The sequence below is a fragment of the Hemicordylus capensis genome, chromosome 3 (assembly GCF_027244095.1).
Source record: "Hemicordylus capensis ecotype Gifberg chromosome 3, rHemCap1.1.pri, whole genome shotgun sequence".
In the NCBI taxonomy this organism is placed as follows: domain Eukaryota; kingdom Metazoa; phylum Chordata; class Lepidosauria; order Squamata; family Cordylidae; genus Hemicordylus; species Hemicordylus capensis.
In genome coordinates this window covers 346,169,430-346,229,286 of record NC_069659.1, presented here as the reverse complement: position 1 = coordinate 346,229,286, position 59,857 = coordinate 346,169,430, and the positions used below count along the sequence as shown (strand labels likewise).

At 45.1% G+C, this 59,857-nt stretch overlaps 1 protein-coding gene across 4 annotated transcripts; it reads left to right on the top strand.

Moving 5' to 3' along the window:
• Positions 1-21,700: 21,700 nt before the first annotated feature.
• On the top strand, positions 21,701-56,276 carry MCCC1 (methylcrotonyl-CoA carboxylase subunit 1). 4 transcript variants are annotated; one of them, XM_053307655.1, is made up of 20 exons: positions 21,702-21,899; positions 22,331-22,379; positions 25,615-25,661; positions 26,186-26,325; positions 27,971-28,066; positions 29,931-30,052; positions 31,535-31,682; positions 32,856-32,977; positions 33,355-33,466; positions 34,779-34,860; positions 36,773-36,900; positions 37,530-37,713; positions 39,078-39,187; positions 40,663-40,879; positions 41,096-41,182; positions 42,523-42,572; positions 43,224-43,361; positions 45,839-45,946; positions 47,904-47,975; positions 56,049-56,276. In XM_053307655.1, exons 4-20 carry the CDS (start codon positions 26,245-26,247, stop codon positions 56,169-56,171), a joined length of 1,980 nt encoding a protein of 659 aa, XP_053163630.1. In that variant the 5' UTR covers positions 21,702-21,899; positions 22,331-22,379; positions 25,615-25,661; positions 26,186-26,244; the 3' UTR covers positions 56,172-56,276. The 4 variants fall into 4 exon arrangements, with proteins under 4 accessions (XP_053163631.1, XP_053163630.1, XP_053163632.1 ...); XM_053307656.1 differs by lacking the exon at positions 43,224-43,361 and having other exon boundaries at positions 21,701-21,899; XM_053307657.1 differs by lacking the exon at positions 22,331-22,379 and having other exon boundaries at positions 21,704-21,899.
• Positions 56,277-59,857: the final 3,581 nt, after the last annotated feature.

The following is a 59,857-nucleotide window of genomic DNA, read 5'->3' as shown; positions in this document are numbered from 1 at the left end:
AAGTGGAATGATCTGGGCTGTCTCTGCTTAAGGGTGGAAGTCCAGAAAGGCTCTTATTGGAGCTCATATTAGCAGTCAAAACTTGGACTTCTGCTCCTTGAGCATGCTCTGTCCTGATTTATGCTAGCATTAATCAAGTACCCTTAACTGTATGATAAAACTAGCAATGTCCTGTGACTGTACTTTGCATGAGGCACAATAGAGACAAATATGCTAATGAATTTGGGGTTATGATCATGAATGTTAGTTGTCTAGGTCCTGAAGTATCCTAATTAAGGGAAGTCATAAAAGCCTTGTAAAATGGCAAGTACATCTGCTTGCTGGAAGGGGGCTGATGTGAGCGTGTAAGGTGACTTATTCTCCCACACACACCTCATGAGTGAAAAGAGAGAACAAAAGAGCAGAACCTTGGTACAGGCTAGGCAGAGGTGGTGGCCCGAGGCTTTGAGATGCCTGAGATGAGGCAACAAGGCAACTTTTTAAAAGGCATTGAAGACACATTTATTCACTCAGGCTTTTAATTAGATTTATGGTTTAAATTTTTAAGGCTGCTTTTAAATGATTTTAATGTTAATGTTTTTAATGTTTAAATGATTTTAATCATTTAATTGACTTAGTTTTAATTTTAACTGTTGGTTAAATTAATTTTAATTGGTTTTACTTGTTGTAAACCGCCCTGAGCCATTTTATAAATCAAACAAACAAACAATAAAGTACTGCATTGTCCCCACTGATTTTCAAAACTGATTCTTGCAAGCTTTGAAAGTGGTGTGGTGTAGTGGTTAGAGTGCTGGACTAGGACTGGGGAGACCCGAGTTCAAGTCCCCATTCAGCCATGTTACTTGCTGGGTGACTCTGGGCCAGTCACTTCTCTCTCAGCCTAACCTACTTCACAGGGTTGTTGTGACGAGAAACTCAAGTATGTAGTACACTGCTCTGGGCTCTTTGGAGGAAGAGCGTGATATTAAAAAAAAGGTTTTTTGTTTTTTTTTAAAGGTCACCAGCTGCCTTCTCTCCCTGTGTTTCTTGTAAGGGGTGTGGGAAGAAGGGCTCTTTGCAAAGATCAGATGGGTCTTGAAGAGCTGCTTCAGTGGTGGTGCCAGGGGGCATCTTGCTGGCACCCCAATAATCTAGTGCCTGGGGCTACTTCCTCACTTTGCCTCGACAAAGGAGGAGCTCCCCTAAGGCAAGGTGTGAGACAGACAGACAGGAACAGACTAAGGTTGTTCACATGACCACTTGGGCTGGGGTTGGCGTTGGTGAGGTCTGGCGGGAAGTCAGGATCCTGTCGGGTAGGTGGAAGTGCCTGCTTTCCGCCCTCAGAGTGAGGGAAGAGAATGTCGTTCCAGTAGTGACCAGCTGCACCATACTTCACAATATCTGCGAGGAGAAAGGACACAAAGGTCTTTTTTGAAGAGGAAGATGGAGATGAATACTACAACCCCTCCCCCCCCCCCCAGCCACAGCTCTTTGGCAAAACATTCTGCTCCTCCACTGGTGGTGGAACATGTTTGCAATGGTGAAAACTGCTGCTTGGAAACTGGATGGCAGGAGTCCCAGCAATGATTGTTGCTGCTCCGGGCGCTGCTCCTCATGTATCTTGCTCCTTTATGGAGCGCAGCTAGGTAACTATTCCAACCTTGCCAGGCTGGAGGCAATCCAATCAAAGTTTTTGAGAAGTGTGCTCCAACTACCCCGGGTTGTCCCCAATGTATTTCTACGATTGGAAGCAGGCTGGATTGGGGTGGCGGTAAGTGTTTGGCTGGTAATATTTGAATATTGGCTGAAGCTGATTTTTCAGCCAGTAGGACTAGTACCCTTAGTGTTGAATGATATATATAGGTCTAGGTGGAAATATGTGGAGAAGGGGTTGAATTACTATGGCTTTTCCAGCGATGCTTTGGTTGTCTTGGGCTATGGGAGAGCGAGATCATGTCTGCACCAGTGCATTATGGATATGGAGAAACAGATGGACAGAAGCCAGATAGGGGTTGACACCTATTTAGGTAATCAGACATCACTGTCTGGCCCAGCAGGATACCTTAATAAAATATTAGTACCTAGTTTCCGGAGGGCTCTGATGTTGGCCCGGTGTAACGCCTTAGAAACGGCTGTCCGGGAGGGGAGATACTGTAAGATCCCCTATAAGGACTGTGTCTGCCCTTGTGGTTCTGGGGAATTGGAGTCAACGGCCCATGTTATTTTGAATTGTCATTTTTATCAAACTTTGCGGGAGAGATATACAAGTCCTTTTTTAATAGCATACCCCAGTTGTTCTGAGCAGTTCTATCTGGAATTACTTTTGTCAGACCGTTGGGACGTAGTATCTTATAACGTGGCGAAATATTGTTTTCTGGCTAATAAGACTAGGATAAGAAATGTTGAGAAGCAAGATGTGGGGTTGGATTGAATTAAATATTAGATTATTATAATGCATGGAGCCCTCTGTTTTATGTAATGCATGAACTCGGGTGTTATGGTCATGTTTTATGTTTCAACAGTTTATTACTTTATTTGACCAAGTTGGCTTTTATGTAAAGCTTTTGTACTTTGTGTTTTGCTGGTTGAATGACCGTAACAATAAAGATTTGATTTGCTGCTCATGTACCCACATGATCAGTGTTGCTGATAAAGATTCCCCCCCCCCCAGCAGAGGCGCTCTTAGCCCTGGACTTCGGGGCCAAAGTCCAGGGCCTCCACACTCCCTGGGGGCCCCCAAATCCTCTTTAGTCTGTCCTGGATGGTATGGTTTATGCCCTCAAGAACCTACATGTTCAAAAATAATGCTTAACTTTCAGCAGGGGGAGGGCTCCAAATTACTTAGGTGCACCTCTGAGAAGAGAGGAAAGACAAGTATGTGTATATTACAGCTCGCCCACCACCACCCCACTCCACAGCTGTTCATGGATTTGGAGAGGGGGGAATTTTCCTTAGGGAGATGGCACCAGGCTAAAATCTCATCTCTTTGCACCGTGGCTCCAATTCAAATTGGACTATGGGCTACTTTTAGGGGTGGGGGAAACATACTTCAGGAGATCCAATCACAGATTTCGCACATCACTAACAGCTTGGCTTAGATAAATGTGCATCATGATACCTGTGATATCAAGGAAGATGCCTGGGCACAATTTTTCAGATAGCAATGTATCTGCTTGCCTTAGTCACTTTAGGCTGAATCATTAATATTGCCCCAGTGACATCTCAAGACCTCTGTGTGCTTGAGGCAGAGAGCCAAACGCTGCCCCCTTGTGCACAGCCTCCTCCCCCTCTTAAACATAAAGTGTGCCGTCGAGTCGGTGTCGACTCCCAGGGACCACAGAGCCATGTGGTTTTCCTTTGGTAGAGTCCAGGAGGGGTTTACCATTGCCATCTCCTGCACAGTATGAGATGATGCCTTTCAGCAATTTCCTATGCTGCTGCTGCCCGATATAGGTGTTTCCCATAGTCTGGGAAACATGCTAGCAGGGATTCGAACCGGCAAGTCATTTCCTGCTGTGCCCTTTTTTAAAAGCAGGGGCAGGAGGGCATCTTTACACCTTGTTGGTACCCCACCTCACTGCGCCTCACGGAAGGGCTGCCAATCTGTGTTACCCAATCTGTTGCTCATAATTCTTGGGTCGCTGGACTGGGTCCAGGAAACTCTGCCCTCTTGTACTTTCAGCTGCCACCTCTGATTCCTTCCTAAGATAATACCACTCTTTCCCTGCTGCCGCCGGCACCTATACAACACTGCTACCTGTTCAAATTGCCACTGATTGAATACATTTTGTGTGATTGAATACAGACAGATGTCGTCCATATTTCTTGCAAAGACAATAACAATAACAACAGACAGACTTGTGAGCTTGAACAAACTCCAATCATTAGTTACAAAAAACGTTATTTGGGGTGGGAGTGGCTTCTGAAGGCAGCAAGGTATGCTTTAGAGCAGGCCTGCCTTCCTCCCTTAACTCCGGTTGGGAATTCAGTCCCAATCCGGATGACATGGTGGTGGCAGTGGACCCTCTCGGTTTGGTGAGTGAAACTCACTATAAACCGAGGGTTCATTCCAAGGTTTGGGGGCAAGAGCAGAACCTCAGCTGGGTCCAGGAATGGCGGTTCTGATCATTCAGACAACACAGGTGGTGGACCTTTTGTGAATTCGCCTCCGTTTCCTGATTATATCCCAAGGCAGCCACACTGTGTCAGGAAATAGATTTGTCTGCCCTGAATCTATCTCCAGTCATTTTCATTGGCTGAAAACGAATTCAAGCACCACAAGAAAGAGAGAATAAATATTCTCAGACCCTTTTAAAGTATTGGGAGCATTTTGAATAGTATGCAGGCTTTCCCTGGAAAAGGTGATGAACTGCAGAATTTACGCAGAACTGCAGCCAGCATTTTCGTAGGATGACTGCAAGCATTCATCTTTACTAGCTACTAAAAAAGAGTCATTGTTTGTATATCTCAAGCTAGGACAAGCACTTGGTGGCGGCACTCCAGCACCTGTGTAAGATCTTGAAGAAGGTCATCATACAAAGTGTCTGCCCATGTTTATATCTGGTGGTTAGGATTTAGTATCTGTTTGGATAATTACAATGCCAAACAGAAATTGGTTCTGCCCTTAAAGACCCTGTGGCAAGGAAGATTCCCAGAAGAAAAATATAAGCACAAGAGTGTGTCTTTGTATTTTTCTGTTAAGCCTTCGAGTGGGTGAGGCCGTCAGCAGTGTTCCCTGTGAAAAGGGGTTCCCAGCTGCTGTTGACTAGAACTCCCACAATCAGTAGCCAAAGGCCATGGCAACCATTCCTGTTATATGGAGGGAAGCTTCTCAGGCTTCTGCAGTCACAGTCACAGCAACCGCTATCTTTTTCTAATGTTGCACCAGAAATAACACTGTTAGATAGAAATCTATGGTGCAGCTACATTTGGAAATTGAGCCATTCTAACTATGAGCCGTTCTAACTGCCACTTCTCAAAAAACATCTGAGTCTTCTTAGCTGCGAAAAAAATATGACAATTCATGGCACAAGAGAAGTTTATAAGATTATGAGGCTATTCCCACGATCCACGGAAATCGGGCTAAGGGAGCTTAGCCTGCCTTCCGTGGATCGTGGGAACCACAGGGCTCGAGGGCAAGCCCGGTGCTCCCAAGGTGGCTAGCCCGCCTAATTCCCCCTCACCTTAAATGAGGTTAACGGAGCAAGCACTCTGCTAACCTCATTTTGTTGCTCGTGTTTCACCACGGCGCATGGCAACACATGAGTAGACGCCCAACTGGGAGTCTGCAAGCAACCTCCCAGGCTCAGAGGTCTCTCCAGGATGCCCTGCACACTCACAATCGCACGGCCCCTCATCCCCGCCGGCTCTGTGACAGATCAGAAGCTGATCCGGCCGCCCAGAGAGGAGGCAGTGATAGTCTATGGGAAGGTAAGCGCTTTGAGGCTTCCTCCCCGCAGAAGGCAGGAGCCTCCTGCAGCAATCGTGAGCATCTCTTCACTGTGTGATGTGGAAAAATGGACAGAGATCCAGTAAAGCCTCTTGTTAGTCTACTTGCCTTAAGGAAAGTAGGCTTATGAGATCACCCGGCATGCTGTGTAACTGTTCCCTATAAGAAGGATTCCCAGATGCTGTTGACTAAAGGTAAAGGTAAAGTATGCCGTCGGGTCAATGTCGACTCCTGGCAACCACAGAGCCCTGTGATTTTTCTTTGGTAGAATATAGGAGGGGTTTACCATTGCCATCTCCCATGCAGTATGAGATGATGCCTTTCAGCATCTCCTATATCGCTACTGCCCAATATAGGTGTTTCCCATAGTCTGGGAAACATATCAGTGGGGATTCGAACCGGCAATAATCTCCAGCTAAAGGCCGTTGCAGCTGGGGATTCTGTGAGTTGTAGTCAACAACTTCTGGGAATCCTTCTTACACTGAACACTGCTGCCATTGAGGTTATTCACACAATTGAAAACTGTGTTCTACCTAGGTTTGGGAACTGTGTGTACTCCCAATTTTTGATTGTGTGGAAGCAAGGTTAGAGGAAATCCTGGGTAGCTTTTTCTCCTACCTTGCTTCCACACAATCACTTCTACCCAGGTTTTCCTCTAACCTTGCTTCCACACAATCAAAATTTGGGAGTACACACAGTTCCCAAACCCAGGTAGAACACAGTTTTCGATTGTGTGAATGACCTCAGTGTGTGTGTGTGTCCATGAGTATGAACCCCATCCCCACGATCAACTTCACAATGCCTGGACCAATATGAACCAAGTTGTGTACAGTTGTAGGGACACATGGGGACACCTCAGTGGCATAGTTTGTGATGATATCATCCACCCCAGACACCTAAACATTTGAGTCGCAAGTAGGCTAACATGTGAACCACCTAACCGATTTGAACCAAATTTGCTACAACTGTAGGTATACCTCAACAGCATAGTTTGTGATGATGTAATGCACCCTGAATCAAGATGGCAGACGCATGGACATTTGAGGTGCAAGTGGGCTAACTTATGAACCACCTAACTGATTCAGACTAAATTTGGAAAAGTTGTAGAGGCACCTTAATGGCGTAGTTTGTGATGATGTCGTCCACCCTGATTCAGGATGGTGGATGTGTGAACATTTGAGGTGCAAGTGGGAACCAATTTGAACCAAATTTGGTACAGTTGTAGAGACACATAGGGACACCTCAAAGGCATAGTTTGCCACACCAATTCAAGTTGGCGGATGCATGGAAATTTGAGGTGCAAGTGAAGTGGGTTAACTTGTGAACTGCCTAACTGATTTGGACCAAATTTAGTTCCGTTGTAAGGATAGTGAAAGGAAAGTAGGCAGACTAGTTCTTACCAGAACAACTTGTGTTACATTGTGATCTACAGGACATTGTACAATAATTATCTGAAAACAGAGTTTTAGAATCGCATCTGATTTTTTGTGCATTCAGAAGCCATCAAATACAATTTTGTTTTTCATCACTAGGAGGTATTTTTACAATACAAACTGGTTTGTCGTTGCCTCAGCTGTGGGAACAGGAGATTTGTGAGGGATGAGCTTCTGATCTCTAACAGTGGATTCTCAGCACTCACCAAACTTCAGTCCCCAGGATTCTTTTAGGGAAGGCAAGACACATGAACTGCTATAAGACTCAGATAAATTCATAGTGTAGATGGGCCCTGCCCGCCTCCTCTTCCCAAATGAGACTTGGTTTTGGAAAGACTCAGGTCACAATTCTAAAGTACCTGCAAAGAGTTCAAGACCTGGTTTTGAAGACCAACTCATTTCAAGCATTACTTCCTGATACACACATGCCCAATCAAATCAGTGTTCAGTTTGCATTATGGGCTTCTGCCCCTACTGGGATTCTAAATTCATCATCTTACTACATTACTAATTACATTTTAATTAACGTTACTTTAGCATGAGTAAATTCCCCACTTCTTTTAATGTTTGAAACTGCACTGACTTTAAGAGGATCAACGCAACCCCTTTGTATCTACAGTAAATGGCTCCTGGGATTTTATTTTCCCTGGTGTTTCAGCCCCAATAGACCAGAAAACTAGCATTTCCTTTGATGATCATTGAAAGTTTTCATACAACCACATGACAAAATGTGTCATTTTAGCCATCACACTCATCTTTATTTATTTTATAGGGATTCACTCATGTTTAATGCAAAGTACTGGCTGTTTTGTTTCCTTTTTAACCATCTTTGCCTATGAAGCTGGCATCCACTCTGATTATTTAAGTAGTAATATTTCCCCATGATCGCTACTCCTAGGGCTTGTTTACATGATCAATTATCCTGAGATAAAACCTTCTTAACTCTCTTTGATCACTAATGTGTCTGCACAGCCAACAGCTAAGTCCGATCCTGGGCAGTGTGGGATGTAACAGAGAGTAACAGAGAGCTCCTGAGTAACAGAGAGCTCCTGAATCACTTCTGTTTCCTCTCAAAGAATTCACTGTTCTTGTCTGGTGTGTACAGAAGTATCAACAGAGAATTCGAGGCAAAACATCAATGGCCTATTCATTACCGGACACAGGGTAAATCCAGGCATCATTTCCCAAGTGTTGACTTCCCATACTGTGTGCATGTACCCACTCAGTGAACTGTTTGTCATTGAAAACGAATCCACTCTCATTTGTTACCAGAGAATCTAATCTCAGAACACCTCAGAAACTACAAAATCCAGTACTCCATGGGCTTGTGGGTATGGGGGTGGTTGGCACCCTATGTGCACTAAAACCACCATTCGCTCTGGGCCACTCCGGTGCCCCCCAAGTGGAGTTATGGGGCTGTTGAAATCCCCATTCCCTATGAGGAAAAAGCTTAAAGATGTGCAAACTTCAAAAATTCTTTAAAAATCACCCTTTCACTAATTTCTTTGAAATCTGGATAGTAGCAGGCACCCATTGGGGCACTACTGCCTGAACCACTCTTCTGCCCCCCAAACCCCCTTTCTGTCCCGAATCTGCCACACAGACATGCCAACTTCAAAATCATTTAAAAATCAATCCTTTGCCCAAATTTCTTTGAAATCTGGGTAATGGCTTCCTTGCACCCATTGGGCACTACCACCCACCACAACCCACTCTGGGCCACCCTGGTGCTGCCACCCTGCCGGGGAGTTATAACTAAGGCTGCTGAAGTCCCCATTATTCCCTATGGGGAAAGGCATAAACTCCAAAAATCATTTAAAAATCACCCCTTTGCCCAATTTCTTTGAAATTTGGGTGGTATCTTCCACCCATTGGGCACTACCACCACCCACTCTTTTGGCCCCAGGACCCTTTTTTTAATCTGAACTGATTCGGATTCAGATAATTCAGGTACGAATCAAATTTGGGGTGATTCAGGGGGGTCAGATTCGGATCCAAAACAAATCAGGGGTGTTTCAATTTGGGTGCACATTGAAACAAAAAAAATTGATTCATGCACATCCCTATTATGTTCCTTACCTTGCATAATTCCTTACCTTGCATCACAATTTTTGTTATGAGTTTATTTTCTTAAACGGTGGAATTTTTAAAAAGCTTTTTTAGATGTTTCACAGAATGAAGGTTGTCTTATTGTTGTCCATTTGCTGTAGTGTCCTGTTCAAGTTGATCTATTTCTAGGCTGAAGATACTTCAAGCACAGGTTTCCTGCAAGTGGGCTAACACTTCTCTATTCATAGGAGAAAAGTTTTTTCCCCTCTGTAGGAGCCAGGGCAGTCACTAACCCATCCTCCTGGTCAGAGGTGCACCTAGGTAATTTAGGAGCCTGGACCTAAAGGCCTTTGGAGGCCCCCCTCCCCTGCAAATTAAGCATCATCATGCTCCACCAGGTGACCACACCACCCGGGACAGACTAAAGAGGATTTGGGGGGCCCCAGGGACTGTGGAGGCCCTGAACTTTGGCCCCAAAGTCCAGGGGTAAGAGCGCCTCTGCTCCTGGTTTCTATCCACTTTGCAATTACATCCTGTACCACCTTGCCAGCACTGGACTGCTGCCATCCAGTTTCCATGCACCAGTTTTCACCATTGCAAACATGTCCCACCACCAGTGGAGGGGAAGAATGGTTTGCCATGGAGCAGTGTGGGGAGTTGTATTCATCTCTGTCTTCCTCTTCCTCTTCAAAAGAGACCTTGTGTCCTTTCTCCTTGCGGATGTTGTGAAGTATGATGCAGCTGGTCACAACTGGAACGATATTATCTTCCCTCACTCTGAGGGCTCAAATCAGGCACCTCCACCTAGTATTCAGTCATCCAAAAGCTCGTTCCAACAGTTTTCTACATCTTTTAACAAATTGTTCTAGTAAGAACTACGAACGAGACGGGCCACCTTCAACCCGGACCCCCAGGTCTCCCCCCCTTCTGTTTTCTTAGGCATTCATTAAAGAGTTTGTGTTTGGAAAATGGCTAAAAAATGGTTAATGGGAAGGAGGAGGGAGCAGGAAGGTGGGAGGAGGGTCTCTCTCTCTCTCTCTCTCTCTCTCTCTCTCTCTCTCTCTCTCTCTCCCCTGGCAGGTGGGCTCTTGCCTCCAGTCCAGCATGGCCCCTCTTTGGTCACCTCCTGGAAACTGGGGAAGTGCTGCACAGGTTGTCGGAACACACTGTGGGGCTCGAGGTGATGACCTCCCTGTGTGCTTTGAACCTGTCTTGCTGCCCTATTAGCTGGGGGCTGTTATGTTCTTATAAGAGGGGTTTAGATAACTTCATGGAAGAGAGGTCTATCAGCGGCTACTAGTCAGAGGGCTACAGGTCACCTCCAGCCTCAGAGGCAGAATGCCTCTGAATACCAGTTGCAGGGGAACAATAGCAGGAGAGAGGGCATGCCCTCAGCTCTTGCCTATAGGCTTCCAGTGGCATCTGGTGGGCTACTGTGTGAAACAGGACGCTGGACTAGATAGGCCTTGGACCTGATCCAGCAGGGCTGTTCTTATGTTCTTACTAATCTGCCTATTTTCCTTTCACTATCCCTACAACTGGACTAAACGTTTATTCATCTGCGATCCTTAATCAGGGTGGATGACATTGTCACAAACTACCTCACTGAGGTGTCCCTAAGTGTTCCTACAGCTGTAGCAAATTTAGTTCAAATTGGTTAGACAGTTCACAAGTTAGCCCACTTGCACCTCAAATGTTTACGTGTCCACCATCTTGAACTGTGGTGGATGACATAATCACAAACTATGAAACTGAGGTGTCCCTATGTGTCACTCACTACAACTGTACCAAATGTTGTTCAAATCAGTTAGAAGTTCGCCCATTTGCGCCTCAAATGTTCACGCATCCGCCATCTTGGATTGGTGTGGATGACATCATCACAAACAATGCTATTGAGGCATCCCTATGTATCCCTAAAACTGCAGCAAATTTGGTTCAAATCGGTTAGACGGTTCACAGGTTAAACCACTTGTGCCTCAAACTTTTATGTGTCCGCCATCTTGAACTGGGGTGGATGACATCATCACAAATTACGTCATTGAAGTGTGTCCCTATATGTCCCTACAACTGTACCCGATTTGATTCATATTGGTCCAGGTGTTGTGAAGTTGATAGTGGGGGACGCACACACACATGGACACATGGACACACACACACAGGGAATGCTGGATGATCTCATAAGCCTATTGGAAAGTAGGCTAAAAATCTTGTTATACTTAGCCTGCCTCCTGCTGTGGTGTCCACCATATGTTTTCATTAGCCAAGGGAGTATGGGGTAGGCACCATCTGCAAGAATAACTGGTGGAACCTAGTTCCCGGCGGTTAGGTACAGTACCTGAATTTCAAGGTGAGAGCCATCCACAACCCCCACACTGAGGGAACCCCATATCCAAGAAGCCATCCATAACCTGCAAGAGCAAAAAGTTGGATTTATGTAGAAACAAATCCTTCCAGAAGCACACAAGCACACACAATAAGCTAGATTTAAAATGCTGCCATTCTAAATAGGAAACTCCTCTTCAGCCACCCTGCAGTAAGTGCTCTCTTCCCAGTAACAAGACCAGCTCTCTTCCCAATAACAATTTCCTTTTTCAATTTATTTTTATATGTACTTGATGAGCACAAGACTGACTGCAGAAAGGCCACATTGCCAGCATGCATGGAGAACTGCCCTGGTCATGCCCTCTCAATCTCAGCAATACGGAATCCAGATGTTGATTTCTGGGATGGGATTTCCTGCCTCCTCTCCTCTCCTCTCCTCTCCTCAGAAGCACACCACATTGCTTTGGGGTACAGATGGCCTGTGTGCAAAGAGTGGGTTTATAGAAGTGGGGGATGGGTGGGTTATAGCCCCACAACAATCCACAAACACTCACAACAACTACTTCCAAGCAGGTAGCCAGTACCTCTGCTCCCCAATTCAGATGAATGACACCTGATATTGATGGAGAGGAGAATCATCCCCAAATGACACTCCAAGCAAAGAGAGAATTTCTGTAGGATGTCCCACCTCCTCCTTCTCCCCTCCCACCTGCCCATCCCCATACTACAGGACAGGAATAACGTGTCTGACGGCATACCAACTGTGGAGCTTTTTTAACACAGAGAAACACTGGATGATATCCCTGAACAGCTCCACAGATGGTATGCGCTGAACATGTTGACTTAGTGGGAAATCAATGAGCAAATGCAAAACTAAATGGTGGGGGAGGGATTGAGAACCCGAAAAATCTATAAAGTACCATAACTCAGGTTGTTTAACTATGTCTCAGAGAAAGAAATTGCAATTGCTCCCCCTGCAGGCAGTCAATATTGCAGAAGATCGACGAGATATGTGGGTGAATGGCTCCCTCTTCAGGCCATCAATCTTCCACAAGATCACCAATAAATCTATTTTTTAAAACTAAAAAGAAAAGCAAGGTTTTAAGAAAAGGCAGTCTATCAGTATAGCCCCTTCATACATCTCAGAAGAAACATCAGCATATCTCGAAGTATCCCAAAAAGGTATCGTAAATAGTGGAAATTTTAGCATGGAGATAATGCGGGATATGCTTCAGTGTGCAAGGGAAAATCCGAATCATGCACGGAGGGAACATCAATGTCTCGCACTGACTTCAGTGTAAATCCTCCTCCTCCCCCTGGATGTATAATGCACACCCACCCTTCCTGTGGTGAAGCAAAGTAAAATTGCTGTCTGGAAATATCCTTGGAAGTATCTTTTCCCCTACTGTCCCTGGAAAAAGCCTTGGCAAAGGTTATTTACAGAGCCAAACAAAGAAAGGAAGTGAAATAATTTAGCATTTAGAGATGCTGAAAAACATGCCTCATCTGCTGGATTGCTTGGTTTCCAATTGCCTCCAGCCAGGGCTGTCCTTAGGGTGGGGCAACCAGGGCGATCGCCCCAAGCCCCATGCTCCAGTAGGCCCCACACTGCTGCCCCCCTGCCCTGCAGCCAGCACAGGCTCTGAGGTGCCTCTTCTGTGCCCTGCATGCCAGCAGCATGGGGCTGCCCAGGATCATCAGGAGGCTTATCTGCCACTAAAAGGCTCCCCACATGCTGGGGCAGGCTGCCGGCTACAGCTCCACCCACCCATCAGGTGTTTGGTGGGTGGGCGGGGCTTCCAGAGGCTTCTCTGCTGGCCTCCCTGAAGCTCTCGTGGTAGCAAGCATGACTTGTCCCCTTAACTAAGCAGGGCCCACCCTGGTTGCATATGAAAGGGAGACTTGATGTGTGAGCACTGTAAGATATTCCCCTCAGGGGATGGAGCCACTCTGGGAAAACAGAAGGTTCCAAGTTCCCTCCCTGGCAGCATCTCCAAGATAGGGCTGAGAGAGATTCCTGCCTGCAACCCTGGAGAAGCCGCTGCCAGTCTGTGTAGAGAATACTGACCTGGATGGACCAAACGTCTGACTACTCAGTATATGGCAGCTTCCTATGTTCCTAAGCTGGCAGGCTGCCTGCACGCAGCAGAGAAGAAAGCAGGCACAGTGGCCAGCGCTGGCTGCCCACCAGAACTCTGTGCACACCCCCTGCCCTGCCCTGCCACCATGTGCTAAGCCTGTGCCTTCCTCCTCCTGAGAGCCAGCAATGGAAGGTATGGGATTTCCCTTTTGTGGTTACCTCACCAACACCACTGTTGTATATATATGGAATGGCTTGATATCAGGCTTTGCTATCCGGCACAGATGTAGGGCCGGATGGGTCTGAGTGGCTGGGGATGATGGAAGTTGTACTCTAACAACATCTGAAGACCCTGCTCCAGCAGTGGCTGGTGCGGAGGGGGGAGGGCAGCAGCAGAGTGGTGGCAGCAAGAGGCACTTTTTAAAATAAATTTGTAGCTGCTTACCAGCATTACTGCTGCACCTGCAAATTGTCTCAAGCAGCTGTGCTCTGATGGGTATCCCGCATGGGGGCCGCAGCGTGGCCTAGGCCTTGGTCAAGGAAGCCATAAAAGGGGAAAAGACTTCCTTCTGAAATTGGAAGGCCTGTCCAAATGAAGAGAACAGAAAGGAACACAAACTCTGGCAAAAGAAATGCAAGGCAACAATAAGGGAGGCAAAAAGAAAGTTTGAGGAACATTTAGCCAAAAGTTTCAAGGGGAATAACAAAAACTTCTTTAAATACATCAGAAGCAGGAAACCTTCCAGGGAGGAGGTTAGACCATTAGACAATGAGGGAGTGAAAGGGATTATTAAGGAGGATATGGAGATTGCAGAGAAGCTGAATGAGTTCTTTGCGTCTGTCTTCATGGCAGAGGATACTGAGTATATACCTGTTCCTGAAACAGGCTCTTTAGGGATGGAGGCTAGAGAGCTGAGTCAGATAGAAGTGACAAGAGATGATGTTCTAAACTGTCTGGAGAAACTGAAAGCTAACAAATCACCAGGGCCAGATGGCATCCATCCAAGAGTCCTCAAAGAACTCCAATGTGAAATTGCCGACCTCCTTGCTAAAATATTTAACTTATCCCTGAAATCGGGCTCTGTACCAGAGGACTGGAGAGTAGCAAATATAACACCGATTTTCAAAAAGGGATCCAGAGGCGATACGGGAAATTACAGGCTGGTTAGCTTAGCATCCGTTCCAGGCAAATTGATGGAAAGCATCCTCAAGGATAAAATTGTAAAGCACCTAGAAGAACAGACCCTGCTGGGAGTGAGCCAGCATGGCTTCCGCAAAGGTAAATCTTGCCTCACCAACCTTTTGGACTTCTTTGAGAGTGTCAAAAAGTGTGTAGATCAAGGTGATCCAGTTGACATAGTATACCTGGACTTCCAAAAAGCTTTTGACAAAGTTCCTCATCAAAGACTCCTGAGGAAACTTAGCTGTCATGGGATAAGGGGACAAGTACATGTGTGGATTGCTAACTGGTTGAAAGACAGGAAACAGAGGGTAGGTATAAATGGAGAGTTTTCACAATTGAGGGAAGTAAGAAGTGGGGTCCCCCAGGGATCTGTACTGGGACCGGTACTTTTTAATTTATTCATAAATGATCTAGAAGCAGGGGTAAGCAGCGAGGTGGCCAGATTTGCAGATGATACCAAACTCTTCCAGGTAGTGAAATCCAAAATGGATTGTGTGGAGCTCCAAAAGGATCTCTCCAGACTGGGGGAGTGGGCAACAAAATGGCAAAGGTGATTCAATGTTAGCAAGTGTAAGGTGATGCACATTGGGATGAAAAACCCCAGCTTCAAGTGTATGCTGATCTGGGATCTGAGCTGTCGGTGACTGACCAGGAGAGGGATCTTGGGGTCATGGTGGACAGCTCACTGAAAGGGTCGACTCAATGTGCAGCAGCTGTGAAAAAGGCCAATTCCATGGTAGGGATCATTAGGAAGGGGATTGAAAATAAAATGGCTAATATTATAATGCTGTTATACAAAACTGTGGTGCGAGGCAAGGCTACAACACCTGAGGCTATTTAGTTTAGAAAAAAGACAACTGCGGGGAGACATGATAGAGGTCTATAAAATCATGCATGGTGTGGAGAAAGTGGAGAGAGATTCTTCTCCCTCTCCCATAACTCTAGAACCAGGGGTCACTTCATGAAATTGATTGCCAAGAGGTCTAGGACCAACAAACGAAAGTACTTTTTCACACAACGTGTGATCCACTTGTGGAACTCTCTGCCACAGGATGTGGTGACAGCCAACAACCTGGATGGCTTTAAGAGGGGTTTGGATAACTTCATGGAGGAGAGGTCTATCAATGGCTATCAGTCAGAGGGCTGTGGGCTACCTCCAGCCTCAAAGGCAAGATGCCTCTGAGTACCAGTTGCAGGGGAGTAACGGCAGGGGAGAGGGCACGCCCTCAACTCATGCCTGTGGCTTCCAGCGGCATCTGGTGGGCCACTGTGTGAAACAGGATGCTGGACTAGATGGGCCTTGGGCCTGATCCAGCAGGGCTGTTCTTATGTTTTTATGTTCTCTGTGCATGTGCAGAGGCCATTTTATGGTTAGCATAATTTATTTTGTGAAGGTGCATCTGCCCCCCACCCCCGCTGCTTCCTTCACTGGCTGCTACTGCCCTGCACTAGCATTTCCCCAACAGTTTAGTCCACTGTGGCAAAAAAACCACCCAACACCAACTGAGTGAGTCCAACTACTATAGCCCAACATCTGGGGACGCAGAATGGAAACCCCTGCTCTTGTCCACTCTTATTTGAACTACATTTCGCATGGGGAGAAGTCAGAGGGCCTGACAAACCAGTTTAGATCTCTTGTGTGTCACACTCAGGATTTTGAAATGGTGTTGGCTGTGGAGAGGAGAGGAATTCCACTTCCCCAGTGGATGTGGTGTAAGTCCCTAAGCACCAGCAACTGTTTAGAAAGGAGAGATGAAATACGAACTACACGTGGCATTAAATATGTCAGCATCATTGCTTAACTGCCATGCTTGCTTAGCAATTTCTCTGGAGAATAATATATCCAGTTCAGCTAGGATACAGAACTTATAGCTTTCAATGCATGGGATTCCAGATCCAGAGCTCTTCCTCATGGGTCCTAATAATCAGGCCAGAGCTGATTGCTGGAAGCAGTGGGGTGGGGTGGGGGATAGGAATAGGAATATAAGAAGCTGCCATATACTGAGTCAGACCATTGGTCCATCTAGCTCAGTGCTGTCTACATAGACTGGCAGTGGCTTCTGCAAGGCTGCAGGCAGGAATCTCTTTCAGCCCTATCTTGGAAATGCCAGGGAGGGAACTTGGAACCTTCTGCTCTTCCCAGAGCAGCTCCATCCCCTGTGGGGAATATCTTACAGTGCTCACACATGTAGTCTCCCATTCATATGCAACCAGGGTGGACCCTGCTTAGCTAAAGGGACAAGTCATGCTTGCTACCACAAGAGCTTCAGGGAGGCCAACAGAGAAGCAACAGTTTATAATGATGCACAGCCTAGCCAGGTCTTTGTACCACCTCTGATTGATGTGTTACTCCGTTGGCCCCCCGTTACTCCTGCAGAAATAATGAATTTAGTAGGACATTTAAAAATTGGAAAAGCTCATGGTCCAAACCTTATTCTTCCCGAATTATTAAAAGCTAATATAGAATGGTGGGCCTTAGTTTTAGCCAATTTATTTACATCTATTAACAGCACAGGAATTATACCAGAGCAATGGAAAACAGCAATAGTTGTTCCCATATTTAAAAATGGTTCTCATTTGGATCGATCTAATTATAGGCCCATAAGCTTGCTGTCCGTGGTTGGTAAGTTATATGCTCTTTATCTATTGGATAAGCTTGAGGCATGGATCTCAGAGAACCAGAATCTTGGGATCGAGCAAGCAGGTTTTAGAGCAAGCCACTCTACTGTAGATCATTGTATGATCTTGTATCATCTAGAGAAGAAATATGCTAGTGGCCCTAAAGGCAAACTTTTTGTTGCTTTTATAGATTTAAAATCTGCATTTGATTCCATTTCCAGACACTTATTATGGTCCAAACTTGAAAAAACTACAAGAGACAAGAGACTGTTATTCCTGATGATGCAGCTCTATTCCACATCTTCATTACGGGTTAGGTATGCCACTAATGGGGCTCTAACTGATTTAATTCCTTCTACTTGTGGGGTCAGACAGGGTTGTGTCTTGGCCCCTACATTGTTTAATCTGTTTATTAATGATTTGGCCCAATGTCTGGAAAAGGTGGATTCACATGCACCGAAGCTGTCTGATAAACAAGTGCTGGTGTTGTTATATGCGGATGACGTGGCTGTATTATCTCAGACTAGACTGGGTTTGCGAAGATTGCTGTATGCTTTTGCCTGCTACTGCAACGATAACAAGTTAGTTATCAATTATAAAAAATCAAAGGTCCTGGTTTTTTCTAAATCCAGGAAAGTATATAAATGAGTAGTAATCCAGAACCGTATTGAGCAGGTTTACAAATATAAATATTTAGGCATTTTCCCCCAATATAATCTTAACTGGAATATCCATAGGCTGTCCTCCATCCATATAGCCCGTAAAACTCTTAGTGCCTTTTTGCGCTTCTACTGTTCTAAAGGAGGCCAGTATATACCTATGGCACTCCAGGTATTTCGGGCTAAGATTGTGGCTCAATTACTTTTTGGAGCCTCATTATGGATACAGGGGGTAACAACTGAATTGGAGAGAGTACAGTCTACTGTATATTCCTAAGAGCAATCTTTGCAGTGCCTAGGTGTGTGCCATATTCTGTTCTTTGCCTGGAATCTGGGTCTTTTTCTATAGTCTGTAAAGCTTGGGAATCCACTTTTGCTAGATGGATTAAACTCTGTTTAGAGATTCGGGAATTTTCTTTTTTCCGTTACTTATGGTTGGACTCTTATCCAAACCCCTGGCTATCTTATATAAACAACAAAATAATGCAAGTGGGACTCTCTCCTTCTGAACTACTTACTCTGGAGAATAATAAGGTGAAGGAAATACTATTTCTACAGTTGCATGCACTGAACGTCAGGAACTTACATCTTCAGCTAACAGGACCTGCTATCTCCTACATTTTGGGATTTCTCCCCCTATGGGAGATAGAGGTGCAAATTATCTAACAACGCTTTGCTTCTCCAAGTTTTGGATTGCATTTGCTCGGGCTCGCTTAAATGTGCTGCCTTCCTCTCTTTTGGAAAAGAGGTTCGCTAAGGATTCTTCAGCTAAGGTTTTCTGCCCTTGTGGCTCTGGCCTCCTGGAAACTGTTACCCATGTTTTGTTATATTGCTCTTTGTATCAAGGTACTAGAGAAGAACTTATTTTCCCCCTGTTAGTTAGATTTCCTGGAGGTATGAGCTTTTTTATACATAATATTGCCTTGCGGATACAAGCTGTGAGATCACAAAAGTGGTGGCCAAATTTTGTTATATTGCTGAGATTAAGGTCTCAATTTTAGGAGTTGTTTTACTGTTTTCCATGAAATTTATCCTTTACTGTTTTTAATGTAATCTATCCTGGATGCTTGTATACTGTTTTATTGTGTGTAATTATCAGTCACTATTTGTATATTATTTCTTGTTTACACAGTCAGACAGGTGTTATTGACTGGTTTGTTTTATCCAGACATCGAGTCCTTCCCAAGGACCTGGGATGCCAAAATTTTATTGTCAATTGTTATAGATATCGTCTCAGAATATAGGCTGTTCCCAGTAAAGCTGCTTTTTGTAATTGGCTGATGGTGATTTCTGTGGCCCCTATGGTGTTGAGGTGCTCTTCAAGGTCTTTTGGAACTGCACCGAGGGCGCCAATTACCACTGGGATTATTTTGGTCTTTTTCTGCCACAGCCTTTCAATTTCAATTTGTAGATCTTTGTATTTGGTGATTTTTTCTATTTTGTTTTCTTCTATTCTGCTATCCCCTGGTATTGCTATGTCGATTATTTTAACTTGTTTTTTCTTTCTTCTTGACTACAGTTATATCTGGTGTATTGTGTGGCAGATGTTTGTCTGTTTGTAGTCAGAAGTCCCATAATATTTTTACATTTTCATTTTCTTCAACTTTTTCAATTTTATGGTCGTACCAATTTTTGGCTACAGGTAGCTTGTATTTTTTGCAGATGTTCCAGTGTATCATCCCTGCTACTTTGTCATGCCTTTGTTTGTAGTCAGTCTGTGCAATCTTTTTACAACAGCTGATTAGGTGGTCCACTGTTTCATCTGCTTCTTTACAAAGGCGGCACTTGCTGTTTGTGGTGGATTTTTTGACTTTTGCTCTTATTGCATTTGTTCTTAGTGCCTGTTCTTGTGCAGCCAGTATTAAACCCTCTGTTTCTTTCTTCAAGTTGCCATTCTTAAGCCATTGTCAGGTCTTGGTGATGTCTGATTTTCCATTTATATTGTGCAAATATTGACCATGCAGTGGCTTATTTCTCCATTTTTCTGCTCGGTTCTTGACTTGTTCTTTCTTGTAGGCCTGTTTTGTTTCATTGGTGTTGAATAGTTTCACGTTCTTGACCATTTTAAGTGCATCTTCTTCACTGTCCCTTATATATTCTTCAAGGCCTCTTTTCTCCTTCTCTACTATTTGATGGACTTGCAGCATTCCTCTTCCACCTGAGCTGCGAGAGAGGTAGAGCCTATCTACATCACTGCGGGGGTGCAGAGCATGATTGATGGTCATGATTTTCCTGGTCTTACGATCTAGCGTCTCTAGCTCTGCCTGGGTCCAGTTTATTATTCCTGCAGTGTATCTGATAACAGGAATAGCCCAGGTGTTTATGGCTTGTATGGTGTTCCCGCCATTGAGTTTGGACTTGAGGATTTTTCTAACTCTCCTGATGTATTCACTTCCCATTTTTCTTTTAACTTCAGTGTGTGTGATGTTATCAGCCTGGAGAATGCCCAAGTATTTGTAATGTTCTTTCTCTTCCAGGTTCTTGATCTTGCTTCCATTGGGCAGTTCTATTCCTTCTGTTTTTGTTATTTTTCCTCTTTTCATTATTAATGCAGCACACTTGTCTAGTCCAAACTCCATTGCTATATTGCTACTGAATATACGGACAGTGTTTAGCAGTGATTCGATTTCTGACTGGGACTTTCCATACAACTTCAGATCGTCCATGTACAGCAGATGGTTGATTTTACTTGATGTTTTAGATGTTTGGTATCCGAGGCCTGTTATTATTATTATTTCGATTTCTATACCGCCCTTCCAAAAATAGCTCAGGGCGGTTTACAAAGAGAAATAACAAAAAGATGGCTCCCTGTCCCCAAAGGGCTCACATTCTAAAAAGAAACATAAGACACACAGCAGCAACAGTCACTGGTGGATAGGGCCAGTTACTCTCCCCCTGCTAAATAAAGAGAATCACCATGGTAAAAGGTGCCTCTTTGCCCAGTTAGCAGGGGTTATATATATCAGTTATGTTTGTTATTCTGATTTTTATCTTTTGGTTGGCCAACAGCTGTAGTAAAAACTGACTGACATTGCATGTCCACCATGCAATAGTCTCCCATTCAAATGCAAACCAGGGCAAACCTTGCTTAGCTAAGGGGACAAGTCATGCATGCTATCACAAGACCAGCTCTCCTCTGTTTGAGTGGCAGACAAACTGTGAGGCACGTGAGGAGATGGGATCAACTCCAGTCAACAAAAATGATGGTGTTTCAGATAGGATTGGCAACTGTCCCTCCTTATGCAGGATGCCCCTCATTTCAGGGATGAAATGTTGGTCCCTACAGGGACAGCATTTGTCCCTCATTTATTCAATAGCATATAATTCAATTACATAGATGTCAGTGATACTCAGGCTCTTGATTACCACTGCATACACCTCCCAGCCCCCAGCCAGCCAGCCCCCCCCCCCCGCCCCCACAAACTTGTGTCCCTCATTCTGGCAATGGAATGTTGGCAACCCTAGTCTCATACTCAAGGCTCCCTCCCACCTGAGATGTCAACCGAAGTGAGCCAGTGGGGAACTGCTCTGTAGATTACGGTTGCTGATGCTGACTGAAGCGATTCCTGGAGATATTTTTCACACTACTGAAAGCAACATCCAGAGCTGCTTTCTAAGGTCACCTAGTGATTGAGGCCAATTCTGGCCCCGCCCGGCGCCTCCTTTCTTATGCACGTGGCGTGGGCGCTTTGAAATGATTGCTTATAACCAAGAAAGCCACTCGGAGCATGGGGAAAGCGGGTTGGGAACGGGAGGCCTTATCGCTTCGCTCCTTTCCCCAGCAGCGTCACCGATGCGGGGGGGGGGGGGGCGGCCAACCTGAGCCTCTCCAGTTGCTGTTGGACTGCAACTCCCATCATGCCCGGCTGCAATGGTGGCCGGGGACGCTGGGAGTTGTAGTCCACCAGCCACTGAGAAATGCTTCACGCCGCGCTCGCTCGCCCTTCCCCAGCGCAGGTCGAGGAGGAAGCAAAGCCGCTTCCTCTCCTCCTCCTCCTCCCGGGCGGGCGGGCCTCCGGTTCCCGCCCCCCAGCTCCTGCTCCAGCGCAGGCATGGCGGCCACGGGGTTCGTGCTGCTGGCGGCCGAGTGGCGGCGCCAAGCCCTGCGGGGACTGCAGTGCCAGCAGTGAGTGCCGCTGGGCGCGGAGCGGGAGGGCGGCTCCGGGGGCTTTGGAAAGGCTCAGCGCCAGGGGCGGGATGCATCAGGCAGCCCTGCCAGGTGTGTTCTCCCAGGGGACGGTGTCTCGGAGTACGTCTCCCCACCCCTGCTAGTAAACTGGGCAAAGGAGCCTCCTAGTGGCGGTCCTCTTTATTGAGCAGGAGGAGAGCAGCTGGCCCTATCTGTCCCCCAGCAACGCGTCCCTAGCCCGGTGGCTGTTGCTGGTGTGTGTCTTTTTAGATTGTGAGCCCTTTGGGGACAGGGATCCATCTCTCTTGCTTATTTATTTATTGATCGGACATTAATGCTCGGGAGGTGCTGGCCGATGCCGTTTATTAGCCTGTGAGAATAATGTATTTATTTTAATTTTTGCATTTATATCCCACTCTTCTTCCGAGGAGCTCAGTGTGGACATGCTAATTTTTATCCTCACAACAACCCTGCGAGGTAGGTTAGGCTGAGAGATACATGACTGGCCCAGAGTCACCCAATGAGTTTCATGGTTGAATGGGGATTCGAACTTGGGTCTTCCCGGTGCTATTCCAACACTTTAACCATTACACTATGCTGGCTTCTGAGAAGACACCTGAGAAGAATCAGGTGTTCCCCCTGCCGCCTCCCCCCACCCCACTCATCATCTCTCTGCCAGTCCGGGAACTGAGTGTGATCATGTCTAAGGGATTTAACAGCTGTACAACCGGGGTTTTCATCTGTGCTCATTTGTTTTTGCTTAACTGAGGATGATGTGTCGCACCGAAACATCTCCTGCTTTTATATTTGACAACCTCTAGTTTTACTTTGTTGGCGCAATAAAAGGTCTTTTTGTTGAGAGTTATCTATCTGTGTAAACCGCTTTGGGAACTTCAGTTGAAAAGCAGTATATAAATGTTCTTCGTAGTAGTACAGAGAGAGGGCATCCCCCCCCCCACCGCCCCAATAACCTGCAAGCCACCCCCAGCTATCTCAGGTCGGGGTTTCGCCCTGAGCCGTCGGCAGTGTGGCCTGTAGGCAGGGCAACAGTCTCGGCACCTCTCAGTTTTGCAGGCTACTGGGTAGCGGGGCGTAGAGCTGTTGTTTCACTGCCTTCCCCACTCCTAAACGTTGCTCTGTTTGAATGGCTTTCTCAAGCCTTTCTCAGCCGGTTGCAGCTGCTTCTTGGGAGAAACACACAAGTGTGTGAAAGGTTCTGCCTCCACACAAGCAGCCAGCCACATGCCTTGTGGTGGGTGCACTGTGAGCCTTTTGCCTGCGGCCTCTTTGTCTTCATTGAGCAGGCCGCTACCATATGGTAAAGCGTGTCTCTATGATGCTGCAAAATATTGGGTAACAGCTTGTCCTTGGGCAGATTTGTCTGGTGAGCTGCAGCATGGGAGTTGGTTGTATCCAGCAGTTGCCATGTGGATGACAGTTTAAGATGGACTTGAAACCACCAGCAAACTTTCAACAACAGACCAGTATTCAAACAATTCAGACCAAGGAGCCTTTTAAAATGCATAACAACTGACAGGTGAGAACAGGGATGAGGAGAAGGTCTGTACTTTTAAGCAAAGGTGTGCGGTTTTGGAGAATACCTTCCTGACCCACCCAATTAGAAATGGGACGCGTTGGCAGTGTGCGTATTGGGATGTCCTGACTAATATTCCCTCTAATCGGAATCCCCAGCTGCAATGGCTTTTGCTTGGGGATTATGGGAGTTGTAGTCAACAACATCTGGGAAACCTGGTTAGAGGGAACACTGGTCCTGACACCATCCCAGAACATCCCTTTGTCAGCCTGTGGCCAGTAAAAGTATGTGATGGGCGGATGGACACACTCTCGGCACATTCCCTTTCTAATCATGTAGAGTTAGGGTGTCTACAGCTTGATTGCAACATTGCCAGTCCTGTAAGTGCAATAGCCCTTAGGAAAATAGGAAGCTGCCATATACTGAGTCAGACTATTGGTCCATCTAGCTCAGTATTGTCTGCACAGACTGGCAGCGGCTTCTCCAAGGTTGCAGGCAGGAATCTCTCTCAGCCTTATCTTGGAGATGCTGCCAGGGAGGGAACTTGGAACCTTCTGCTCTTCCCAGAGTGGCTCCATCCCCTGAGAGGAATATCTTGCAATGCTCACACTTCTAGTCTCCCATTTATATGCAACCAGGGCAGACCCTGCTTAGCTAAGGGGACAAGTCATCCTTGTTACCACAAGACCAGCTCTCTTCCCTTGCTCTAATTCTCTCCTGTCTGGTCGTTTTGAATTTATATGTTTCTGTTGTTATACAAAGCAATTGCTCCTGGGTCTGAATTGTTTGATACTGCCCTGTTGTTGAAAGTTGTTGAAAGTTTACTAAAGTTATATGAAGTTTAACATTTCTGCCTGTCAAAGGTCTTGAGACAGCTTACGTGCAAACAATAAAACAATTTAAAACATCACACAAAAACACAACAGCCATGCTGGATCAGAACAAAGGTCTGTCCAGTACAGTGTCTTGCTTCCCACAACAGCCAATCAGCCGCCTCCAGGAAGCCCCAAGGCAGGGCAGGCTAGGAAACCACCTCTTCTGCCATTGTGCCCCAGCTGTGGGTATCTATCTTCTGTCTATCTATATTTCTCTTAAGCGGACTTGTCGCTAATCCCATGTGTGGCAGCTCTTGCGAGAGTTCGTGGGCAGCTGCTGGATAGCGACGGGCACAGGCGGGAGGGAAGAAAATGGCGGCAGCAGCCGGGTCGGTGGGGAAAACAGATGGCGGTGGGAGGGTGGCCGGTGGGCGGGCAGAGAAAATGGCTGGTGGGCAGAGGTAGTTTGCTCTTTCATTCTTCCTTCTCCATCTCAGTCACAGGGATGGGTCCAAATATTAATTATGAGTAGGGATGTGCATAAAGTGTGTTTCAAGCACTTTTTGGGCAGAGGGACCAGGAACTTTAAGAGAAAGGAGAGTAGGTCCTTACCTGCTCTCTGCTTCCCTATCAGCTTCCTGCTGGTGCAGCGTATAACCCTAGAGGCCCCACGTGGCGTCAGCACACACATGGCGTCCCCCGGGTGCCGTATGTGGTCAGCATGGTGTTGCTGAGCACGCAAATGGCGCCTCCAGATGTGCTGGCACCGTGCATGGCTTCTAGGTACGTGCACTGCCCCAACAGGAAGCTGCATGGACCAGCTCTCCTTTTTCTTAAAGTTCCCGGTCCCCCTGCCCAAAAAGTGCTTGAACCGTGGTTTGTAAAGTAAAATGTGTCATCGAGTCAGTGTCGACTTGGCGGCCATGGAGCCCTGTGGTTGTCTTTGGTAGAATATCGGAGGGGTTTTCCATTGCCATCTCCCGTGCAGTATGAGATGATGCCTTTCAGCACCTTCTTATATTGCTGCTGCCCGATATAGTTGTTTCCCATAGTCTGGGAAACATACCAGCAGGGATTTGAACCGGCAATCTCTGGCTTGCTAGTCAAGTCATTTCCCCGCTGTGCCATTAGGTGGCTGGGCTGTGGTTCGTCCACATCCCTAATTCTGAGTGCCCACTTGTGTTCATGTTGATGACAACTGTATGTTATTTGTTTATATGATGTTGCTCTCGTGGATGGCCGGCTTCCCCATCTCTAATACATTTACCTATCATTTTGTTTCCAGGCAAAGAATAGCATTATTTGCTAATTTTCTTCTTTTGTTCTGTCCTACTTCACTCTTTGTTTCCCTCCCCTGCTACAGAAAATGGATTTGGGTCCCAGGAGCCAAGAGGTACGCTTCTGCAGTAGGTACGTTTTTCTTAGAACATTTTCTTCTTAGAACATTTCTTTTAAGTGCTTTCAGTGTTAACTTTTTTTAGGATCAGCTATACAAAATAAAGCTTGATTCTTTGAAGAATAAATGTGTGTGCATGCATGCCTTTAATACAATTTATATTCAGTATAATGGTTTGAACCTTGAACAGGTTTTGCACATTTTTGGAATTATAATAAAACCCGCTTATTTATTTACAGTACCACCCTTCGTCCTATGACCTCCAGGGCAATGAACTGCAAATTAAGTAGAATGTACTTAGCAGAAGTGAAAGTGTGCTGAGATTAGCAATCCCGTTAACCTCTGGGTGACTTCTATTTATTATGTGAAAGCCATGTAAAAAGTAATCCAATATAAAGTTGTACTAAGCATTCTAGTCTAGAACATTATTTGTGATTAAAATGGTGGCCTGTTTCTTTTGGAAGTTATTTTTTCTGTCTCGTCTTTTTCTAAATAAAAGTCTGTCCCCCCGGCTGTCTTATCTTTCTTTTAAAATCAGCACAGAGCAGTATTGAGAAGGTCCTAGTTGCAAATAGAGGCGAAATAGCATGCAGGGTGATGCGGACTGCCAGGAAGATGGGGGTGAAGTCTGTGGCAGTTTACAGCGATGTCGACAAGAATTCAATGCACGTAGCAATGGTAAGTATGTTGGTTAAAACTTTTAGGCCAGTTGTAAAAAAAAAAAAGATTGTGAAGCTGTGTAATCTTCAGCATATTAAGCTCCCTTACACTGAGATCTGGTTCAGATGTCATGCAGAACCTCAAAAGCCCATGTGGCGTCCCTGAGCTTTGGGAATATGTGCTTCCCCTCCCACTCCCGTGCAAGTGTCTACTTAATATCTAGGTTTAAATAAACAGAGGTTGGTTGTGTTGTCTGAACCCACGAATCTCATCTTATTCTAACCTACTTGCGTCAAATAATCCTGTTACTCACTGGAAACCCTGGGCACAGATTCAGTTGATTTGAAGCAAGTAGATTAGAATAAACTGAAACTGGTGGGTTTGAATGGCATGACCAATCTTGGTCTATTTCAACCTAACCTAGATAGGAAGTAGGCACTCATACAGGGATGGAAACGGGGAGCACTCTTTTCTGAGGCTCAGGTATGTAATGGGGAGCCTGGCTCTACCGGAGTCACTGTATAACATCTGAACCAGCCCTGAATCACTGTTGGTGCATAGACTGTTGTCTGTCCTGGCTGGCAGTGACTCTCCAGGGTCTTGGTGGGAGAACTTTCTCAACTCTGCTATCAGGGATCCTTTTCCTGGAGATGCCAAGACTTGAGCATAGGATATCATGTATGCAATACATATACTCTGTCAGAGCTGTGGCCCTCTCCCACCATATGGCACATGTGCTCCACAGAAGAATTTGTATGGCTAAGTCTTATGATTTGTAAATGAAAATAACTTTAAAAAAAAATGGAGACAGCTTGACTGTGAAAAAATAGATTTGCAGTAATTGATAAGGATGTGCACGAACCGGTTTGGAAGCCCTGTTATGGACCTCTGAACCAGTTTGAAGGACTGGTGGTTCAGCCGGTTTGGCGGAGGGTACCTTTAAGGAGCAGGGAGGGTGCTCTTACCCCCTGCCATGTTTCCCCCACCGGCGATGCCTTTAAAAACTGTCCCTCCGGGCGGCATCGTACCTCCTTGCAGCCGTGGTGCATGTCAGATCGGAAGTGCCCGGTGTACACAGCACGCGCATGGCATGCTCACATACTTGCACCGGGCATTTCCAGTCCGATGTGCACAGGGGCGGCAAGGAGGTATCCTGCCACCCCGCAGGACCGTATTTAAAGATAGCACTGGCGGGGAAATGTGGGGGTGCGGTTAAGAGTACCCTCCCTGCCGGCAGTTCCATGCACATCCCTAGTAATTAATGTAAAAGATTTCCACATCTGGAAAAGTTCAGTGCCATTATTTCTAGCTTTGTCACTGTTTCCTGCAGATGTAGATTTATTCTGAATCATATGCCAGAGACAAATTAAGGCCTGTTTGAATCTCCCCCATTCCCACCCCCGGCATCAAATATTCAAACATTTATGTAAGGCTGTAGTCCTGTGCACATTTACATTTCAACAAGCCTCATTAAATTCAGTGGGACTTGTTTCCGATCAACCATACATTGGAGTAGGCTATAAATTGTGGCAAGATCCAACACATTCTGTTGCATGAGTCTTTTTGCCATCACTAAAGTTGTTTTGGGATGGAGTTCCAAAGTTATCTGTTCTGTATGTGTCTGAAATCAAGTCCAAGGGTTGATCTGCTTATTTCCTTACAGGCTGATGAAGCATATTCCATAGGCCCAGCACCATCACAACAGAGCTACTTGGCCATGGAAAAGATCATGCAGGTGGCCAAAAAGTCAGCTGCACAGGTATAGATTCTAATGCTGCTTCCCAACTACCTCCACAGTGGTAGAACACAAATCTGTCAAACACAAATACATCTCAGTCTGGAGAAAATACTGGATGTTCGTCCAAGCTTCTGCTGGGCAGCCAAGTCCTTTGGAGTGATTATAACTGTTGTCTCATGGAGTTTTGCTAATGCAGCTGAAGAGGAATCCTAAACATGGAGGATTGGGACAGAGCATTGCCACTGAGCCCTACCCACCATTTCAGCCACTAGAAAGATGTGTGCTTTCCTCTACACATAAACCGCTTTGAAGTAGTATGTTTGGGAATGCTTTAGGTCCTTCTGGACCGCATCCCGCCCCCAAATGCCTGAGGGGTTTGCCTACCTCTTTGCTCCTGCTATTTCCCAAGAAAGCCTGTTGAGTTACAAATCTGAACTTTATGGGAAGGGGTTGTTTTGCTCCCTTGCACTTAGATCAATAGGAGAGGCCCAGTCCCATGTTCTGTCCTTTGGTGAGGTTGGTGAAGCCCGCAGATCACATATGGAAGCAAATTCACTGGGGCTGGTGGGGAGGGGGACCCCTGCCCTACATCCTCACCAATCTCACCTCAACAAAGGATGGAATATGAAGCAGGGCTTCTTGCATTTTAGTTTTTAAGGAGTTTTGTGTTTTGTTTTGTTTTGTTTTGTTTTGTTTTGTTTTGTTTTCCATCTAGTGGAAGCATTGTTTTTTCTTTTGTCTTTGACATTCTGAATTGGTTTTGTATTAACCTTTTACAGAATTCTAGCTTTAGTTTGAGGTACTAACCTCAACCTAGTTTGAGGTTCTAACCTGCTAACTGAGCAAAGAGACACCTTTCAAAGTGGCAATTCTCTTATATTTAGCAGGCGGAGAGCAACTGGCCCTATCCAACCCAGCACAGCATCCCTCCAGTGGCTGTTGCTGGTAACTGCCTTATGTTTCTTTTTCGATTGTGAGCCCTTTGGGAACAGGGAACTATCTTATTCATATATTATTTATTTTTCTACGTAAACCTCTTTGAGAATTTTGTTGAAGAGCGGTATATAAATATTCGTAGTAGTAGTGGTAGTTTTTGCGGGTTGTGTGTCTAAGGATTTTATTTTAGTGTGGATTTTTTTTTGGTCTCTGCTTTTGTTTTAATTTGTGTGCTGATAAAGATTTAAATAAGTAAGTAAGAGGGACTGGGTCATTGCAGCCTTGCTGATGGTTGCTGCTGTGTCTGCACTGGGGTGGATCGAGTAAGCTCACCCACCTTTCTGGTTACATAGAGGTAGCCAACATGTGGCTCTCCAGATGTTGCTGAACTACAACTCCCATCATCCCCAGCCACAGTTTATTGCAGCTGGGGATAATGGGGGTTGTAGTTCAGCAACATCTAGAGAGCCGAACATTGCCTGTCCCAACTAGCATGACCTAATGTGTGTCAGCATAAACAAATATGCATCATTTTGCTGCAGCAGTGTGGGGCATCATGCGCCCTAAGCACTTGATGAAACCATGTTTCCCATGTGCAAGTCCAACACTAGCTCTACACTCATTCTCTTAGAAAGCTACAAGAAGCTAGAGCTGATTCTGGAGCACCAATATAATATACTCCTAGTAAGCTGTTGGAGAAGAAGTGTCTGCATTTTTTGGCCAGGTTCAGCTTCTGTGCAGTCTTTGAGAGCAAGTTCCTGTAGACCAGGAATTCTCAATGTTGGGTCACCAGATGTTACTGGACTTCAACTCCCATAATCCCCAGGCCCAGTGGCCTTTGTCTGGGGATTATGGGAGTTGAAGTCCAGTAACATGTGGGGACCCAACATTGAGAATCCCTGCTGTAGACAACTCTCATAAAATATGTCATTGGTACTCCTCTTTTTAGGCTATCCATCCAGGCTATGGCTTCTTGTCAGAAAACACTGAGTTTGCAGAACTCTGCAGCCAAGAAGGAATCATTTTTATAGGTCCTCCTTCATCTGCTATCAGAGATATGGGCATTAAAAGGTACTTGGTTTGTTTCATGCCTAAATCTGTTATGTACTGTTGTTTGCTGGAATTGTTAAGATGTTTTTTGTATTTGACTGTTACTTTGAACTTCTTGTTTTCTTTTATGTATACGATGAGCTAAGCCTAGAGACTGTTCATAGGTCAGGGAATATTATGAATGAGGAAGCAAGGCCTCAAAAGATGTGGTGAGCTTCAACATCAAAGGATGCATTTTGTTTTAGAAAGTTTTTATATTGGTTTGCAGTCACAGAAGCTGAAGTGGTTTACAAAGAAAAATGCATTAAACACAGAAATAAAGAATTAGAAAATAGTTACATGGCAAGTCAGGACACAATGTCCAGGCAATTCCAAGGGTAATAAAACCATTCATGGAACCATTTTTTTAATCTCTATAGCCATATACAAATTTTCAAGTTAATACCCACTGGAAAGAAAATATCTCCTACTGCAAGGCCATACTTTTACAAAACCCTTAAATATTATAGATAGTGTCTGAAATGTGAAAAAATATGTCAGTAATGGAATCAGAAGCAATTCCAAAAATTCTTATTATTTTCCATGTTTCAGACACTATCTATAATATTTGAGGGTTTTATAAAAATATGACCTTGTTGTAGGAAATGTTCTCTTGCGTGTGTGTGTGTGTGTGTGTGTGTGTATAAAATATCAATTCGAAAATCTTCTTATGTCTAAAGGTAAAGTTGTGCCATCAAGTCGATGTTGACTCCTGGCTACCACAGAGCCATGTGGTTTTCTTTGGTAGAATACAGGAGGGGTTTACCATTGCCATCTCCCATGCAGTGTATGAGATGATATCTTTCAGCATCTTCCTATATCGCTGCTGCTCGATATAGGTGTTTCCTGGAAACATACCAGTGGGGATTTGAACCAGCAACCTCTTGCTCCCTAGACAAATTACTTCCCTGCTGTGCCATTTGCTTATGCCTACCACCATTGAAAAAGTGATAACGTGCCTGATTTTGTTACTTTTTGAATCGCCCATACAACAAAAAACAAGTTTCAGATAACTCACCCCCAGAAAGACTTTCTTAAAGAGCCAGATTTTTGCCTGAAGTGTTTGTGCTTGACTAGCCTCCACAGGGAGGGCATTGCAAGGGTCCAAGTTGCTAGGATAATAGAATGATTTGCCTTCTTGTATTCTGTAGCCCACAGGATGCATTTGGAGTGAAAAGAGGCATAACTCAGTATGAGAGAAACAAGAAATTGGGCCATTCATTGTTAATCTTCATTCAAGCATAAAACATTGTGCTCTTCATGAATTTACCCTTTCCGGAGCACTTGTGTTTGGGGGCGGCAAATTAAAACTCAAACAGATAAGCTACTAAGGGTCACTTCAGCCTTTAAGGTTTTCCTGGGTGGAAAGACCTTCCATGTAGAAAAATGTGTTAAAACTATGCATAATAAGATGCTTCCTCCCAGTGCTATTGCCACTGAGTATCAAATAATATTCTTTTGAAGCACTTCTAAGGCCATAATGTCTGCTGCTGGAGTTCCTGTTGTGGAGGGTTACCATGGTGAAGATCAATCTGACAGTTTCTTGCAAGAGCAAGCCCGGAGAATAGGGTATCCGGTCATGATCAAAGCGGTTCGTGGAGGTGGAGGAAAGGTAGGGATCATGACGTTTATTTCTCATCTGATAATTCCTCCAGAACTAGCACAGTCCCAAGATGTAATGTCTATGATGTGGTGTGCCTGTTGCTATGCTACTGCAACATCTCAAACTACGCTTTCATGTTGAAGTCACTTTTTATTGTTAAGTTGCCAGTATAATAGTTTTCAGGGCTAGAGTACCAAATATGAATTGTTTTGGTTTCACATAACTTCAGCTTAGTGCATCTCTCAACCTTGATGATAAGTTCATAAAACACCTCACAGCGACATCTTGCAATTGTAGTTGTACAGTGTTGTGGTTAGATGTCTTTAACTAGGGATGTGCACGAACCACGGTTTGTGCACTGGTTTGAATACAAGCCAGTTCATCTTGGTTTGGCCCACCCATGAGGTTATGTGGTTTGAGTGGGGCACCAGGTTGGGAGGGGCGGGGTGGTGGTGAGCAGCACCTTTAAAAGTGAGTAGCGCAGGTCCTTACCTGCATTTCCACTGCTCCATGCAGCTTTCTGTTGCGGTGGCACTCCCCCCAGTAACTTGTGCATGGCATTGGTACGCACATGGCCTCCTCTGCACATGCGCGGAAGCCATTTGCATGGTCAGCATGGTGCTGCTGACAGGGACATTTTGCAATTGCGGTTGTGTTCTTTGCATTGTTACAGCAAATATATCCATATTATGTACTTTAGGATGTAACTGTGGTGTTCTCAGCAGGAAGCAATTTTATTTACTTCAATTTTATTAGAAATTTTTTCAGATTTGTAGACCTCCTCAAGCTTCCTCGTCTGGGTGGTTTACAACAAGGTTCAGCAGATTAAAAATGAAAACCTTAAAACAATTTAAAACCACAGTAGAGTTTAAAAGCTTGAGTAAAAAAACAAGTCTCTAGAGACTTTTAAAGAGTTGTCAGTGAAGGGGAGGCTCTTATCTCAGCAGGGAGCACATTCCAGAGTCTCAGGGCAGCAACAGAGAAGGCCCGTCCCTGCTGGTGGCAACTGCAGATGAATTTGAAGCTAGTAATTGTGTTGATGATGCATCCACCTTATAAATTAATCTAGTGATGAAGGGTGGTGGATTTGGGAGGTTTTATTCCTCCCCCGCCCTCCGGTGATGTTAATTTCTTGCTCCCCCCCACCGCTCCCCCTAACAAATTGGTTTTGTCACATTCTAGGGCATGAGAATTGCTCTCTCAGAAAAAGAATTTCAGGACCAGTTGGAATCAGCCAGGAGGGAAGCAAAGAAGTCTTTCAGCGATGATGCTATGTTGATAGAGAAATTTGTAGATAATCCAAGGTGACAAATAATTGGTCTGCTTGTAACCTGTTTAGGGAGTTGTGTAGTTGCAGAGGGCAGGGAACAGGAGTGGGAAAGGATGTAGGCAGTGTTCACTCTAATTTTTTTCATCTGTGTGTGGAATGAGTTTTGTTGGGGGGTGGCAGTATCAAGGCAGTGTGTGCACATAGGCATTCAGAGTGGGACCTTCCTGAATAAACCTGAGCGGGTTATAAAATTAACGGAGCAGACATTAAAATAACTTGTGAGCACGCACACACACACACGCACACGCCTTAGAGGGGACAGTGGATGTAGGGCTTTTCCCTGGCAGCCTGTGGGGAGTGTGCATGCACAAGCCTTGTCTCACACATGGTTTTGTTTTAAATCTGAAACAGGCATGTAGAAGTTCAGGTATTTGGAGATCAGCATGGCAATGCAGTCTATCTCTTTGAAAGAGATTGTAGTGTACAGAGAAGACATCAGAAAATCATTGAAGAAGCTCCAGGGGTAAGTGTCCAGTCCCCGTCCCCCCAACCTTCGTTGATGCCAAAAAAAGTCCCCATCCCCCCGCAAAAGTTATATATTTTTTACATATTGACTTCAAAAGTTATACCAGCTAGCCCAGTATTTAGTATTATACCAACAGTTGCCCAGGAGTGTTGCCTTGCTGATAATGATGTACAGCAACTGTGAGTCTAGGGTAGAGATGTGAAGGCCTGGAAAAAAAAAAACAGGAAGGAAAGCAATTTTTTCCTCAAGAAAAAAAGGAAAAAACCCTGTGTTTTTCCACCCCGACCCCCCACCTTGGCTTTTTCCCAGGCTATTCTAGGGGACATGCAGATTAACATTTAGACTTTAAGTTTTCTTTATTAATTTAGACTTCCCCCTGGTCTTTACTCTAAAAGTACTCCAGAGTGGCTTACAAAAATTGAAAGAGAGAAAAAACAAGGCTCCTAGCAATCCTGTGACAGAACAGATAACCTACACAGACCCAGGCAATTCCAAAACCCTACCAAGGAAAACAACACTCCAAAAGCTTAATATATCTCTTACCCTTTTTGAAACAACTGCAGTCTATTGCTGGGCACAATTCAGAGTCTTGGAATTAAACTTTAAAGCCCTCAGGGACTTGGGACACGAGTATCTTAAGGACCTCCTTCTTTCTCACAAATGAGGAGGGTATGAGGATCCCCCCTGCTCAGGGGATATTTCCTGAGTCTCTCTGCTTTTGGAGGTGAGACAGGTGGGTAACTGAGGAGCAAGCCCTTTCGTTGTAGCATCCCAGCTCGGAAATGCTCTCCCCAAGGAGGCTCACTGGGAGCATTTCCAGATGGGGCTTTTGGCTCACTTCTCCTCCAGAATGGAGGGTATTCACATGTCAGCCAGATTTACCCTGAAGTTCCTGCGAGCCATCGGGGGGCACTTCACACACACAATTTGGGGTTTTCATTGTGCATTAGAGCCTAGCCTGATTTATCTCTGGGGTTTAAAAAAATCCACTTTTTGCATCAGTTTTGGGGGGGGCAAATTCGAACTCGCAGTAAACCCGCGGTAAAGCCTGCTGTCTGGAAATGCTCCAGGTGTTAAGCTTTATTTTTATTTATTGTTAAATTTAGATACCGCCTTTCATTAAAACAATCTCAAGCTTGCTTCTAAGCTTGATGTTTTTTCTATACAATATAAAGTATTATACTAATTACTATATATAATTATTTGCCTAGACCATTCAGATCTTTTACCCTCTCCATCTGCACGCAGTAGGCATGCAAGTCCATAGTGCTGCATTGTAGAAGTGTAACATTATTCCAATCATTCTTAGCCAGGTATTAAGCCTGAAGTGAGGAGGAAACTTGGAGAGGCCGCTGTAAAGGCAGCTAAAGCTGTGAACTATGTTGGAGCAGGTATTCCATGCTTAACTTACTACCTGTGTTGTGTCCAGTTTCATGCTGAAAGATATATCTCCTTGTTTAGAATGAAAGACATGTTTGTAGGCAGGCTGCTTTAAGTTGTGCTTAGGTTATAAGGTTGAGGGTCTGTGAAGGCTGGCAGAGAAGAACAGTTGCAAAGGAGATTGTACAGTTCAGTGTCTCAAAGTTTGATAAATCAGGGCCAGACTAGACTGGAGATCTGTGATTGGATCTCCCTTCTTTTAAAATGTTTGTAAACAGTAACTGTTGGGGGCACAATTCAAATTGGAACTGTGCTGCTGGGAGAAGGGTGGTTGTTGGGTTGTTTTTATTTTACCCTTTCCCTTGAGCTGTTTTCCTGATTTAAATCTCCATCTCTCCCCCACTTCCCTGGAGAAGCTGCTGTTTGTCCCATAGGTTTTCCCTAGAGGGACCAATAGAAGCTTCAAGGTGTGTGGGTTCTGGAGTGGCAGGTTACATTCGGAAAGCAGCACAGGGGGAAGGGATGGACACCCCCGCCTACAGGGTCACAGTCCCATTCCCAGTTGAGACCTCGCATGGCTACAGATCCCTTCTCGCCTACTTTTGCCCTCTGTTTCATTGTCTGATCCTCAAGAGGGTTTTTTATCATAGCCAAAAGATCCTAGGTAGTGTAGGAGAAGAAATGGCTTCTCATTCTGCCTTTGGTGGGGTGTGGGGGAAGAATCTTAAAATGTAAATCACAAAGGCAAGTTTTTAAAAAATCTATAATATCGTTTGCAGTTCTTAAATGTAGATTAAAAGCCTGCAGATAAAGATCTGGCTAGTTATTTTTCATGAATGTATGAACTTCAACTGCCTTCACCTCTGCAGCATCTAGCTATGGCGTCACTTTCTCCCTGCCTTTCTCTCCTTGTTTTCCTTTCTCTCTCAGACTCTTTTCTTTTGCCTTCTCCTCTTGCCCTCCACACACTTGCACACTCCTCTTGCCCCCCCCCACACACATTTTTAATCCCCTGCGGCTTTTACCCTTCCTTTCCTTGAATTTTCATCCTACCTGTCTAGGATCAAAGCAGCTCAACCCATCACTGCCAGAAGCCTTTTTCTATGATAGGCAGGCACTGAGTAAGCCCCTTCATTATTACTGTTGACACAAACACCACAAAATTTCCTAGTGCCTGACAATAGCGCTTGGGAACAGCCTATATGATATATCTTAATCTGTTTTTAGAGTTTCGTTTTGAAGGATAACTATTTGAACTAGGCTAGGGATTGCACTGTATGAAGGTTCACCAAGTTCTTTAAGATAAGTTTAGGTTTGGTTTTATATTACAAGATGATCTCGATATTCACAGGGGTTCCATTCCGCGGTTGTATCGCAGATATGGAAACTGTGGATATCGAGGCATTGGGTGAATGAGGAATTGGGGGTTAGGTTCCCAGTGGCTGGGAAAATAAGAAAAAAATGCTGATTTTTTGGCAAAATGGGGGGGATATGGGTAGGAAAGCTCCTTACCATGCTTTGCTGCTCCCCCACGTCGCACTGTGCCCCCAGAATGCCTGAAAATTGGCCAAAAATTACCATTTTGGGTGTTGTTTTTTTAAGAGAGCCATTTTGTGGCTCCAAGAAACAAAATGGCAGCCAGAAATGACCTCTACTCTCATTGCCGGCCACTTCCGACCTGCGGATATGGGAGGTCGACATGTTATTGTTTCTCCACTGCATATGCTGAGGTCGGGTGTCTTTTTCCCGACTGCGGACGGAGACGCGCATCCACAGATACTGAATCCGTGTATAATGAGGTTTGCCTGTATTGTTTCCATGGTAGGGACAACAAAAATTATGCTTGGATCTGAATTATTCTAGGACTTGCCTATAGAAAGCATTTCCACTTCTGTGCAATGTGCCTCCCTTAAAATATTTCAGGAACGGTGGAGTTTATAATGGATAGTCAGCATAATTTCTATTTCATGGAGATGAACACCAGGCTGCAAGTGGAGCACCCAGTTACAGAGATGATCACAGGGACTGACCTGGTGGAGTGGCAGCTGAGGGTAAGCTTATGCATGTAAGGGGTGGGGCCAGCCTACTTGCATCACAGGCAAATGAACTCTTCCTGCCTATGCAAGAAATCCTTCTTGCATCTAAGGCAATTAATTCTCACTTTGCTTGTCTGACCAGACTCTGAATTGGGCAGTGATCTTTTTTTACCGTCCCATCCAAAAGCTCTTGGCAGGGTTGGATTGGGTCTATTATTACTGTCTCCACCTATATACTTGCTTGCTGCAGCCTGACAGTGTGGTATGAATCCTGGCATTGGTTGCATCCAAGTTCCTTTTGAAGGGGCATTCAGTTTATAGCTGGACGAGCAAAGAATTTAGGGGGAGTGAAAGGTTTTGGAGACTCTTAATTGGGGAAGGTGATTGATGATTTGTTGTGGAAATTGATTCAGCGCAACTTATTTGGTGAGCTCAAAACGTAACATTTCTATGAAGCAAAACCCTTTGTGGCTCAACCAGTCATAAGCCATGAGACCCATTATGTAAATGTTATCCAGTAATTCAGGGTTCCCCCCCCGCTTAACTTCTTATCATATTTGTAAGCTGTGATGCCTTGATATCATAGGGGTGCACAGATGTTCCTCTTGATCCCAGAGAAAAAGCAAAACGGCTTCTTTTTATAGGTAGCAGCAGGAGAGAAGATTCCTTTAACTCAGGAAGAAATCTCGCTCAAGGGACACGCGTTTGAAGCTCGGATCTATGCTGAAGATCCAAACAACAACTTCATGCCTGGGGCTGGACCCTTGTTGCATTTGTCCACACCACCTTCTGACAGCTGTACCAGGATAGAAACTGGAGTAAGACAAGGTAAAACCGGAACTATTCATGGGGAGTATGTATTGGGAACACTTTTAAAAACTTAATCATACTCTTCATTAGTTTCTTTGCTTAGGAGATTTTACGGGGGTATGGGGGGATTGGCTTTGAAGTTTCTCTTTCTAGGAATTTTACTGTGTCTCTTTGGTTCCTTCCCACCTCTTCTGTTGTGTGTGGGGTGTGGCACAAAGGAGGCTTTTGGTATAGAATTTTGTAAGCCTGGAAAAGAGATGAAGCTTGCCTGCTGCAACACCCAAACCTGTTGCAGGGTTCTTCATAAGCAGATGACCAGATTTTGGAGACAGTAGCAGCTGGCAGTCTCCAGCATGTGTTCCTTGTGAGCTTCCCAAGGGCATCTGGCTTGCCATACTTGGAGACAGGGGCTGATGTGCAGACTAACAAGGTGTACATGCAGCAAAGAAAGTGTGCACGCAATATGCTGTGTTCCAGATTAAAGCAGCATGGGTGCTTGCGTGAGGGCAGGCGATTTTTGCTAATTTCCATTTCCCACTGAACTGTGCCATGTGAAATTATGTCCCTGAGGGTCACATGGCCCTCAGGGACATATTTTCAGGTGGCACAGAACATTTCTGAGGGAAGGGGAGATTGGTGAAATACTACCTCCCATGCAAGCGCCTGTGCTGCTTTAGTTTGGAACATAGCCTGCTGCTTGTATTCTTCATTAGTTTGGATGTCCTTCATCATGTTGGTCTACATAAATCTTTGGTCTTATCCAGTGAGGCAGTTCTTGCGTTCTTATTGGTTCTTATGTACAGATGAATCCATGTAATCACATCAGGAGTCCTATGGCACCAGAAAGCTTTGTTATTCAGATGCCGAGCTGAAGTTGGGAAACTCTGGAAGACTAAGCTCTTTTTGTGGCTCCTAAGGGCCTGAAGTTCCTGTGTGTAGTCATGTGTCTTGCATATCACGGCTTCAGCTTGATGTTGCTTTTGTACTTACGCCCATTTTTAGTTATATATTCCAACCAGTGTTCCCTCTAACAGGGATTCCCAGATGTTGTTGACTACAACTCCCATAACACCCAAGCCAAAGTCATTGCATCTGGGGATTCTGAGAGTTGTAGTCAACATTAGAGGGAACACTGATTCCAACCCTCAAGCTGACATGACATACAGTCATGTCAAATAAAGTGAGAGTACTGAATGTGGGAAAGGCTTTGCATTGTTTTATGGTCGGGTTCCTGATTTACCCCTTTGCAAGACCCAAGTGGTTCACACCTTACATGAAAGGACAGGGTGGGGGCATGAACTGGTTCTTCTTCTTTTTTAAACTTTTTGCTCCGGCAACTGAGTGTTTAAACCATTCATTTCTCCATATATTCTCTGTTTCAGGAGATGAGGTTTCTATACATTATGACCCAATGATTGCCAAGTTAGTAGTCTGGGCAGAAGATCGTCAAGCAGCATTAAGGAGATTAAGATTCTGCCTCCAACAGTATAATGTAAGCATAAGCACCGGGTTTGATTTTGTCTGATAAGAGGGTACACAGTAAATAAATGCTTTTTGCAGATGTTTAACCTGTCTGGGCCAGTTATATCATTTGCACTCTTTATCTGTGGAGAGCCATTTAAATCAATGTGGTGTGGTGGTTAGAGTCTTGGACAACCACCCGGGTGACCCAAGTTCAAATCCCTACTCAACCATATGAATACAATGAATATTCATATACTGCTTTTCAACAAAAATCCCCAAAGTGGTTTACACAGAAAGAAAGAAATAACCATGAAACTCACTGGCTGACACTGGGCCCAGCTATTTATCTCACAGCCTAGCCTACCTCACAGGGTTGTTGTGAGGACAAATATAATGATGTACACCGCTCTGGGGCTCCTCAGAGGAAGAGTGGGATATAAATATAAATAAATAAATAAAATAAGATGGGAGTTGGGAAGCCCTAATCTGAAGGATATGTTTTTTCTCCTGAGTTTAAGTGTTGTTTGCTCTCTGTTGACAACATTAAAATTCTAAAGTATCATCATTCACATAATTCAAATAGTATGATTCAGTTCAGGCCCAATGTCTAGGAGCCACATCCAGGGCTTTACGAATCCCAGGCACCAGGGAGCCATATTGCTAGACTAGGAGATTCCAAGGTAGAGTTATTTAGATCTTTAGTTGTCCCAGGCGGCCCTGTGTCTGTTCTAAGTATGTTTATTGTAAAGGGGATAAAGAGAAGCCGATTTACCCTTCTCCTCCACAATATATGTCGCTAAGTCCAGTAATTTTGTCAAAAATGCCCATTGTCTGGCTTCTAAATTTTTGGATTGGCTCCTAGATCCAAAGAAAATTTGTTAAGGCCTGGCTGAATCCATGACAGAGTGGCGCCTCCCCTCCACTGATGGTGACAGGGCTTTTCACACCAGTGCAGATGCTTCAGGAACTAACGGAGAGGTCAAACAGGGAAAGGGCCTGAGCTAAGTGCTCCCCTCCCCCCAATCCCCCATTTTTTCTTCTAGTAGAAATGAGTTACTCTGGCTCAATCTGTTGTGTTAAATTAGGGCTGAGCATTCCTAAAAATCCCAACCCCTTGGAGAATTCCAAGATAAATTTAAATATGTTTAGTTAAACTCAGAACTGAGCCTTTTCTATAGTTGCTCTAGATATATGGAATGCACTTCCTGTTGAAATAAGAGCTGCTCCATCCCTGATAGCTTTTAGGAAGCTATTGAAGACACTTAGGGACATCTCAGATCCATAATTTGTGATGATGTCATCCACCCTAATTCAAGATAGTGGACGCATGATTGTTTGAGGTGCAAGTGGGCTAACTTGTGAACTGCCTAATCAATTTGGACCACATTTAGTCCAGTTGTAGGGATAGTGAAAGGAAAGTAGGCAGATTAGTTCTTACTAGAACAACCTGCCCTTGCTTGTTTTTGGTGTTCATCAAGTGATTCTTTTTCTCTCTCTCAACAGATTGTAGGGCTAAGCACCAACGTTGATTTCTTACTGAGTCTCTCGAGCCACCCAGAATTTGAGGCTGGAAATGTTCACACCAATTTTATCCCTCAACACTATGATGAGCTCTTTCCACCCCAAAAGGTGATATCTAAAGTGTCCTTGTGTCAGGCAGCTCTTGGACTCATACTGAGAGAGAAAATGACAACAGACACCTTTAGAGATCTGTCAGAAGGTAAAACTCTGTTGTCTTTTCCTTTGAGAATATTTTAACTTATATTAGAGTGGGGAAAGTATAACTGGTTGTGTAATCTGTTTTGTTGTTCACATTCATTAAAAAAAAAAAGCTCTGTGTATGTTTGGGATGGAAGTTATTTGCTTTTATCTAATATTAATGTAAAGTGGAAGAACATTAACACATCTCTTATCTTGTATGTGTTTAATATTCTAGATAAGTTCTCTCCATTTGCATCTAGCAATGGCAGAAGAATAAATATACCCTACCTTAGAAATTTGACTCTTCTAGATGGTGAAAATAGTAAGTGACGTAACTGTGAACAAAGAGAATTTGAATGACCATTTTTATTCTGTATTGCATATTGTTGAGGGCAGCAGGATAGTTATTCAAAATGCCTTTTTTTACATCTATTGAAACAGTTTATAAAAATCATTTGGTATGTCTGATCCATATAGTATCCAAATACCGCAAAGCTGTCCCAGTTTTTCTCTGGTTGGTTTTGCAAAGGTCTGATTAATGCTGCTCTGCTTCCTAAATTTTTGGAAAAGTTGAGAAATGTGCATGCTTCTGGAACATTTGCTGTGCCTTAAGTATACTACTGATGACTTATAGACTAGATTAAAGTGGGGTGGAGTGAGGAAGAAGTGAAGGATTTACAGAGACTAATGGGAGATGGAGTAGCATGTAGGCTGATGGCAGAGGAAGAGTAGTGCGATTTTGAGAAGGAAATGCATCAATAAGAAGGGCTGGGCACACATGATAGTTTTTAAAAAATTGTTTATTTTATTTATTTTATCTATACCGCCCAAAACGCAAGTCTCTGGGCAGTCTACAACAAAACAATAAAAACAACAAATAAAAAGGTTAAAACATTACAACAATTTAAAATTTAAAACGTCAAAAACACAATTAAAACAATATCTAATTAAAAGCCTTGGTGAACAAATGCAACTTGAATGCAGTTTGAGAGGAGGGTTAGGGATACGAGAGATAATTATATACCGCTTTTCAACAAAAGTTCCCAAAACGGTTTACATAGATATAAAAAATGAATTTTATTGTTAAAATTTAAGAATAGATTTTAAATTTGCTGCTCATAGTGTGTACATGCAATGTGTGTTATACATCTCACTTTTGCCTCTGATAAGCAGGTTTATTTATTTTATTTATGTATTTGTTCGATTTTTAGACCGCCCTTACAAAATAGCTCAGGGCGGTTCACAAACATAGCAGGTTTAGCAGGTTTTTCATTGTTCCGGAACCCTACTTGGCAGACCGTGGGACAAAATAGATATTTGTGTACACCATGAAAAGGTGATGCCTCTTTCAAACCACTTTACAGTGATCTTGAAATCTGTGCTCTACCTCCAGCCTTTATTTGGGCTGAGGATTGAAAATGGATGCACAGAGAGGCGAAGGCTGTTCCCAGCAGAAAGCTCATAGTGGCTAATAGTAAAAGCTTGTGCAGAACAGAGAGAAGAACAAAGGGAGACAATGGAAGGGATAAAGAGGGGAGATTTAAAAGACGCACAACTCTGCTATATTTTGGCTGTTCAATATAGGATTATCTCAGGTTTATAGCGGGTTTGGCTACATGAAGTATTAAAAATATGTTCTTTGGGGTTTTCTTCTTTTAACAGAAGTGAACATAACTGTGATCTACAATCGTGATGGGTCATATGACATGCAGGTACATTTTTTGTAATATAACTTTGAGTAAGGAGCCCTGGGGTCATAGCTCAGTGGTGAAGCATCTGCTTAGCATGCAGAAGGTTCCATGCTCAATCCCTGGCAGCATCTCCAGGTAGGGCTGAGAAAAATTCCTGCCTGAAGCCCTGGAGAGGTGCTGCTGGTCAGAATAGCCAATACTGACTCCGTAAACAGCAACTTCCAACTGTATTCCTGTGTCCTGTGTGGCTCCTTGCAAATCCCTGGTGGTCTCTGCTCACCTCTTGTCCGTTCTCTGAGCTGTGTCAACCAGGGTGGGGTTTCTAAGGAACCTAAGCACTGCTCACAAGCGCAAGGAATTTGCCTGGGAAACAGCTCCATTTCTTTTTCTGAGCAGGAGACCTCCAAGCTGCTTTGGAAATTACCCCGAAATTCAAAGGTAGTGTGCTTGGAGGTGGGGAACTGCTATTTGAGAAACAGTAGCTGTGCAGTTCTTTGGATCCTGGCCAGGAGCATTTGTATTATGTGCATTGTGAAAGGCATGTAACTGCATTCTGAATGCAACATGTTGCACTGCATTTAATATAATACCCTCTTCCCCCAAGCTTACGTGCTCAACAGTAAGTTAAAACTCACTGGACTAGCAAGCTAAAAACCTCTCCTTGTATTTCAGATTCAGGATGAGTCTTTCCATGTTTCTGGGGATCTTTCAAGCACTGGCAATTCAGATTTCATAAGATGTGTAGTAAATGGAGTTGTTCATAAATCCAAGCTGGTTATTTTGGATGATGCCATTTACCTCTTCTCACTGGTAATATTTTCTACTTCATTTATCTGGGGAGTAAAATTTCCAGCCAGGGAAAGGAATTTTAAAAAGTAAAATAGGCAGGCACTGATGAATTCAGATAGGTAGCTTTAACATTTTGGAGAGCAGAGGTTGAATACGTGACCTTGTTTTTCTGTCAGCAGTCCTATGTTGCTTGTATTCTTTGAGAATTTAAGGCTTTATTGGAGGCTGGTTAGCCAATACTGAACTGCTCAGTGAATAAATTGGCTGCTTGAAACTAAATAACACACATCCTTAAATCCTAAGGATAAGGAGAACATAAAATACTGAAGAATATTCTAAGTGGTTAAGTGACTGTATTCCATCAGGGTTCATGGAATATAGGGCTGTAATATTTGGAATGAATTCACGAGGCATGTTAGAGTTCAAATCCATCCTAACCCTGAAGATTCAGCAGAGAGAGCCACCATTATAAAACAGTGATCATGCTGCTAAACTCACTCCCTGGTCTTCAGCTGCTGAATGCCTGCCCATATATATTTTGTATTGTTTTTAGAAGATGTATTGGCTCAAATTTATTATTTATTTTCATTTTGATACTCTTTATTATTATTATCATTATTATTACAGTCATCCCTCACCAACCACTAGGGTTCAGTTCTGGCAAAACCTCGGCTTTGGTAAATTCGTGGTTGGCGAGGCATTAATGTCTATGGGAAACAGTGGGTTAGGGGAACCACAACTGCAAAAAGATCTAAAAGGGGAAAAATAGCCCAACCATATGCTAAAAATCACAAAAAATCCTGTAATATCACCAAGAGTCACCAAGAAGAATGAGCAGAACAAACCTCTGGATGTTTTTTGATACCCCCTCTAAATCACTCACTGGGACAAAGGCTTTAATTCTCTACAGCAGGGATTCTCAATGTTGGGTCCCCAGTTGTTATTGGACTCCAACTCCCATAATCACCAGCCCCAGTGGCCTTTGGTTGGGGATTATGGGAGTTGAAGTCCAGCAACATCTGGGGACCCAAGGTTGGGAACCCCTGCTCTACAGGGTCTGATCTCAGGAGTCCAGTATCTTGCAGCGAAGCATGCTGCGCAGATCAGGCTTGGAAAAAAGGCCAATCTGGAGGCGGCAAGCGAACAGGAGCAAGAGTGCAGGCAAGGCAAGATGGAGTGGCCAATGCCCAAGGGACAGAAAGGTCAGCAAGGATCACCAAGAGGAATGAGCAGATCGAACCTCTGAGGCCCCCCCCAAAAAAATCGCTGAAACCCCTCCAAAATCACTTTTTAAAACCCTCACCGAACATGGATACTCAGGTTGTGCTTGGCAAGACATGTCACAATTTCCCATTCACATATACTGAAAACCGTGGTTAGTAAAACCATGGTTGGCAAAGGATGACTGTATTATTGTTCCTCGTAGCATTAAGGTACATCAGTCTAGGTCAGCTTGGAAAATAAATTCAAATTCATGTAACAAATTACATTAGCATTATATGCATTACATTAGCAACCATACTTATAATTAAATATATATTATAGTGTAGGGATGTGCACGGGCCGTTTGTGCACCTGCCGGTGGGGTGGGGATCGGTTCCCTTTAAAAGCAGGTAAGGAGCTCTTTACCGGCTCGTCCCTGCCTCACTGGTTTTCCACCGGCGGTGCCCGCTCTCCAAGTGGCCATGTGGGGCTGTGGCATGTTCTCTGCATCCTCCACGCAGCTTCGGCGTTCACATGGCCGGTGTGCACACAAGGTTACTATTTGCAAGGTCAGCCAATGTTGCATGGAGACTGCAGGGAACAGTGCCGCAGCCCTGCTGGCGGAAAAGCAGTGGGGCAGGGATGAGAAGGTAAGGAGCTGCTTTTTAAAGGAACCTCTCCCAATCCATCCCATTCAGTTTGAATGCCGGCGCCTGAGCCAGTTCAGCGCTTCCCAGAGGAGGCACCGAACCAGCTCGTGCACATCCCTATTACAGTGATGTTCTCAGAAGGCTGTTGGAGATTAGTTGCTGTTTATTGTCCAGTACGTATAATCAATTAAAGGAAATTAAAATGGTTCTGTGATGAAGTCATGTATGAGCCGCATCACTGTATTATGTATTTAATGCCCATCCTGTTCTCATCAGACAAACAGCCTTTATTTGCGATCAAAGATCAGCTACAAAGTTTAAGAACAAAAACATTCAGAACCAACTGGCTCATGACTCGTTTGTTGTTGTGTTTTCACCGCTGCCGCACAAAATGTAGCTATTGTTCAAGTAATAAATTGGTTTGTATCAGAAAGAATAACGTGATGAAATCCATCCAATTTACCTGGATATTTGAATAGTAGTGGGGTGATACACTTCATGCGAAAGTCCTTCTAAAAGGGGCAATACAACCAAACATGCTGTTCCCATCTGTCATTACAGACTGTGGAAAATCTGGGTTTGTGCCTGTAGTTTAAAAATGCTGTTGTCGGTCACCTTCTTTTGGTTGATTTTGTTTTTCTCTAGGACGGCAGTGAACAGGTCGGTCTTCCAGTGCCCAAATTCTTATCTGGAGTGAGTGCAACTGGAGATCAGGGTGGGGCTGTGGCTCCTATGACAGGGACAATAGAAAAGGTAATTCTGGGAGACGCTACAGAGCTGATAGCCACATTGCCTTTTTTCTGTTTGCTTTTGCAACAAAGGTGATGTCTAAAGTCCAGTTTTCAGGGACTATGCACACACTTGTTTTTGTGTCATTTACTTCCAATACTGACCATCTATCTGTCCTTTATGCGAAAATATCTTTGCCCTCAGTAGATGGTGACTTCGCCTCTAGCCATGACTTAGAGTAATGGTTTTCAACCTGTCTGTCTTCATCTGCTGAAGAATCCTGCACATTGCAAGACATTCTGGAGCAGGGGTTCCAAACCTTGGGTTCCCAGGTGTTGCTAGACTACTGTTATCCCTAGCCATAATGGCCAAAGGATGATGGGAGTTGTTGGACTACCACATCTAGGACCCAAGGTTCGAGTACTCCTGCTCTAGAGCATGCGCTCTGTTCATGCAAGGGGCCTGTTGGACCTCACCACTGCTCTGTAGGGATGTGTATGGAACCAGTGACGGCTGGTTCAAAGGCAGGGGTTTTTTTTTACCTTTAAGGAGCAGGGAGGGTTCCCTTCCCCCCACCTTGTTTTCCCACCGGTGCTGTGTCCAAAAACGTTCCCGCGGGGTGGCAGTGTACCTCCTTGCCGCCCTGGAACACAACTGACGGCAAGGATGTATGCTGCTGCCCTGTGGGACTGTTTTTAACATAGTGCTGGAGGGGGAAATAGCACTTAGCACTTAGCAATAGCACTTACATTTATATACCACTTTATAGCCGGAGCTCTCTAAGTGGTTTACAATGATTTAGCATATTTAGCATATTGCCCCCCAACATTCTGGGTACTCATTTTACCGACCTCGGAAGGATGGAAGGCTGAGTCAACCTTGAGCCCCTGGTCAGGATCGAACTTGTAACCTTCTGGTTACAGGGTGGCAGTTTTACCACTGCGCTACCAGGGGCTCTTTGCAGTGGGGAGAGGGGTAAGAGTATCCTCCCTGCTCCTAAAAGGTAACCCCTCCCCACCACCAACCGCCAAACCACCAGAGCTTCAAACCGGTTCGGAAGTCCGTAAAAGGGCCTCCGAACCGGTTTGTGCACATCCCTAGTGCTCTGTGTGAGCTGAGAGCTTCACCAAGAACATACCCAGCAGTCTCCCAGGGCTGTATATGGAGAAAACTGGTCTGGGAAGAGACACTTTCCTTGAGGGAAGCTTTTTCACTTTCACTGATCTCCTTACTGAGGAACCTAATAAGCTTCAAAGAAATCCCATGATTCCCTGCCACTTGGTGTACATATAGAAGTTTTTCCTCTTCTGCATTGGTACACTGGAGACGTGGGCAAGAGTGGAGGAAGTAGGGTCACACTGATAGATGCACCTCCCCTCAAACATACCTCCCTTCAACTTGGTACCGTCCAGAAATCCTTTTCCACTTGATTCTGCTGGGAGAGCAAACTAGCTTTATGCTATGTTCAGCACTCAGCTGGTGCTTAAGACATGTTAAGTATTAGAAGTAAGCAGAGCAAGTGGTTCTTGGAGGTAATGTGTGATGTGTGCTCAAATTCTTAGGGCCCCTTTGCACATATGTGACTGCACATGTGTGTGTGTTGTGGTGTATACATGCAGCAGAGAGCTACAACCAATCCTGTCTCCTTGGCATATCTGTCTGTATAATACGTTTTGTCTAATACTGCCTGTCTTATAAGTTTTTTATGAAAGGCGGTATATAATTCGAACAATAAATACACAGCAGTGGGAAAGCCTGTTTGCTGCATATGCAGATTGTATTTCTAAATGTGCATTTTTATGGGTGCACCTAAAAATATTGACCTGTTGGAGCAATCAGCTCCAAAGAGGTTTCCATTGTTCAGTTTTGCACAAGGACTCTTCTGTCCTTTTTGCCATCCATAAAAAACCCATCCTCGTAATGTTTGCACAGCAGGAATGTAACACCTAGCTTAAGTTCTCACTTGCTTTTTGATTTGTAGGTGTTTGTGAAAGCTGGGGACAGAGTCCAGGTTGGAGATCCGCTCATGGTTATGATAGCTATGAAAATGGAGGTGAGTATCGTTATAACATTTTAATCGTTGGAAAGACCAAAGCATGGTGCTCCTTGAGGATTAGTTTTTTTAGCATATTGTATAATGTATGCTTTAAATGTTGCAGAAAAGATACCTTGACTAACTAGATGCTTGAGAATTGTGCTGTTTTTGTTGGCATAGATGATTTCTGTTTGTAATAGAATGTTCTAACATTTGCCCAGGAGCAAGTCTTCCATTGTGTTTGCATACAAGACGATCTTTTATAATCTAGCACAATTATTTTCCCTCTCTGCCATTTAAGTATTTCTATATTATCTGCAGTCGCCTTGTGCAAATTCTAGGATGCAACAAGTTTCACTGTCAAAAAACAAATAAATCTGAATTTTTCTTCTTTATAATGCTCCTGGTAATTAACATAAACCTTTGCAGGGTATAGATTGACAACTGAGTGTAGGCATTGCTGAAGTTCCTTAATAATAGCCTCAAGTCGAGTGGCTCAGTTTGGCTTATTAATCAGTGTTGAATTACACCCTCCTCACTGAACTGTTGATAGGCAGTCTGTAAATGGAGGAGTGCTGTGCCAGAAATCATAGTATTGCTACTTGATGCTAACTATTTTTTTCTCCCAGTGAATTGTACATTGTGCTAGCTTTTGTTTGTCCTGCTCAATATAATTTTTTATTACTTGCACTCAAGGTGTTTGTTTTTTTAAATAGCCTCTGAGAGTCCAGCCTCAAGGATGGGGGTTGGGAGAAGATGGGAGCCTTGAAATGGTTGATGCAGCTGGTGGAGGGCTGGGTTGGGTGATGGAAGTATCTGGATACAATCAGAGTTTTGACCATAGCAACAGGCACCTCCTGCTGAAGTAACTAAAAATGAGGCTCTCTGTAGATCACAGTCCTTATGCCAGCATCTACAAACCCAGTTTGCCAGCTCACCAGTGGTGAGTGTCCCCAGCCCTCTGGCAAGCAGGACACCCAGTGCCACACAGAATTCCTCAACAGAGTTGTCATTTCCACTGCCATTTTTTGAGATGTTGAGGAAAAGCAGGAATCCTCTCTGAGCAGTAGGAGAGGGCTCCCATGATTTCTTACCATCTCCATATTCCAGTGCAAATAACAGAAGACCTTCTTCATTCCTGAGTCCTCTTCCTGTGTGCCAGAACATGATCTGAGGGAAGAGAGGGGATTGGTGGTGGCCTCCAATCATAGTGGCTAGTGAGCTCAGCCTAAGTATGAGGACCCCTGTTCTTATGACTTCACAAGTGTAGATGAAAGCTTGTGGGACATTGTTCATTACAGTCATGGCTCTGGTCTGTTGGGAAGGAGGGTGCACCGTAATTTGAGTCTGGGTAACACTTCTTCCCCAGCAGAGGATTCCATGTTCTGATCAGAGGAGGTATTCATTTGCCACTGCATAATAGCTAGCCAGCATTCTCGCAGGAAGTGTCTCTCTCCCCCTCCTCCTGACTTATCCTACAGCTGATCAGTGTTGTGGTGTTGCTTAGAAGCAGATCAATTCTTTTCCACAGGGCTGAAAAGGACAAAGCTTGTAGTGAGACTGGGTAGCATTTCCTCACCAACAGATGATGTAATCATTGGTCAGGCTGGACTCTCATGGGTATTGGAGCGCCCTGCCTAACCAATTATTAGCATGACAGAGACTGGTGATCTTAACATTCAAACACCATATGTGCACTGTTAAACATTGTTGTTTTAGAAATGTATCTAAATTAAAACCTGTTTCGTAGATTTGCATGCTTTCATTTGTGCCCTTACCTATATGTTTAAGAGACTGTTATTTGCCCTGCCATTGCGACCACAAGAATTCAGAATTAGTCTATAGAGATTCTGCATATTTAAAATCAGTTGTCTCGATCTAATGTACATAACTCATATGTACAGATCTTGCACTCAGCTGAACCTATGCAAACAGATACAGGCAAAACATGGCATTTGCGGACCCGACACCCACAGTTTTGCGTACCCACAGCCGGGTAATTTGCACCCGACCTCAGCATACACAATACAAATTGGCACTCAAAGGGTTAAGATCCGCATATCCATGGGTCAGGGGGTGGGCAGAAATGACCTCTGAGGTTATTTCCGCCCACCATTTTACAACTCGGAGCCATTTTGTGGTTCATTATGTTAAAAATGTTCTGCAAATCATAGGTTTTGGGGGTTTGTGGGGGGAAGGATTTTGGCACTTGGAGGGGTCATTACTGGAGTTCTGGAGGCATGCGGACTATGGTAGGGCACTTTATTTAGCACCCCCCCCATTTTTTCCTCTTTCCTCTGCAGTTTTCAGGCCTCCAGGAACCTAATCCCCACCATGTCATTACCGTAATTACTCAGTATTCATGGTTTCCTTATCCACAGTAATGGCAGGGCATGGAACCCCCGCGAATACCAAGATTTCTCTACCAGTGTAGGAGGGTATCCCTTTAAGTGGATTGTCACCCCCACTTGCTCCCAGACAGGATCTTGTGAATCTTTAGGCTCCCATGGTGCCTTTGGGCTAAGACCTCCCAGTTTCGATCCTGTCTCGCTCCTCTGAACAGGTCTTCAAAGAGCTCCAGCGTTTTCTTCAACTTTTCCTTTCTTTATACTGTTTCTTGTTGTTTTTCTCTCCAAGTCTCTCTCCTCCTTTGCCTCCCCTGTATTTTCTCCACACACACCCCGAAAAAGCTCTTTACTATTTTTTCGTCCTTTCATTTCTCCCTGCTTTACTGTCCCCTGAGACCATGCAGTGGGCAGCACCTACGCCCTCCCTTTTGGAGGACTCTGCACCGATGGCCACCACGGAAGGGACATACAGAATGGACCGCAACCAAATGGCACGCGCAAGAGTACGGCACGCTGCCTCCTGAGAGTGGCCCCAACGAGTGCAGAGGTGTTGGGGTTCCTTCACCACCAACTCCTCACTGAGGAGAGCCTGGCTAATAGCAGCACAAGCCACACAGACTTCACAGGAGGAGGAATCCTTCCCACCTTGAAGAACCTCCCTGGTCAGGTTCTGGTGCACCGGGAGCTAGAGCGTGACAAACTGTTCATTGTGGACCTGGCCTCGCCCACCACCCACGAGTCCCAGCTGCAAACTGAGGTGGAGATCTTGCGAGACAGGAATGAAGGTGGGCTGCAGCCCTAACCTAACAGGGAACAGATGCCACCACTCCTACCACCGGAAAACCCGCTTCCACTGCCTCCACAAGAAATAATTGTGAGTACTCCGGTACCGTGTTCCCCTCTGCCTCCGGCCCTCCCGCCACAGAACTTGGAGCAAGGCGTACCCGGCCCTATTCCGACTTCTTCCTCCTCTGAACCCGCCATCTCTGCATGGAGACTCTTTGTCCCTGGATCTCTCTAATTGGATCTGGGAGCTCGTTGCGGCCGAGGTCCGCAGAGCAGGGTGTTACCATTACTATCACCAGGACCGCAGCTGCCTGCACAAGCCCCCATTCTCTCGGCTGCACCCAATACCAATACATCACAGCCCGCCAACCTATACCCAGCAGCTCCCCCACCTCAGCTGCGGCTCCAAGCTTGGAGGGAGGATGCAGAGAACTCCCTATCCTTGGTGCTCTCTAGCCTGGCTTGCCACCCAATCCCAGCCTGTGAACGTGGCTGTTTTTGTCCACGTGCACCAGCCAGGCGGAAGAGGCACCAACCATCCAGGTCTTATAGGAGTGACTGCAGGTACCCCCCCCCCCGATCCCTATGATCACGCTAGGGGTTTAAGGGGGCGCAGCAGGAGTAGATTCCCATTGCTGCAGAGAAGGCAGGTTCACTCTCCCCCTGCTTACAGGCCACCTGCTAGGCCCAACCAGGCAGCTATACAACCGCAATTTGAGGACCCTCCAGCATGGCCGCTGCCTATGGGTCCACTCAGGCTCATCTCAGTCCATTCCTTGTCTCTCTCTCCGGTTGGGGGTAACACAGGTCCTACTAACCTCAACATTCAGACTACTGTCCCTGAACTCTTATCAGAGTTCAGCAGGCATTACCGGTCGTCCCCAATCCACCTAGGCAAACGGTTAGTGCGGTTTCTCACACTTGCGTGTCCTGAACCAGAATGCACTGTGAGGCCTCCACCTCAGAATTGCATGACATCACTCCTATTAAGGAAGAAGGGGAATGGTCATCAGATGCTAATCAGGGGCCTCTGGCTCAAACCATGGAATGTGGACTCTAAATCAAAGGTGAACCCTCGTCTTCTCCCTTCCAAGGAACCAAGCTGTTTGGGTCAGCTCTCAACTCAGTCATGTTGAGACTAAAGACAAGAAAAAAGCAATGCTATTTCATCCCAACGGAGGCTTCTACAACTGACTAAGAGATCATAGAACCCCTCGTGCTAACTGGCACCAGCCTTGGAATCCCAGGGCCCGCCAACCAAACAGACAGAATCAGTCCAATCATCCATATACCACCCCACTATTTGCCAGGTCCTTCAATAAGCGGCAACAGCAGCCAACACAACAATGATGCTATTCCCCCTCCACGGGTGGGGGGGAACTCCTGGACTTTTACCACATATGGGAAGCTTCCACCCAGGATTAGTGGGCCTGCGATACTATGTTCTAGGTTTCCAACCTATCTCTCCTACACATTTCCGGTCGATACCAACCTCCAGGAACTCAAACAAACATCGCCTAATGATTCAGGCCATTCAACATCTAGTTCAAATTCCAGCCATAGAAGTAGTTCCATCAACAGACTTATGTCAAGGAGTTTATTCTATTTTGGTTTCAGTACCCCAAAAAAGACAGCTCCTGGAGGATGGTGTTAGACCTGAAATCTCTCAACAAATACATTAAAAAATGCAAGTTCCACATGGAAAGTACTGCAGCCTCTACCGGAAGGAGATTTCCTACATCATTGGACCTATAGGAAGCATATCTTCACATCTGCATACTATCAGCCCACTGCATATTCCTTCACTTTGCCTACAGTGGGAATCACTATCAGTACTGGGCACTTCCACTTTGCCTCTCATCGCCGCCCCCCCCCCCCGGGTTTTCATCAAAGTGATGGTTGTGTTCGTAGCTCATACGCATCTTCAGGGCCTTCATCTAGATCCTTATTTGGATTATTTTCTCGTCAGATCGCAGTCCTTATGCCAGGCAGAGGGATATATCCAACAGGTGCTCTGCCTTCTACAACAACAAGGGTTCCTGATCAATGTTTCCAAGAGCTCTCTCTTTCCATCTCAGCAACTAGAGCACCTGGGGGTCAACATTCAGACTCAGCAAGGCACAGTTTCATTAACCCAAGCCCGGAAGTCCAAACTATGATCCATCATAGCACAACTACTACACAAACTGTCTGCAGACCTCATGCTACTGGCCCAACTACTGGGGGCCATGATCTCATGCCTAAATATCGTTCCATGAAGACAGTGGTATTCCAGGCCATTCCAGTGGGTCATATTACCTCACCAGGACAACATAATAAGAACAGCCCTGCTGGATCAGGCCCAAGGCCCATCTAGTTCAGCATCCTGTTTCACACAGTGGCCCACCAGATGCCGCTGGAAGCTTACAGGTAAGAGTTCAAGGCATGCCCTTTCTCCTGCTGCTACTCTACTGCAACTGGTATTCAGAGGGATCCTGTCTCTGAGGCTGGAGGTGGCCTATAGCCCTCAGACTAGTAGTCCTTGATAGACCTCTCTTCCATAGTTATCCAATCCCCTCTTAAAGCCATTCAGGTTGTTGGCTGTCACCACATCTTGTGGCACAGAATTCCACAAGCTGATTTTGCGTTGTGTGAAAAAGTACTTTTGTTTGTTGGTCCTAGATTTCCTAGCAGTCAATTTCATGGGATGACCCCTGGTTCTAGTGTTATGTGAGAGGGAGAAAAATTTATTTCTATCCACTTTCTCCACACCATGCATGATTTCATAGACCTCTATCATGTCTCCCCACAGTCGTCTTTTTTCTAAACTAAAAAGCCCTAAGTGTTGTAGTCTTGTCTCATAAGGAAGGTGCTTAGGCCCCTGACCATGCTGGTTGCCCTCTTCTGCACCTTTTCCAGTTCTAGTGTCTTGTTTAGATGTGATGACCAGAATTGTACTCAGTACTCCAAGTGTGGCCGCACCATAGTTTGGTATCGATCCCTAGCGTAGAATTGGCCTTTTCCACAGCTGCTGCACATTGAGTCGACACTCTCAATGAGCTATCCACCATGACCCCAAGATCCCTCTCCTGGTCAGTCACCCACAGCTGAGATCTCATCAGTGTATTCGTGAAGTTGGGGTTTTTCATCCCAATGTGCATCACTTTACACTTGCCAACACTGAACCACATTTGCCATTTTGTCGCCCACTCACTCAGTTTGGAGAGAATCTTTTGGACCTCCTCACAATCTGTTTTGGATTTCACTACCCTAAATAGTTTGGTGTCATCTGCAAATGGCCACCTTGCTGTTTACCCCTACTTATAGATCATTTATGAATAAATTAAAAAGCACCAGTCCCAGTACAATCCCTGGGGGACCCCACTTCTTACTTCCCTCCATTGTGAAAACTCTCCATTTATACCTACCCTCTGAGAGAGAATCATGCCTGCAACCTTGGAGAAGCTGTTGCCAGTCTGTGTAGACAATACTGAGCTAGATGGACCTACGGTCTGACTCAGTATATGGCAACTTCCTAAGTTCCTATGTTCCTGTCCTTCAAGCAGTTACCAATCCACACATGTATTTGTCCTTTGTCCACATGTATTATCAAGAGTCTTTGATGAGGAACTTTGTCGAAACACATTAGCCACTGAACATTACCAGGTTCCCCTGATGGCCTCACTGCAGCGCTCTCTACACTAGTGGTCCTCTCCATCCCTAGACAGGGCTATGCCCCTTCGGGCCTCCAACCATCTAGTGATCACCACGGATGCCAGCAACACTGGATTGTTGTGTTGTGGGATGCACTTCACACAGGGTACAGATCACTGGATGAGCTCGATAACAGCATCAACTGGCTAGAAGTACAGGCAGCCATGTTGGCACTTCTCATACCAAATCCACAACCATCACGTCCTCAAACAGATGGACAACATAGCAACAAAGGCACACCTCAGTCACCAATGGGGCACAAGGTCTCTATGGTAGCTCTATCCACAGGTGTTTCAGCTAATAGCCCATAGCTTCGGCCTACCATTTCTGGACCTCTGTGTGTCACTGCTCTACAATCAACTCAAGTCTTTCTTCAGCAGATACCACTGCCATCAAGCTGCAGGGTTGGATGCACCCCTGGCCCCAGGGCCTAGTATACGCGTTCCCACCAGTTGCAAAGGGGGAACACTGCTCCCCGTTGCGATTGGTGGCACTTTTCTGGCCTAGAAGACCCTGGTTCTCAGACCTCAACAGCCTGTCTACCTGTCCCCCTGTGGCCTCTTCAAGACAGACCGGCCCCCCTCGCCCAAGGTCCACTGTTTCACTCAGAGCCGTCCTCGATGCTCCAGCAGGTGGTCTCTTCCTAAATCTTTCTCAGTCTGTACTACCTAACAGCGCTGCCCACCTGGAGACTACCGCTTTGGTATGCCCCACTTAAAGGGATACCCTCCTACAATGGGAGAGAAAGGAACATTGGTAGTCTTATTGTGAAGGTCCTTTCTTCCCAGTGTTTGGAGGATATCTAGCCCACCCCACATTGTGTGTGACTGGCTGGTTTTCTTCCCTTTTTCGGCTTGATTGGCACACTGCAGCCTACCCTTGTGTGTCCTTTCCTGTGATATACTAACAATGTTTTTTCTATTCTTAATTGTCATATGCATGTTATCTCTGACCACCGCCAGTCACCTCAAGTTAATGTTCTATTCTGTTCATGTTCTGTCTTAAATGTTCTCTTACCTGCCATGTTTGCAATACAGTTCCGCTGGAGTCTCTTTTTTCTGTTAGCATCTTTGCAAGACATTCACAAAACTGGGCAGTCCTAGCCCAGACCCACCATGGGAGCCTAAAGATTCATGAGATCCTGTCTGGGAGAAAATGGGCGTGACAACCCACTAAAAGGGATACCCTCCAAACACGGGAAGAAAGGACTACCTATGTTCCTTTTCCTGTAAATTGTTTTTAACATAAATTTCTTTCCCTGCAGCATACCATCCGGGCTCCAAAGGCAGGGATAATAAAGAAAGTTCATTATCAAGAAGGATCACAGGCCAACAGACATGCTCCACTAGTTGAATTTGTGGAGGAAGATTCTGATTCGGAGTCATAGTGATCTCCAGTATGAATGAAGTGAATGAAGGTGCCATTGATTCTTTTTTCTTTAAGAAAGCATCTTTATTCATTGAAATAATTGCTAATAAAATGCTTTTATTTCTCCTGGTGTTGGATATTTGTTTCATCACAGCTTAGCTTTGGCCAACTGCCTTCATATTAGGGATGTGCACAAATCGCGATTTGAAGAGAGATTCATAGCACATCCCCGCACCTTTAAAAGGAGGAGAGCAGGTCCATACCTGCTCCTGTACCGCTCGCCTGCAGCTTCCTGTTTGGGCAGCATGCCCCCCAGCTGCCATACCGCGCTGGTGGCACTCTCCCCAGCGGCCCTCATGTGACAGTGGCCGTCACACACGCAACTTAAAATTCAATAAAAGTGTGGATGCAGTGGCTGGAGTGATCGGCTCATTTATCAGTTTGCCTAACCTAAAACCTTCCAAGCATAGTTTGGAAGGAAGAGCAGGATGGAGGTGTGATGAATAAATAATATATGACTAAAATCACAAGCCTGCCAACCTTGCCCTGAGAAGGATATCTAGGTAACAATGCCTTGAAGCAGTCAAGAATATTGTGTCAGGCAACATAGCTGGGATGAAAACCGAGTGAACACCCTTGATTATGACCTACAACCTTATAGCCCTAAGAAAGGTGTCATAAGCCAATTGAAAGTAGTTGTAGAAGAGGAAACATGACAAGAAAGCTTGTCTTAGAAAGAGAAAAGGAAGAGAAAGCTTGTCTTAGACTTTTTACTTTTTCGTTGTTTTAAAGGTCTGTGAGCTTTGACCAATTTATTATTATTATTATTATTATTATTATTATTATTATTATTATTATTATTATTATTACATTTATATCCCGCTCTTCCTCCAAGGAGCCCAGAGCGGTGGTGGTTATTTAACCAGTAATCAATTACAACTTATAATTAGATCAAAATGTGTCCATAATTAGGGGTTGGACTGAAATGCACACCAATTCTTAGGCCTATACGGATGTCCTAGTTCCTACCAGCAAGTAACAAATTGGTTTTAAAACGCCATTTTTCTCTTCCGAGTTAATATCAACTAGCTGATACACCGCATTTCACATTAAAACCATTATTGCTCCTCAGAACCACAGGGACGAGTAGTTGACAGAGCTCCACTGAAATCTGTAGTAGCTGGGTTGAACATTTTAATTCCAAAGCCATTTTGACTCTGCTGTGTTAATGAAAAATGGAATCTGTTATATATTTTGAAGAACTGGGTGGGTGGGTGCAAAATAAAGTCATACTTCCTGATGACCTACAAACACCAAATTTTGCATACATAATCCTGGCACTTAAATTAGCTGAATGCACAGCTTTTTACACAGGAATATGCTAAAGAAAAGATTTAAAAATATTTGTATTGTTAACACTCAATTCATATCAATTCCAAAATGTCATCATGCCCAAGAGAAGCAGATCTTTCTCAGGTTCAAATTTACTAGGATTCAAATTAACTGTATGTGTTTAAGAATATAAGAACAGCCTTGCTGGATCAGGCCCAAGGCCCATCTAGTCCAGCATCCTGTTTCACACAGTGGCCCACCAGATGCCGCTGGAAGCCTACAGGCAGGAGTTGAGGGCATGCCTTCCCTCCTGCTGTTACTCCCCTGCAACTGGTACTCAGAGGCCTGCCTTTGAGGCTGGAGGTGGCCTATAGCCCTCCGACTAATAACCGTTGATAGACTTCTCCTCCATGAAGTTATCCAAACCCCTCTTAAAGTCATCCAGGTTGTTGGCTGTCACCACATCTTGTGGCAGAGAATTCCCACAAGTTGATTATGCGTTGTGTGAAAAAGTACTTCCATTTGTTGGTCCTAGATTTCCTGGCAATCAGTTTCATGGGATGACCCCTGGTTCTAGTGTTATGTGAGAGGGGAAATTTCTCTCTATCCACTTTATCCACTCCATGCATGATTTGATAGACCTCTATCATGTCTCCCCGCAGTCGTCTTTTTTCTAAACTAAATAGCCCCAGGTGTTGTAGCCTTGCTTCATAAGAAAGGTGCTCTAGGCCCCTGATAATCTTGGTTGCCCTCTTCTGCACCTTTTCCAGTTCTACAATGTAGGGATGTGCCTGGTCCGGAGCAGTCCGGACCGGCACCAAAGGGGGGCCTTTCTTTTAGGGCGGGGAGGGCTTACTTACCCCTCCCGCCTCTTTGCCCCCTCCAGCGCCCGTATTTTACTGTGTAATTGGGGCGCTGGAAACCAGCTGCCCCCGCCGCCCCCCCTCCCACGAGCGGATTAGGGCCAAAAGTAAACTATTGCCGCCGTCGCCTGCTCTCCCTCCCTCCCAGCCGCCTGCCCGATTCCTCACCACATGTTTTTCCAAAAAAGAGAGGAGCTCGCGAACAGAGCTCCTCTCTTGGCAAAGTCTCGGCTCCAACTGGGGCCTTGGGCGCGCACGCGCCGCAAAGGACGACTGGGAGTTCCGCCGGAGGCCTGGCTACCCGCCAGCAGGGGAAGAGGCCGGGTAGACCGGGCCTCCGGCGGAACTCCCAGTCGTCCTTTGCGGCGCGCGCGCACCCAAGGCCCCAGTTGGAGCCGAGACTTTGCCAAGAGAGGAGCTCTGTTCGCGAGCTCCTCTCTTTTTTGGAAAAACATGTGGTGAGGACTCGGGCGGGCGGCTGGGAGGGAGGGAGAGCGGGCGACGGCGGCAGTAGTTTACTTTTGGCCCTAATCCGCTCGCGGGGGGGGGGCGGCGGGTTTCCAGCGCCCCAATTACACAGTAAAATACGGGCGCTGGATGGGGCAAAGAGGCGGGAGGGGTAAGTAAGCCCTCCCTGCCCTTAAAGGAAGACCCCCCACCCGGACCCGGACCGGCCAGGTCCGAACCGGTCCGGACAGTTTGGAGGCCTTTAGAATGGCCTCCAGACCGGTTCGGACACACCCCTACTACAATGTCCTTTTTTACGATGTGACCAGAACTGTCACCCCTTCCTAATGATCTCTTGCATGGAATTGGCCTTTTTCACAGCTGCTGCACATTGAGTCGACCCTTTCAGTGAGCTGTCCACCACGACCCCAAGTTCCCTCTCCTGGTCAGTCACCAACAGCTCAGATCCCATCAGCATATACTTGAAGCTGGGGTTCTTTGTCCCAATGTTACACTTTACACTTGCCGACATTGAACTGCATTTGCCTCTTTGTCGCCCACTCAACCAGTTTGGAGAGATCCTTTTGGAGCTCCTCACAATCCGTTTTGGATTTCACTACCCAAAAGAGTTTGGTATCATCTGCAAATTTGGCCACCTCGCTGCTTACCCCCTACTTCTAGATCATTTATGAATAAATTAAAATCAATGTTACATTTGCTACTTTCCAGTCCTCTGGTACAGAGCCTGATTTCAGGGATAAGTTATATATTTTAGCAAGGAGGTCAGCAATTTCACATTTGAGTTCTTTGAGGACTCTTGGATGGATGCCATCTGGCCCTGGCGATTTGTTAGTTTTTAGTTTTTCCAGACAGTTTAGAACATCATCTCTTGTCACTTCTATCTGACTCAGTTCTTTAGCCTCTACCCTGGAAAAGCCTAGTTCAGGAACAAGAATATGTTCAGTATCAATTGCCGTGAAGATGGACATGTTTCAGTAAAAGGAATCTTGTTTGAAGTTGAAATCTTACAAATTTCGAACTCTGGTTTTACTTCCCTTTTGCA

Bases quoted from the DNA above. Each gene is read 5' to 3' on its own strand.
- MCCC1 (XM_053307657.1), top strand. From the start codon at position 21,826: ATGGCGGCCACGGGGTTCGTGCTGCTGGCGGCCGAGTGGCGGCGCCAA. The intron at 32,978-33,354 runs GTGACAAATAAT...AATCTGAAACAG, and splicing joins AAATTTGTAGATAATCCAAG to GCATGTAGAAGTTCAGGTAT. The intron at 34,861-36,772 runs GTATTCCATGCT...AAAATATTTCAG, and splicing joins TGTGAACTATGTTGGAGCAG to GAACGGTGGAGTTTATAATG.